Source organism: Dysidea avara, chromosome 1 (genome assembly GCF_963678975.1).
Source record: "Dysidea avara chromosome 1, odDysAvar1.4, whole genome shotgun sequence".
Classification (NCBI taxonomy): Eukaryota; Metazoa; Porifera; class Demospongiae; order Dictyoceratida; family Dysideidae; genus Dysidea; species Dysidea avara.
Genome location: NC_089272.1, coordinates 18,549,029 through 18,621,117, shown reverse-complemented (window position 1 = coordinate 18,621,117; position 72,089 = coordinate 18,549,029). Strand labels below are relative to the sequence as shown.

Sequence of the window (72,089 nt, the reverse complement as noted above, 5' to 3'; positions counted from 1 at the left end):
CCATTTGTGATGAGATATTACTTGAATCACTTTAACAATATGCAGGATTGCTTGAATAGTCAACAGGCTGGCCATTGCTGGTGGACACATCGACTAATACCAAGTATGGCCTCACTGTTAATTCCACACCACTATAGACATTCCACTTGTGATAAACCATTTGATTAACTCAACAACCAGGCGGTAAACACTTGTGCTGACATGGCCATGCATGGGCCTCACTGTAAGTTAGCCAGAACAAGTATATAACTTGACAGCACCAATGTAGGGGGGGACCCAGTTAAGTGGATGAGTGGGTCAACAACAGGCTGGCCATCAAAGGTGGGCATGCTGAGGTCTCATGCACCTCACTGTTAGTCATAAGCCATTACCCTCCTAACAGCTCCTTGAGCCTAGCCTTAATTGGTTTCATCCTTAACCATTGGTGCCATAACTCAAGTGCAGGGGTGCCTGCATGCCAGTCACGATGGAAGAATGTGTTGACTGTTGTGACACCTCCATGGGGGGGCTACCTGGCCTGTCACCCCTATCCCATAGGTGTGGATTCCAGCCATGCATGCAAACATGCAAAGGTGGGCCATCATAGCTAAAAATGAAACCAAATTGTCACGAGTTAATTGGTTGCCCCCAGCTCAGCTGAACTGTCAGGGCTTATGGTCTAGTTGCGGTGGTGATACCAGCCCTTCTTACATCGCTGTATGTGTAGTAGCTACATGTAAGGGGAACGGGTCGTGTGTGCGAGGTGTGTGGTCCCGTCCTGCGATACACGCTCACCACTAGTAAGCGGAGACAGGAACGAGATGAGATAGAAAAACTGAAAAAGCCGCTAACCGAAACACAACCGCTAGCTGTTCCCAGCTATCTAGCTAGCGGGAACGAAGGGCTGATAACCCCAACGAGACTAGACCAATGCCGTTCCGGGTTATATACGTACTCGACCCAGCCTCATTCCCTGCACACCGCGACCGCATGGCTATGTATTCACCTGCCGATGTTCCGGTCTTGGGAGAACTTGGGCGAGGATTAGAAACAATCTGATCGGCTCCTTTCTTATGTGATGTTGCTTCAGTCCATTCCCTCACCGACAGAGCTGCCTCAACTGCCTCTGACGCGTATTTGGCCAACTCCTCCCGGAGTAGTTGCTCCCTTGTCTTCTCCACTGGTTTCAGTGGCGGGTCATCTCCACCCTTGCCAACATTGTCGAGTGTCATAGAGGATCCAGACTCTTCGTGACTCATGGTTTGCATACAACAAGCAACTAGCAGGTCTTTACAGCAATGATTGGCTGCAGCTAAACATCCGGTTATTTATTGCGCACACGCCCCGCACTCCGGATGTGACTTGTCGTCTCAAGCTATGCTCGTGTGAGCCATAGCAGCTCACGCCTTCCTACTGTCTCTATGTTAACTCTGTTTAACAAAACGTTAAACTTCATCATTAGTATATTTGGGGTGGGGGGCTCTTTATTCTGCATTCTCATAGAGCAGTCGTGTGTGGTGTGTGTGTGTGTGTGTGTGTGTGTGTGTGTGTGTGTGTGTGTGTGTGTGTGTGTGTGTGTGTGTGTGTGTGTGTGTGTGTGTGTGTGTGTGTGTGTGTGTGTGTGTGTGTGTGTGTGTGTGTGTGTGTGTGTGTGTGTGTGTGTGTGTGTGAGGGAGTGAGTGAGTGTGAGTGTGTGCGAGTGAGTGTGAGTGTGTGTATGTACGTGTGCGTGTGTGTGTGTGTGTGTACATGTGTGCGTGTGTGTGTGTGTGTGTGTAACTTTGGTTTGAAGAGTATTTGTGCCTGTTGGCAATATAAAGTGAGTGGGTGTTAACTATGCTATAGCAGTGGTTGTACAGCTTAATGTAGGTTATTTTTAGTAAATGTCTCTGCATGCTTGTCAGTGAGTGTAATCTTGATAATACAATGGTTAACTATAGAAATGAAATCAAACTATGGATCACAATAGTAACTGCACTACACTACAGCATCCTGGTAGTATGCAAGGCATTTTTGAATGGAGGTAATTACATATAACAATTTATTACATTTAGTTATCTTACCAATTGTGGTGGAGAATTCTACTGATGAAGGAAATGATACCAAGAGCACAGTGTTCATTGTGCTTTTTGCCATTTTGGCTGTAGTGATTATTCTTATAGTCACTGTCATTATAGCCTATACCTTAAGGAAGAGGAGAAGGGAGAAATTCATCAAGTAAGCCACATCAGGACCTCATAAGTGCCACAAGCACAAAAGAACATAACACTCAGGGTATAGCTGTGTTTTAACTTTTGAGAAATGCCTTTGTAGCTCCATGAGCTTATAGAGAGAACAATAATTGCCGGGCTGTGCTTGGTTATGTTAACAGGTGTTAGCAGCTAATATGCAGCCATAGAGTGTTAATACTGGTGGGGTAGTTAAAAGAATAATCAAGTTCTGTTTCCAGCACAGAGAGCTTAATCATTTCATTGTTACAATATTGTAAGAGTTTTTCAGGCTCTTTAAGTTTACAAATAGCACACAAGTACCTTGGCTTCCTTTTAAAATCCAATACTTGAAGGTGATGATGCAACAAACCCACTGAGCAGCAGTAAATATAGGATGACTACCCTATGTGGACTATTAATTAGACAAATTTTGAAGTCACTAGTATCACATTCTTTCCCATTTGGCGCTTATAAACTCCTGGCCACATAAAGAAATTGATTGTATAACACTCATTATTTTTCTAAATCAGAAATGCTGAAAGTGTTGGTTTGCCTCAGTTCAACCACAACATCACTATCAACGAAAATCCTTGTGCTGACAAGCTTACTGACATGCCACTACAGCTAGCTAATCCAACATATCAGCTGGCAAATGATGATCTCGAAGTACAAGAAGCAATTTATTCCTTTTTTGATAGTGATAATGATGAAACGGATCAAGCTGCTGAACACAGCGAGCTTTGAACAATACACATAATACACATTAGATTTAGCATATTTTGTTTTTACTACGTTTATATGTATAACTCCCTTCATTTTGTGTGTAGTGACTCATTGCTATAATAGTTTGTAGAGACTCAAATTTGTAGGCTTATGCAGAGACAAAAGTTGTAGTAGCTAGATTAATTTGCTGAGTAACAATAGTTGCTAGAGCTAGTTTAAACAATGTACCTTTTTTTGAAACATCCCCTTGTGGCAATACTGCTGTAATTTTGACATAATCATTTCATTGTGGAGTGTGATGTTACATTGTCATGCTTGGGGTATAATTATGTTGCATATCATACAAAACCGGAGGAGTACAATTAAAGAGTGATTACTAAGTAATTGTAAGTAATTGTGAGCAATTGAGTTGCATTTTTGTAATTACAGTGTACTAGGAAAAGCAAAACAGCTCTATACTATGTATTGTATAGTTGTAACATGGGTGTCACGAGCTGAGTAGTTCTAACTATCAAATTGCTTCAGTTCTCAGAACTCAGTTTAGCACACTCAATTGCAGACTAAATTTTGCACATATGTAGATACAAGGTATTTATACAAGTTGTAGTGCTAAGGTCAGAAAAATGTCAACTATACAAGCTTACAAAGAAAGGTAACTAACTAGTGCAGAACTAGAACAATAAAGAGACATAATTAGTTGTCATTGCTGTTTACAGCCTGCTTCTTCACATCTCTCCCTCCTTAAGCTGATGGTTGGGACTGCGTGCAGTCACTGCCGTTTGCTCAGTTAATTGTAGTGGTCCTCTAGATAACCCATCAACATTGCCATTCTTGCAACCAGAATGATGAATTGAATAATAAGGTTGTACAGCTAGTGCTCATCATTGATTGTTGTTCTTCATATGTGAGGGGGCATAGGAAAAGGTACCTATAGAGACTTTTTAACTTTTGAGTAAAAGTCAGTAAATTTCCATTTATTGTTAGGTAATTATAGTAAATTACATACATTGGGAAATCACACTTGCATTTAAATTCTTCATAACTATGTGAAACAATTGAGCATTGACTTGAAATATGAATAGCTGGTGAGTTGTAGAATTCTTTGATTAGCATAACTCAAATTACATGTTAACCACTATAGGTTCCTTTTCCTATGCCCCCTCACATATGTACACTCTAACCAGCAGAGTGACTGGTAATCAGTCTCTGTGGTAAACTGTCCATATAGATAAACATGAATTACATGTACTTGTAAAGACCACACAATAGCAAGGCACTCCTTTTCAATCACAGAATAATTATTCTCTCTGGGTAGAAATTTTCTACTAGAAAATGCTACTATGTATTCTTCTCCATTCTGTTCTATCTGACTTACTAAGACAGCTCTAAGTCCATGTTCATAAGCATCTGTGTGGAGAACATAACACTTAGCGCTCAGTAACCTTCAAATAGGAGTGGTAAGCAGCAGTTCTTTCAATTTACAGAATGCCTTCTCACACTGATTAACCTTGTCTGGCTCTGGATTAACCTTGTCTGGCTCTGGATTAACCTTGTCTGGCTCTGGATTCTTTGCCTTGGTAAATTCTGTCAAGGGCTCTGCAATGGTAGCAAAATGTGGCACAGATCGTCGGTAGTAACCAGAGAGGCCTAGAAATGCTCTCACCTTCTTGGTTGTTCAGACTGGGTAATTATTTACTGCCTCAAGCTTCTGAGGGTCTGGTTTCATAGTTCCTCCTCCAATCACATGACTCAAGTGGTACACTTACTCTTCCCAAACTGGCATCTAATGACTCAGCACAAAGTTTAATGGTTGAGGTGTTCCTCCCATGATCCATGTCATTGAGGTATGCACTAGCAAAGGACCAGCATCTGCACTATTGGTGGTCCTCTTAATTGTTTAAGCACTTTTTATTGTACCTACTACCCTTTCCTTACACATTACACAAGTTGCTGTTAGACCGCCATTGCTGGTCACTGTAAAGCTTTGATAAAATTAATATATTGGTAACTTTTTTGAAACATAGCTATTCATTGTTAGTTAGTTAATTTGTAATAATCATAACACCAGTACTAGTTACATCAAAAGAAAGAATGGTACCAAATATAATAATTATATTGCATGACGTACATTGCCCCTGTGTTCCTGGGTGTATTACTGTATCTATTTGATACTGTATGGCAATACATATACACATTACTCATACTAATAATAAGCAACATACGTTAGCTGTTTTGCATAGTTTTTACTATGTTCTGCCTATTACGTACACAGCCCTACACATGGAAAACGATGCATGAAACTAACCTACAAACAATCTGTTTACTTCAACCATTTGAGGTGTGGCTCAAACGTTCTGAATAATTTTAACATAAAGCCATGGGTGCATTACCATGAATCGATACCTTGTACTGTCAGCAAAAAGAAATGGAAGACAGAGGCTTGGCCATTAAGTATGTTATTGACCTAAAAATTTCATACAATTCTCCATTCATTGTATTATTCAATAACAGGTTAAACTTTGAAAGTGATAGGATACTCCTACATTTAGTTGTGATCCTTTAAAGTCAGTCATTTGTATAATAAATATGATCACTGTGATTAAAAGATAGAGTACAAGTACAATACAAACAGTGCATATCAGCAATTATTCAAAACAACTAATGCATAATTATAATCATATATAGCTCCAGTGTATTTAAAATGTATATTACATAGCGGCTTCTTTATTAGCTAGATTAATAATTTATTGAGGTCATCATTTGTCCGTATCGTACATTTAATAACCTTTTAGTAAACTTCTGTACATCCTTCATAGTGCTGTACTTACATGTATGTCTCAAAATATCTTGACACCATTAAAACAGAAACTCAAAGAGTATAGTATATATACTGGACCAGTTATACCAAGAGTTAATAATAATTATACATTATTATGAACTCTTGGTTATACCCTGTGATAAGGCATTACCATTACCACTCAGTAGCTATGTAGTTCTGTATAGTAGAAGGCGACCAGAAACCAGATTTGCAATACCTCCATGGTGCTTTGGAAAAGGCATAATCAAGTCCAAAAATATCTTAAATGTGACCCAAAACATTCTGAATAATTTGCTATGAAATTGGTAAAAATGAAATGCATTCTTTTACTGACTAACTGAACTGTTTGACTGTTGCCTGTCTGCCCGCCCTCCCGCCTGCATGCCTGGTTGGCTGTCAGACTGACTATCTGACTGACTGATTGACTGACTAGCCTAACTCAATGACAACTAAAACTATGGGATTGGTTGCTTTATTTCTTCAGCCCTACATAAAGGTGTAAGAATACTGCAGTGTGTACATGCAATGTTACCAAATGATGTACCCTTTGTGTATCATTTTATTTCACAGGTGGACTATTAAAAATTCCATGCTAATGACCCAATACCACCCTACCACCATTATGCACAATAAGGGGGTCATCTATAATGGTATTTGCACTGCACATGATGATGTTTCTTCAATTCTCTTCCTGTTCCCTGTTAGCTCCTTTCTTCTTTACACTTTTTGTAGCTGCTTTGCTTTCATGAACTGCACATCAAAGAAAAGAATAGCACCAGAAGTATAAGGCTATAGTTGCAAATAATGATATAAAGCCATTCTCCATCCTAGCTCACTCTCAATCACTCACATCATTCTTCATTCTCAGAGATTGAGAATGGAAAATGATACATGAAGCTAGCCTGCTTGCTTCAATTGTTATAGGTGTGGTGTGAAAATTACTCATGATGTACTTTTTCATGATAGACAATACACAAAGCCATTGACATGCATGCTACCATAATTCTACACACTGAACTATTGCTATCACTTTTAATGGGTCAGTTTAAAAGTAGGGCTGGGCGGTTTCTCGGTATTATAGTAATACCGCGGTATTGCAATGAAACGATATCTGTATCGCGTAGATTTCGGTGAAACGATAATATCGCGATATCGATATTATTACGATTTTTAGTGTTTGTGACAGCATATTAAGCCCTTAAGGTTGTTATAATGCACCTCAAATAATCACGTGATACTACTGCAAACAAGGACCTAGTACTAGCTAGTCAATTTTTTTTATAAAGATCGAGATACTCTAATAGAACAGTCAGCTAGGATCGAGATACCCTAATAAAGCAGTCAGCTACTCTAATATAGCAGTCATCTTTAATAACCGCGATAAATAGTAATATCGTGATATATTTCTACACGATATATCGTGAAGCGAAAATCCAATACCGCCCAGCCCTATTTAAAAGCCTAGTAAATGTATAAGTTAAAACAACAAGATCTTAAAAATAGAATCACTGTTACAGTTCCAATAGCCACCTATTTTCTATGTAACTCTAAAGCTGATGCTAACTAGTAATAGCTTTAAAAGAGTAGTGCTATTAATAGCTCGACTCAGCCACTGGAAATATTTTAACAAAATTAATACTATTACTTGAACATCATAAGAGCCAGACAAGCAATACAACAGAACGTAATAGCTATTATCACAACAGTATTGTTTTAAATGTACTTGAAGGCACAGAATATAAGTCCTTATATGGGTATCATGTACAAGAAAATTATAATCATACAGTAACTTAACAACATTGTGTTTATCATTACATGATTTTATACTTTCAATTTCATCTTTATAGGTAATAGTAGTATTCCAGTATCCAATTTTTAAAATAAAATATGTGACTGGGCCTGTGAAAATAGGGCATGTGGGCACATGAAAATTGCCTACTTTTCAAACTTTGATGCATCATGACGTTTTATTCCATTATTGTGTGGCCATGAAAACTTCAATACATATTGAACATTTAGTTGGCTTTAAAATACAAGTTACAGAATGAAATGTTCTAACTCAATACTGAGATATGAGATGTAATGTGGCTGGTTGTAGTTTGTGCCCACATGCCCTATTTTCGCAGCCCTGGTCAAATTTTTCCCAAAATTCTTTCAGGAATTTCCCAAAATTTTCACCCATTATACTTTTTCAGTGTTCCTATTATGCTTGCATTATGCTCCTAAGTTAGCAAAATTTGTGACAATTATCATGGAACATTTTAATCAGTAAACGCTTTATTAGAATATTTCACTTTTAACTATAAATGACTGTTCTATTAGAGAGTATCGATCTAAGGAGCTATGTACAATGCATTTGAGTGCTCTATTGCAGTTTCCACTGACTGCTCTGATCAATCTATTTCCATGGAATTAAGGTCTATAGTTTGAAATGTCCACCTAATATGCCAGGATTATGCTGGCATAGCACTCCAGCCTATATTATCTAATCCAAAACAGCCAAGCTGTATAAAAAGTGTGCGGCCCTCAGAAAGGCAATGGTGAAAAAAGATGTGAAATCCAAGGTGGCGGCCAAGAAATGGCTGTGATGGTAGGTTAATGGTAAAAATTTTAATAATGACAATTTAGGTAAATTTTGTGAAGCGGCACAAAAATTCACCTGAATTGTCGTTATTAAAATTTTTACCATTAACCTACCATCACAGCCATTTCTTGGCCACCACCTTGGATTTCACATCTTTTTTCACCATAGCCTTTCTGAGGGCCGCACCCTTTTTTTACAGCTTGGCTGTTTTGGATTAGATTTCATTTCTTTTTGTATTTGTATACCCCAAAGCCGGCCTATGGCCAGCTTTGGGACTTTTTTAACCTATGTTTTTTTTCTTTACTACAGGAAGACGAAAAGATGAAGTAGATGTACTTTAAATATTTTATCTGTAAATGTACAAATTATATATATAATACATAATTATGTGATCGGATTTGCGAAAAGGGGTCTTCCACACACATCCAATTTGCCAACTTTGACAATTGATAACTTCAGATTGGAAAGAGCTATTGCCTTGAAATTTGGACAGTGGTGATTTCTTTGCAGCTGAACTCTCTACATGATAGTTTCTTTGTAGCTGAACTCTCTACAAGGTAATTTCTTCTAGCTGATCTCTCTACAGGGAGATTTTTTGTAGCTGAACTATCTACAAGGTAACTTCTTCTAGCTGATCTCTCTACAGGGTGATTTGTTTGTAGCTGAATTCTTTACAGGTGATTTGTTTGCAGCTGAGCTCTTTACAGAATGGTTTCTTTGTAGCTGAACTCTCTACAAAGTAACTTCTTCTAACTGATCTTTCTACAGGGTGATTTGTTTGTAGCTGAACTATCTACAAAGTAACTTCTTCTAGCTGATCTCTCTACAGGGAGATTTGTTTGTAGCTGAACTCTCTACAGGTGATTTGTATGTAGCTGAATTCTGTACAGGTGATTTGTTTGTAGCTGAATTCTGTACAGGTGGTTTCTTTGTAGCTGAACTCTCTAAAAGGTAACTTCTTCTAACTGATCTTTCTACAGGGCAATTTGTTTCTGGCAGAATTTTCTACAGGGTGATTTCTTTGCAGCTGAACTCTCTACATGATGGTTTCTTTGTAGCTGAACACTCTACAAGGTAATTTCTTCTAACTGATCTCTCTACAGGGTGATTTGTTTGTAGCTGAACTATCTACAAGGTAACTTCTTCTAGCTGATCTCTCTACAGGATGATTTGTTCGTAGCTGAATTCTGTACAGGTGATTTGTTTGCAGCTGAGCTCTTTACAGAATGGTTTCTTTGTAGCTGAACTCTCTACAAGGTAACTTTTCTAGCTGATGTCTCTACAAGGTAGCTAGTTTGTAGCTGAACTCTCTACATGGTGGTTTCTTTGTAACAGAACTTTCTACAAGGTGACTTCTTCTAGCTGATCTTTCAATAGGGTGATTTGTTTGTAGCTTCACTCTCTACAAGGTAACTTCTTCTAGCTGATCTCTCTACAGGGAGGTTTGTTTGTAACTGAACTTTCTAAATGATGGTTTCTTTGTAGCTGAACTCTCTACAAGTTAACTTCTTCTAGCTGATCTCTCTGCAGGGTGATTTGTTTGTAGCTGAATTCTGTACAGGTGATTTGTTTGCAGCTGAGCTCTTTACAGAATGGTTTCTTTGTAGCTGAACTCTCTACAAGGTAACTTCTTCTAACTAATCTTTCTACTGGGCAATTTGTTTCTGGCAGAATTTTCTACAGGGTGATTTCTTTGCAGCTGAACTCTCTACATGGTGTTTTCTTTGTAGCTGAACTCTCTATAAGGTAACTTCTTCTAGCTGATCTCTCTACAGGGTGACTTGTTCGTAGCTGAACGATCTACAAGGTAACTTCTTCTAGCTGATCTCTCTACAGGGAGATTTGTTTGTAGCTGAACTCTCTACAGGTGATTTGTTTGAAGCTGAACTCTCTAAATGATGGTTTCTTTGTAGCTGAACTCTCTACAAGTTAACTTCTTCTAGCTGATCTCTCTACATGGTGATTTGTTTGTAGCTGAACTATCTACAAGGTAACTTCTTCTAACTGATCTTTCTACAGGGCAATTTGTTCATGGCAGAATTTTATACAGGGTGATTTCTTTGCAGCTGAACTCTCTACATGGTGGTTTCTTTGTTGCTGAACTCTCTGCAAGGTAACTTCTTCTAGCTGATCTCTCTACAGGGTGATTAGTTTGTAGCCGAACGATCTACAAGGTAACTTCTTCTAGCTGATCTCTCTACAGGGAGATTTTTTTGTAGCTGAACTCTCTACAGGTGATTTGTTTGAAGCTGAACTCTCTAAATGATGGTTTCTTTGTAGCTGAACTCTCTACAAGTTAACTTCTTCTAGCTGATCTCTCTACATGGTGATTTGTTTGTAGCTGAATTCTGTATAGGTGATTTGTTTGCAGCTGAGCTCTTTAAATAATGGTTTCTTTGTAGCTGAACTCTCTCAAGGTAACTTCTTCTAGCTGATGTCTTTACAGGGTCACTAGTTTGTAGCTGAATTCTCTACATGGTGGTTTCTTTGTAACTGAACTCTCTACAAGGTAACGTTTTCTAGCTCATCTTTCTACAGGGTGATTTATTTGTAGCTGAATTCTGTACAGGTGGTTTGTTTGCAGCTGAGCTCTTTAAAGAATGGTTTCTTTGTAGCTGAACCCTCTACAAGGTAACTTCTTCTAGCTGATGTCTCTACAATGTCACTAGTTTGTAGTTGAGCTCTCTACATGGTGGTTTTTTTGTAACTGAACTCTCTACAAGGTGACCTCTTCTAGCTGATCTTTCTACAGGGTGATTTGTTTGAAGCTGAACTCTCTACAAGGTAACTTCTTCTAGCTGATCTCTCTACAGGTAGATTTGTTTGTAGCTGAACTCTCTACATGATGGTTTCTTTGTAGTTGAACTCTCTCAAGGTAACTTCTTCTAGCTGATGTCTTTACAGGGTCACTAGTTTGTAGCTGAATTCTCTACATGGTGGTTTCTTTGTAACTGAACTCTCTACAAGGTAACTTTTTCTAGCTCATCTTTCTACAGGGTGATTTATTTGTAGCTGAATTCTGTACAGGTGGTTTGTTTGCAGCTGAGCTCTTTAAAGAATGGTTTCTTTGTAGCTGAACTCTCTACAAGGTAACTTCTTCTAGCTGATGTCTCTACAAGGTCACTAGTTTGTAGCTGAGCTCTCTACATGGTGGTTTTTTTGTAAATGAACTCTCTACAAGGTGACCTCTTCTAGCTGATCTTTCTACAGGGTGATTTGTTTGAAGCTGAACTCTCTACAAGGTAACTTCTTCTAGCTGATCTCTCTACAGGGAGATTTGTTTGTAGCTGAACTCTCTATAAGGTGATTTGTTTGTAGTTGATCTCTCTGCAGGCTGATTTGTTTTAGCTGAACTCTCTACAGGCTGATTTGTTTGTAGCCGATCTCTCTACAGGGTAATTTGTTTGTAGCTGAACTCTCTACAAGTTGATTTGTGTGTAGCTGATCTCCCTGCAGGTTGATTTGTTTGTAGCCGATCTCTCTACAGGGCAATTTGTTTGTAGCTGATCTCTCTACAGGGTGATTTTTTTGTAGCTGACCTCTCTTCAGGGTGATTTGTTTCTAGCTGATCTCTCTACAGGGTGATTTTTTGTAGCTGACCTCTCTTCAGGGTGATTTGTTTCTAGCTGATTGCTCTACAGATTGATTTGTTTGTAGATGAACTCTCTACAGGGTAATTTGCTTGTAGCTGAACTCCTTACTTTGTGTCTAGTTTGTAGCTGATCTCTCTACAGGGTGATTTGTTTGTAGCTGAACTCCTTACATTGTGTGTAGTTTCTAGCTGATCTCTCTACAGGGTGATTTGTTTGTAGCTGATCTCTCTACAAGTTGATTTGTGTGTATATAGATGATCTCTCTGCAGGTTGATTTGTTTGTAGCCGATCTCTCTACAGGTAATCTGTTTGTAGCTGAACTCTCTATAAGGTGATTTGTTTGTAGCTGATCTCTCTGCAGGTTGATTTGTTTTAGCTGAACTCTCTACAGGGTGATTGCTTGTAGCTGAACTCCTTACATTGTGTCTAGTTTCTAGCTGATGTCTCTACAGGGTGATTTTTTGTAGCTGAATTCTCTTCAGGGTGATTTGTTTCTAGCTGATCTCTCTACAGGTAGATTTGTGTTGATTTGTTCATTGCTGATCACTCTAAAGGTAATTGATTTGTTGCAGTTGAACACCCTGCAAAGTGTTTTGTTTTTAGCTGATCACTCTAAAGGGTAATTTGTTTGTAGCTGAACTCTCTCCACAGTGACTTGTGTGTAGCTGAATTCTGTGTAACTGAATTCTCTAGAGAGTGACTTAATTGTAGCTGAATTCTCTACACAGTGCATGACTTGTTTATAGCTGAACTTTCTTCAGTGTGACTTGTAATGTTCTGAATCTCTATAGTGGTATATTTGTTTAACTCTCCACATGGTGACTGTCTTCTTGCTGAACTGTCTATAAGATTAACTGTTTGCAGCTGAACTCCGTACAGAATAACTTGTGATGTAATAAAATTCTATAATGGAGTAAATAAATTAGCTGAATGCTCTATTAGGGTGACTGTTCTATTAGAGTATCTCGATCTCGCATTTGCTACACGGAGTTGGCTTTCGAATCATAACTCAGTGGTTTGTAATCCGATTCTTCTGTACTACTGCAAGGACTTTCTATGAAGATTATTCCAGCTATACACCGATATTCAGCTCATTGCTCTAAGCGGTTTGTCTAGTAGGCTTGAAAACTAATACTTTTTTATTCATAAAAATCGATCGCGTAATTGTGACACAGGTTGGGTTTTGTGTCATATCTCCGTGGTCTTTATCTCGATTCCTTTCAAACCACCAAATGGCACTCCTACGATGGTTACTCCATCTACATAGCAATTTTCAACTCATTCCATGAAGTGGTTTACCCTGTAGGCGTGACAACAAATCGATCTTGTTTTACGCGAATAATCGGTCATAACTCCTGAACCATTCATCGGATTTGTACCAAAGTTGATGCTAGGATTCGCCTTTGGACTCCCTTTCTGTGTGCCAAATTTCAAGGCGATTGGAGTACGCGTTTGCTTGTTATAGCAATTTTTTGCAAGTGTGCGAAAAGACGAAGAAGAAGAAAAAAAAAACGAAGAAAAAAAAACGAAACTTTGGCAGCTCGTATCTCGGAAATGGCTGGAGCGATTTCCTTCAAATTTGGAATGTAGACTCCCTTGGCTGGCGGGCAACTGTGTAGCAAATTTGGTTCCAATCAGATAAGTGATCACCGAGATACAAAGGTGTGAAAATGACGTTTTCGTTCTTCCTGTCAATATACTCACGGTGTGGTGCGCCGGCTTCTTGGGCCGCACGACACACTACCGTGTGTCTTGATGCTTTTTCTTATGCTGGGATACTTGATGCAGACCTACTGGTCACATATGTTGACTACCAAGAAACACACTTTTCCTAAATCCACCCCTGAAGTTCAATTTTATAATAAATGTTGCAGAAAAAGCTACAAATTAAAAGTGTAAGGACAAAGCCATTGATTTCACTACCTAATAATAGTATAATCATTACATTTAAAGTGCATAACAAGGAAGATCATCACGTGATGTGATAATGCAACAAATGTAACCTCAACATCATTCCTTCCAGTTTGACTACTAATTATAGATCTGGAAGACTGGAAATGAACTGTGACTTTAAAAGCTAGTCATCAAATTAATGATTGTAATGTTCTATGGAATTGAAATTTAAAATGTTTGACGATTTCAAGGTTGTTCTTAAAAAGTAGCAACTATTCAGACTCAAAAAAATATTTTGATTTACACTGGAAGAAGGGAAGAAATTACAGATAGGTACAATTTAACCATAATTTATATATAATGGTAGATTTATAAGTGAGTGGTAGTTTCCTTCCTTAATGCAACCTGTAGGTATGCAAAGACTTTACAGATACATTATTAATGTAATAGTGAAAACCATCACTGCTTGAAGGTTCTTAGTTTACCCATTTGTTAAACTACTTTACTGTAGTTGTACCCAGTTATACTGATAGTAAAATGTCAGTAACTTTAAGTATATGGAACATACTTGTATTACTAAGTTATAAACTATCAGAAAACATCAGTGAATGTGAGTTTACTGAAAAATTACTAAAATAAACAATAACTGTTCTATATACTGGGGATATACCACTCTAGTAAACTAAGAAACTTCAAGTAGTGAAAATACCTACTGTATACAGGTATCCAGCTGTATGCCTGTGCAAGTTGCTGAAGTATGCTCAAAACATTATTTTGTGCTATTATAACAACTGTTAATTGGATAATCTTCTCTAACTTTTCATTGTCTGGCTGCTACCATTACTGTTCTTATAATAAACTTTTAAAAATAATTCCTGTGGCTGTGTTGTGCTACTAATAGCTAGTATGACCCTATACCAAGCTGCTTTTTATGTGCAACACTTCCAACACTAGTGTTCTCTATAAGCGTGCCTGCTAAAGATTGTCAACATCATTGTTTGTTGTTTGGTTGGTGATAATTGATAAACCGCAACCATTGTATTAGTAATGGACACATGTGGATGTTTGCCAATAGCACAACTGTAAATCAGTGGCTAATCCAAGAGGGAGTGACATGTGCCGCCTCCCACCCTCACACAGAAAAAATGCTAACACAATTTTGAGATACTCTAATAGAGCAGTCATTCAAACATTGTAATAGAACAGTTGTTGCATGTACCACCATTAAGATCCTCCATGTACGGTTGCTCAATATGACAACGTGAATCTCAGCACCATCCACATGCATACACTTGGACTGCAAGGAATTTTTTTACAAATGAAATGTACATGCATACAAATGTATTCAGTACTGTAGCTTTGTGACAATTTATATCATCGCTGTCACTGAATCACACATATCCCTAGCTAGCTACAACTCTTGATCAATGCACTAAGACCACTAGAAAGCATAATATTATTATGATTATACACTGTGAAAAAGATGGGATATAAGATGGTATTTCCAGTGGCTTATTGAATACAAATAAGCCTTAATATAAATCCTGTATTATACTCATGTTATACTTTAGTGTAATGCATACTATACTAGTACATATATGGTTTCAGTTTATTTACCACATTACCTGAAATAGCTTATATCTAATATAATGCCCACACTATACCATCACATATATGGTTTCAGTATGTTTAACACATTAACTAAAGCCTTATGTGAGATTGTTAGTATAATACAGGTTATACCAAGCTTTTTTGTATTCAATAAGCCACTGGAAATACCATCTTATATCCCTCTTTTTTCACAGTGATACATAAAACTACTCCGACAGTGGAATTATTTTAAACTGAACTGTGTCTCTTCTGTTTGCCATTGTGATCATGGTGGTAATCACAATCATCGTTGTGATCACAAGTTTATAATAGTGGGCCTCACTGTTGCTGTGATTGTGGTCTATATACTAATAATGAAAAGAAGACAGACATAGAGTAAGCTATTTTAAAATGGTTCTTTTTACTTCATCATGAGCAATGGAAATATTGTGCTACTGTTATTATCATCACTTCCAATAGTTCTTTTTAAACAGATGCAGGCTCACTGAATTCATTATACAGCACTACAGAATTCATTGATTGTATATAAACCCTTCAAAAGGATCCATATTAAATTTTGTGTACATAATTGTGTCTGGATTTGCAAAAAGGAGTCTTCCACACACAACCAATTCCATGAACGTGAGAAACCATAACTTGGTTTGTAAGTAACATATATACCTGAAATGCTATTTGTTCATCCATGTTGGTGCTCACTTCTGACCAAATTTCAAGTCAATAGCCCATTCTAATCTAAAGTTATAAATTGTCAAATTTGGTAAATTGGATGTGTGTGGAAGACCCTTTTTGCAAACCCGGCCACAATTTATGCTAAATTTCACAGCACTGAAACTTTAAATTTTATGTCAGTTTAGTAGCTAACCACCAAGACAGTAACTTCATTTTTTGACACAGTTCTCAGCATTAGCTAATAGATTTTCTGTCTCCTAAATGGGTGCCTTTAATCAGCTTATGCGCTTTACCACAAAAGCAATTGATAGTGCAACCGTTTGGTTTATATTTTATTTGTAAACACTCCACTGTTGTGCCTGCAACCCTCAGGCATTGTGTTTACAAATCAGATATATACAAGTGCTATTCATGTAGTATTTCTCCTGCGAACAGTCTTAGAAGATAGCAGAATGTCATAGTGAATGACCATGATACTAATGAAACTTATAAAAAAATTAGTATGCAAAATACCAGTGTGCTAAAGAAAATCTATCAGAATATCAGCACTCAATGTGACCATACCTAAAATATAATGCATCTACAATTCTATGCAAATAACTAAGGGAGCAGAGTTAATCTGCAAGTCAGCACATTACAGCAGTCAATGTGTTTGAGTCTCAGCACACTACTATGGTTAAACAAAGGAAACGTGAATATGGGGCTAGCTACAGTGATCTGTTAAAACTATTGTGCATATGCGTGTTGTTCAATATTTGCTGTGACCGGCATAATAAACTGTTAATTAATCAACGGATGAGTAAATTGCTTCTTGCTCTTTCCCATTATCATCCTCCAGTCTGCATTGTGGATTATCCTCAGGCTCTGGTCTTTCTGGAAGTCCATCAGCACCAGCATAAGGGTTTTCGTTAATAACAGCATTCTGTCTAAAAGCTTTCAAATCTATTCCAATATGACGTTCAGCATTTCTGAAATATCACAGGTATAAACCTAGTAAAACTGAATAGTTATTATTATACAGCTTACATGATGCCTTTGTCCTTTCTTCTCTTAAGAACATACATCACTATCACAGTAATTATCACAATAATCACCACAGCCAAAATGATAAACAGCACAAGAAACACTGTACTCTTGTTATCACTGTTATCACCAGTAGACTCTTCTACCACAATTGGTAAGACCACTACAGAAATTATATTTATTAAGAACTTGTACACACACTCTATATTATACAGTACGATAGTATCATATGGTACGATGGTACAGTATAGTAGGGACCACAAAGGAGTAGGCGTGGCTAACAAAATAATATCACCCAAAACCCAGCCTCAATTTTCCCAGACGACAATGAAGCAGGTAAAACTAAGCCTAAACAAGCTTTCAGATTGACCCGAAACACTTTCAGTAAGTTGCAACAGAATTTTTTTTAAATTGTTTAACGGAATTTTCTACTGACTGAGTAAGTAAGTAAGTAACTGACTGATGCCTTCAGACAAGTGTAACTTGATAATGGCTAAGGCTATGGGCTTAATATTTTCACTGTTCAACTTCGCTTCGGCCCAAAAGGTGACTTTTGGCATACCACAGTACGTACAATGCATTCTTCATGGACTTACCAGTGTCCTCCTTTGTGTCCCATTCAGACAGCGAAAAGTGTAGATTTGGTGGTAGCATGTGATGGCTTCCCTTCAAAATGGAAATTGTCCGTATTTTTCATAATGGCTACTCTGAGGTGCTTTTCGAACAGTTCTTGATTTGTACTGCTGTGTAATGGGTTGAACATAGCCGACAACAAAGCGTAATGGATACTTCACTTTTTAGATGATAATTGAGGAGCAAGATGCCATTATGCGTTGGTTCACCAAGTCATAATACTTATTTACAAAAAAAAGCTAGCAAACAAGTACAAAGAAAAATTTGGAATTTTCAACTAGATTAGAGACCATAGCACATCGATAAAAAACACTTCTTATTGTTTTATTGTGATATAATATTGTGCACTACTCCAGCTTGTTTCAGTATTTTTTATCGATGTGCTATGGTTTCTACTCTAGTTGAAAATTCCAAATTTTTCTGTGTATAGCTATTAAAAGTTTAAAGTATGCTACACAGTGAATACTATAAGTGAAATATAGCATGAATAAGATTGATGCGTTGGTTCACCAAGTCATAATACTTATTTACAAAAAAAAGCTAGCAAACAAGTACAAAGAAAAATTTGGAATTTTCAACTAGATTAGGGACCATAGCACATCGATACAAAACACTTCTTATTGTTTTATTGTGATATAATATTGTGCACTACTCCAACTTGTTTCAGTATTTTTTATCGATGTGCTATGGTTTCTACTCTAGTTGAAAATTCCAAATTTTCTGTGTATAGCTATTAAAAGTTTAAAGTATGCTACACAGTGAATACTATAAGTGAAATATAGCATGAATAAGATTGATAAGTACATGGTACAGATATTGTATATTATGATAATTACTTAAGTATTTGAGTAAGGCAGTGTGGTTAGAACAAACTGTTCAACAATTAGTTTCAATTTCCAAAGTATTTTCATAATTATTGTAACTGATCATGAGTCTTTCAAGTATCAAACAGTACAGTAGTAGAGTTCCCCTAAAGTGACTCAAACTGCTAAAAATGCCACATCTAAAAGCTATCATAGAAATAATCATACGGGACGAAAATAACCTTTGCAGAATAGCCTTACTCCATTCAACACCAAATACAGCATTAAAGCAACAAGAAAATACAAATGGCTGGATATAGAAGTTTTTAAAAAAATTGTCAAACTCCTGTCTCACTGATTACTGTTGCAAGGCTAGTGGCCAAATGAAGCAACACATGCATATATGGTTACCATTTATGCCACAACGAACTCACGGGTGGGATGTGCCTTTTGTCATTCCGATGAATGTCTGCCTTCTGTGCTATGGTCACTAGGAAACCATACCAAGTGTTATTTTTATATTTAGATACCACAAAACTATTTGAATCATTTAAAAATGGACTGTAGTATCCCTATAGTAGTATCAGGTAGCAGCTGTATACCAAACTATTTAGAGGGAGAAATTTTCTTGTTGATTTGAGGTTTTGTTCCTCAAAATATTTAGATCCATATAATCTAATTATTAGCTACCTGCAAAAATTTTGTTTTTAGCTACATTGTTCATCCTCGAAAATATTGCCCCTTGAAATATTTAGGCTATATGTAGTATACGGTAAGTTTATAAAATGTACCACCAATGTCCACCACTAATGAAAATGCACCACCATATTTAAACTTTTGTTTGTGATGTAGATAATGCAGGCCTTAAATTAACGTGCGGTCAACAGACAAAATCCGCACAAATAGCACAATGTCTGCACATAATTAGTTTTGGGCGGACACCCATGTCCTTACAAAACCAATAGTGGTACCATAAAAGCTGATGTGTGCATGTTTGTTTGTAGTGCTAACAATAACTGTCACTTGGTTGCTAGGAGATACTACATTTTCCCAACCCAAGGATTTACCAATGCCACCTCCCCTTTGTGTACTGCTATCACCAGCAGCTGTTATGACCACAGTCTGGTGATATGTTGCAGCTATGTGGTTGTGTTTAACCTCAAAACTTTCAATGGAAACTCCCTATTCCAATTCCAGCAGTCTATACAAAGTGCTCCTCTAGCTCATGTCTGTACAATTTGACGCTATGTCTGTACATTTGTGAATATGTAAGGACATTTATCCTCAGCACCTTAAAAATTAAATTAAGGCCTGATAATGTTAAAGTATATTGCACTGAGGCCACACCCCTCAATGATCTAGCTCCAAAGAAAATAGGGTATTATATCATGTCACCCCCAAGCTTAATCTACTGCGTGGCTGAGTAGCGAGATCAAGATACTCTAATACAGCAGTCACAGCAACATGTGTATTGTATAGCTATGCTCTAACAAAAAAGTTAACAAACTAAAAAATTATTAATGAAGTAGAGTGCCAGAGATAAAAAAAAGTTGTGAAACAAAAGATAATAATTGTAGCTATGAGGGAAATCCCTACTTGGCATTGTAGCAATTTGGGTATGGGTTTTTCCACAATGCCAAGTAGGGATCTCTCATTGCTACAATTTCAAGAAGGAATTTTCCCCCAATAGCTACCATCATCTCTTGTTTCATTACTTTTGATCATTGGAACCCACTTCATTTTAAAACAATAATTTTTATTGCACTAGTAAAAATGAACAGAGTTAGTATAGCTCAATATCTACTGTATAGATACATGTACAAACATGCCAGTAATGTATTTTAACTACTTCGACTGTATACGGTATTCTCTTCATTGTGATAATTCACATTTGTGACCCAAGGAATTGTTTCAAATTATTAAGGGAATATTCTAGTGGATTGAAACTCAATACATATTGACTTGTACTAACATGGCAGTTTGTATATAGTGGTTGTGCACTTATATGATGTGTTGACACTACAAGGAAGAACAACTTTGTTGATTGTTGAGAGGTTAAACTAATAATCAATTGATCAATCACTACTCCAAGGGAGTATTAATTGTTTAGGTCCATGTTATTGCTAGTGTTTCACCTCCCTCGTAATGTACACCCCTTTTAATTAGTGTGATAATTGTAAACCTCAGTAATTTTCTGTGGACTAAGCTGCTGATTACTGAATTCCAGTAATATGTTGGCATTGCCCAGTTGTCCTGAGGGTTGTTGACAACAAACTGTTGATAACCGTCTTTTAATTACTGTCATAACTGTACTTTGTTAAGTTCTAAAGTTTCACAAAGTAAAGTTGGTGGCAATAAAATTAAGTTGGTGGTATAGTTCATACCCCATGATCAACTGCACTTTATGGAAAGTAAAGTACACTTTTTCATTTGATGTCACCCATGCAAAGTTTCATAGGATGCAATTATAGGATGCTTTTTTCAATGTCTTGCTCAATTCTGTGCTGTTTAGCTTATTCATACTGTATGTTTCCTTCCTCTGTGCCCATCCTCCATGTGTGTGTGTTATTGTTATATAATTGTCAACACAATCACCATAAAAATAACTAACTTGGTTCAGTGACCTTTTCTCCAGCACCAGTTACTACAGCAACAGTGAAATTATACTCCACTTTAGGATCAAGACCTCCTACAACTATATTGGATTCATTAGTGGTCACCCTTATTACTCCATCATTAGACTGTCTTGTAACATGATTATCACTGGAAGATGGTGTAAGTGTCACTATGTAAACAGGAAATCCTCTGGCTTCAAAAAGACTTAAAGGTTCCCAAGAGATACTCACTGATGTACCACTTCTTTCAAACACAACATTATTAGGTGATCTAATTGGAGCTTCTTCTTCAGTGAAAAAGGTGTGTCCATAATTTTCAACTCCCTTTCCAGCATTTGTAAAAGCAACCACTGTTACTTCATAAGGCATACCTGGGTCTAAATGGCAAAATAATATAAAAGTTATAATTACAATAAATACTTCCATAACAACTGACCAGTATGTTAGTATATTATTACACAAATTGAGAGAGGCTGTGATTTTGAATAAAATATTCAATTTTGATACCTGCCTAAATCTCAGTTCTTTACTACACTCCATTTACCATAAAGTACAGAAAGTGACAAGAATGATACAGTGCAGTATAGCTATACAACAGGGAACTTACACTGAAGTGGATAAAGAAAGAACAAAGGTATATATGTTATGTCGCCACAGTGCAAGTAGAAATCTTGATAATGAAGTTTGAGATATTTTATAGAGCAGTCAAATGTATTGCAAAAGGAACCTACAGTGTTTCATCATATAGATCCATAGCATAATACTCTTTTTATGGGTAGAAAGAATATAAATGTAGGACTTAGAAGATCCTTCAAATTTAGTAGTTAGATATTGAGTTTTCTATTTTTGATTGAATATATTCAATTGGGCATAGATCTTTAGTAACACCAAGAGTTTATATACCTCTTATTATAAATTCTTGGTAACACCAATATCTGTGTCTCATGACTTAAATAGAGCATTAATGAAGTTAGTTTGTATCATCTATAGCATCATAAATACGGTAATTGTTATACCATTGTAATGTTAAAATCTTGAGTCTGCACTATCTGACACCCACATATCTCAAATCCTAATACTGAAAAATTTCTGGCTATATATACCTCTGCTTACCCAGGTCTGTGATGATAAAGCTGGTCTCATCACTAGCTACTGTATTACTTGTAATGTCATCACTATTACCATATACTGAATAAATCACTTCATATTCTCTAATGACTCCATTAGTTTGAGTAGGAGGAATCCATATAACATTAGCACTAGTTGAGGATAAAGGAGCAACTGCAACAATCTCCACTACTCCAGGACCTGTTGTGTATCATAAAATACTATGAGATAACCAGTGCAACAGATGTTATAATGACATACCTGCTTCATCTGTTGTGACTGATAGTACAGTACTATGGTTACTGGTTCCTCCGCCATTAGTAGCAGTGATGGTGACATTGATCACCTTGTAGGGATGTAATCCAGTGATGATATAAGATTGTGTCTAGTATAAATGAAGAATATTATAAACCATACCAAAACAGCCAAGCTGTAAAAAAGTGTGCTGCCCTAAATAAAAGCCAAGGTGAAAAAAGTTGTGAAATCAAAGGTAGCAGTCAAGAAATTACTGATGTAATTGAATACACTACTGCGTGGCTTGTTAAGTACAGTGGCTGTTCCACACAGTGACTTGTTATGCAGCCGAACTCTAAACATGGGAACTCTCTAGCTGAACTCCCTACAAGGTAACTGGTTTCTAGGGTGAATTGTTATGTACCTGAACTCTCCACAGGGTAACTGGTAACCTAACCACAGGGTGACTTGTAAGGTAGCTGAGCTCTCTACAAGATAAAGATTACTTGTTTGTTGCTGATATCCTACAGGATATAACTGAACTCTCCATAGAGTTATGTGTTTGTAGCTGAACTCTCTATGGGTGACTTGCACTTGTAGGTGAACTCTCTACAGGATGATTTGTGATGTATGTAGCTGAACTCACCACAAGGTGAATTGTATCATAGCTGAACTCTCTACATTGTGACTTATAACCTAACTGGACTATCTTCAGGGTGACTTGTAAGGTAGCTGAATCCTCTACAGGTTTGTAGTTGAACTCTACAGGATGAATTGTACATTAGCTGAACTCTTTGCAGGGTGTGTTGTAATGTAGCTGAACTCTCTACAGATTGACATTTTGTTTGTAGCTGAACTCTCTACAGGGTAACGTGTTACCTCCTGTACATGGTGACTTTTATAACATATATCTGATTCCTCTAATAGAGTGAGCATCTGATTACTCTAATAAGGTGACTGTGCTATTAGAGTATCTTGATCGTGCACTTGCTACAGGTAATTCATTTTTGAATTATTACTGAATGGTGTTAAATTCGATTCTTTAAACACTAAGAGGTCTTTCTATGATACCTTTGGCTTATTGCTTTAAGCAGTTTGCTGGTAGGCATGGCAAGTAATCATTTTTATTAACAGAATTTGATCATGTGATTGTTACACACTGTTGGCTTTTGTGCTGTATCTTCCTTGTCTACAGCTTGATTTTTCCAAATCACAAAACAAAAGGTTCGAGGTTCAATAATTAACCTTTCTATGCATGTACTAGTTTTCAGCCTCTTCCCATAACCTGTATCAAGGGTACATAATGAAAATAGGGAGGGAGAGTGTCTATCTGCCAATGTAGCCTGTAGTGAATAGACAATGATCTTTGAACAAATTAACACTTTTACTGATGATAGAGATCTGTTGATAGGTGTTGAGTGCTGTTGATAGGTGTTGAGTAAGATAAAGCTTTTGTTCTACCAATGTGTGGATGCGCTATACTATGCAGTGATTTTGGCTAAAAGTATCCTAGTTAAACACTCTCCCTCCTTGTACTCTTGCCTATATGCATGACAACATATTGGTGTTATTTTTCATGAATAATCTTTTATAACTCTGTCAGTGATTATCATATTCAAACCAAATTAAGGACCATGTAAATCTCCCCTTATGTGTGCCAAAGATAATCAGATAACACATTTGTGCTTTCTTGCAACTATTGTAAGTGTGCAATAGAAGAAGGAGAAAAAGAATAAAAAGATTTTTGAAAACTCATATCTCTAGAATTACTTGAGCAATTACACTAAATTTGGCATGCAGACTAACTGAAGGTAGAAGGCATTTCCATAGCAAAAATCGTCTTGTTTCATTAGACATCATGGAGTTACGTATGTAGGTATGCATGAAAATTGTAATTTTGTTCTTCCTATTAATAATATACTGGTGTGATACACTGGCTTCATGACACATTACTGTGTGGCTTGATACTATTAGCAGATATACTAACCATCTCTCCATTGAAGAGAACTGTTACAGTCTTCTCTGGGTCATTTTCAGCATTATACACAATAGTGTAACTAGCTAGTACTCCATTAACTTCTGTTGGTATATTCCACTGTACATTAATTGATGTGGAATTAACAGCAGTTACTGCAGTAAGTAGTGGAGGAGAAGGAGCTGTTTGGAGAGATGAATACTTAATTCAATGTTTACTCCATTACAGTTTTGTGTACATCTACCTTCTTCAGCTGTTGTTGCTATGATGGGATCAGTGGTTGGTCCATCAGATACAGTAACAGCATGTAATGTACAAGTGTAACTGGTGTATGGAGTTAATCCAGTAACTGTCAATTGTGTAACATCACCAGTAGTATTGACCTAGAATATATTATATTTTCATCTTACACTTTCAATGATCAATAATGGAGATCACAAATGGTAACAAAATATCCAGAATATGGAAATCAAAATCTAGCAATGGTAATTTACAGTGTTGGGAGTAACGCGTTATGTAATATTATTACTTTTGTGGTAACTAAGTAATGTAACGAAATACGCTATAAAAACAGGTAATATAGCTCAAGTTACTTTACTTACAAATGTAACACGTTACCTAAGTAATATAGTTACTGTAATGAATTTAATATTACATAACATTATTACTACAAGTAACGAAGTTACTAATCTCGTTAGTAATCACTGAGTAACGCCTAGCCACAACAAAGTAATGAAGCCACAACAAAGTAATGAAGCCTACTGAATGAGGCTTATTCATCAGCTTCTTACTTATAATCAAGATTTGCACATTGTCCAACAACGCAATCGTATCACATGATAAGGTGGTAGTTTCACACGTGACAGCTTAAGGCTGTGGACACAAGGTAATATAATATGTAATATTATTATAGTTACTTTATTTTATGGGTAATATGTAACTGTAACTAAATAATTCAGTTGCAAGTAATATGTAACTAGTTACTTTTAATAAAAAATAACTTGCCCAACACTAGTAATTTATCCACATGCTCTCAGTGTGACAACTAGTCACGATATCGATTGATAAAATTGCTTTTAAATTAAACCATCAAACAAATCTTGCAGTATAGCTAGCTTTATACTTATTGTTATTTACTAAACCTACTACTTGTGTGCACATGGGGATACTGACCATTAAGGTACTATTATCAATAGTACATGTGATGATGTACCACCTGATGATTCCATTAACTTGATCAACAAGTCCATTCCAATGAAATGTGATACTAGTAGATGTTGTGGTGATAACAGTGAAGTCATCTGGGGCCACACTGGGAGCTGTGTAAACACAAAACATGGTACTATCATTTTATCACATACTCAGGGGTGTCTGGATTCAGTGGAATAGAATGGTGGACTGGAATGGAATAGTGGAATGGAATGGAACGGTACTTAGGTAATTTCAATTAGTGCTCACCTCTTTAAAAGACAACCTTCTAACAAAGACCACCTCTTTACAAAGACCGTTTTACTTTAATATCTGAATTGTTGTTTTAGAGCCCTATAAGACAGTCTTATTGATTAATTGTGTGCCACAAGTTATGTCTAGAAAAGCCAGTGATATCTGATTTATGATACAATACAGTAATAGCTATATACCCCATACAAAAAATAGCTTGGCTATACAAAAAAATATGTGTCCACGAAACTAAAAGCAACTGGCAACTAAAGGAGCTAATATCTAGAAATGAATGTCAATATATACTGGCAACTAAGTATAATTTACAATAATCTTGGTCCTATATCATTGACTTGTGTAGTCTGACTGTGTTCTTAATTAATTCCCTGTAAATCTAATAGGTTAGTAAATTGGTACCTTTTGGCATTGTAGAGGAGAAAAAAGACAGCTAAATTACTAGCCAATTAGAGTACAGGGAATTAATTAGGAATGCAGAAAGACTGTACGAATCAATGATAAAGGACCTAATTTTTCAGCAAGTTATTTGTCAGTATTTCTTGGCCTCACCCAAATAATAGCTCCTTTAGTTGTCAGTTACTTTTAGTTTGATGGAGACATCACTTTTATACAGCCAAACTGTTTTTGCACGTGGTATATTGCTGTATTACAAATCAGATATCATTCTGACCTTTCTAGGCATGTGGTGCACAACTGATCAATAAGACCATTCTATGGGGATAGGTGAACGTCCATTTGAATGTACCAGGCCAAACTGTGGTTGGAGGTTTTCTCATTCTGATGAACTAGCAAGGCATGAGAGAAAATATCTAGGAATCAAACCTTACAGCTGTACAATGTGTGGCTACACTCTAAAACAAGATAGCAGCACTTTAAACATTAAAAGTAAAATGGTCTTTATAAAGAGATGGTCTTTGTTAAAGGTGGTCTTTATAAAGAGGTGACCACCAATTGAAATTACCAAAGTACTGTTCCATTCCACTATTCCATTCCAGTCCATTCCACCATTCCATTCCAGTCCATTCCACCATTCCATTCCAGTCCATTCCACCATTCCATTCCACTGAATCCAGATGCCCCATAGTCAGCCATATTACCTGTTTCATTAGTAGTAAAACTCATGACAGAGGTCTTAGTGTTCCCTACTGAATTATTAGCCCACACAATATAGTAATAAGTAGTAAATGGTGTTAGTCCAGTGATGTTAACAGAGAACACTTGGTTAGTAACAAGCCCATCAGTACTTCCCATCACCACTTCACTACTGTCTTGTAATGACATATCACTACCATACTGTACTGAGTAGGTCTCTGTATCAAACGAAATAAATCCCACAACCCATGAAATGTTGGCTGAGTATGGTGTGGTGGTCACTGTATTTACAACAGGTTCAACCGGTGGAATTGTAGCTGTGGAATGAAATTAAAGTACAAAATAACACAAATCTTTGCATGGTGAAAGTTACACACAGCAAGTATTGTATATTGGTATAGTAATTGTGTACCTGTAAAAATGACTGTAGAATCAGCAGTCTCAATAAACTTGTCTACTCCAGCTATGGTGAGAGTCACTTGACATGTATACATTCCATTGTGTATTGTAGCATTAGTATCAGTGGCATTGATATATAGTGTGGATGATGTGTTTTCGTTTGTGATCTAGATAATATGAAAGTATATTTACCAATAGATCTCTGCCGCAAAGTGTCTATGGTTAACATACCATGATAGTGTGATAATAAAAGAGATCTATTGAAATATTATCCTTAGACCATTCAAAGTGATAAGAACCTAAAGTGACATTCTCTGTCACAGACACTGTGCATAGCAGAACAATGGCATCTTCTCCACTATTACCAGTTATCAGAGGAGGATATAGGTGAGTCATCAGATTTGGTGCTGTTAGTAAAGAAGTTATTAACCAGTTGGTAAAAACTACATTGAATAATATAATGATTATCTTTGTTTGCTACAAACAGTATAGATTAACTACTGTATGGGAGCAATCTTGGATTGGTCAGGCAACCAAAAACCTTCAAACAAATTGCAGCGGGTGCCACATCCTTAGCTTGTCTTTTAATTATCAGCTCCTTTTATTGATGGTTTTTATACAGTGTGGTTATTGCACTAGAATAATTGACTGTTAGATTAGAGTATCTGATTGCTCTATTGACCTTACTGTGGTAATTTTGGTCTGGCAAGTGCTGGATCTGCCAGACCTACCTACCCTGTTCATTTATCAAGTTTTTTCTGTTACTACAAATAAATAATATTACTTCCAGGGGCGGATCTAGACTTATGGAAAAAGGGGGATAAAAATGAACTGAGGCACAACACTGTCTGGTAAGATGAGACCAAAAAGAAATGGTCTCAGCTAGCTGACAATAGCTGCCCACCTCACCAACTACGCATTGATCTATATAAAGCTACAAAGCTGTCCATCTGTCCGTCCGTCTGTCCATCATGTTGTTTACTCACCAAACTTGGTGCAAATCAACACAATCTGTGCTGATAATGAAGTACTCATCATCCGGCTACTCTAAGATTGTTATCACAAGTTCATGTGTGCTTCCATTTGTTCTCTACAGTGCGTAGAAGGCCAAGGTGTAGAGAAAACTTGAGCAACATTCCTTTGAAAACCACAGCACATACTGTTCAAGTGGTAGAACCCCTGACTAGCATGTAAGAGGTCGTGGGTTCGAATCCACGTGTTGGCATATTTTTTTCTTTCTACTTAGTATCTTTTTGTGAACACCTTTTTAAAACAAGGCTTTTAGCTCATCATATCTTGGCATGCAAAGCATGTATCAATGAGGAACTTTTGCAAAATTAAATGCCCATCATCTGGCAACTCGAGTGTTGTTGTAGCAAATCAATGCATGGTTTTGTTCGCTGTTTATAGGGCGATGAAGGCACTGGTGTAGGGAAGGATCACTGAAAAGTTGAGTTACATTCCCATCAAAACCACACATAAACAACTGTGGCAATTTGTGCACTTCCCTTAACCCCAAGTTATTATAAACAACCTGGGTTCAATCCCCGCCTAGGCATAACTTTTTTTTTGCTTTTGTGGACCTTTTTTGATGCACCTTTTTGTTCTATCTGTTCCATGCAAATCTTCATCTACAAACTCTTATGCTCAGTTTTTCAGCACTGGAACTTAACTGCCTCACATCATAGGGACTCTTATAGCACTTTTGGGATAGGGCAGGCAAATTGCCAACATATTTGTCCATCTGTGTGTTGGTCCAGTGTGTTGGTCTAGTGTGTTGGTCCAGTGTGTTGTATTAGAGTAGGCAAAAGCTTCTTTCACCAGTATCCAGAATATCTACATCTTTGTGCACTGACATGTAAAACTGTTTGTTCAGATAGTAAATAGGCAGCTTGCATGATTGGAAACATACTACTGTGCAGCATCTGAAAAATGATAATGCTGGAACCATGCAGATACTGTAGTTTACACTGAGGAACTGTGTCTGACCTGGCACAACTGTTTCACTACAATCCTGCTTACATCCCTTCACTCTAAAGGATCATACATTACCTTAATGGTCAGTTACACTGTGGGTTTAAATTTTGTATGGCAATAGGTATATTATGTGTCACTGCAACACCAGAACTGAAAGTGCATAGCATAGGACAAGTTCTGAACCTTTGCTTGCCATGCAGTAACTACAATTGCAAATTGTGTTGGCATTAAATTATGCACAAGTTCATTTCTCTCTGCAACAGTCAGTAAGGTAAACATCATGTAGAAACTGAAACTGTACCATGTGTACACCACCTGTAATTGCCTCAGCTCGCATGCAATTTAAATAATTAGCCTTGCATGCTCATTATTTCACTATATGTACTACATAAGGATCATGTACTTTAAAGCACTATCGACATGCATACTACACAGCAAATATAGGACACTAATATTTATGCTTGGTTCCCAATATATTAATTATTGTGACATTAGTTGTCCTGTATGTAAAGCAGCGAAGGTTTTGTTTGTTCTTTACAGCACATTGAAGTCACTGGTAGGGAAGATGCACTGAATAATTGAACTAAATTCCTGTCCAAACCACAAACAATAAACTTTAGTGTTTTACATCATTAATTTCAGCAGGATGGCATAAGGAAACCTGATGCTCTTTAAAAATGTGACATCACCATGTATTCTGCACAGCTACATGAGCAGTGCTGGTGTTTAATGCTTGGTCCTTCTTCCTGGCATTAAAATGTTTAATGTGGAGATGGTCCTGCACGTAGGGCAGGTGCCAATGCTAGTAGTTGATAAAGTACATAAAAATCCTTACATAGCTTGCTACACAGTGCTCTAATACTGTGACTGCTTTATTAGAGTGACTGCTCTATTAAAGTATCTTGATCTTGATATGCTAAAATTTTTTGGAGGGGAATCAAGAGCCCCTTTGACCCTCCCCCCCATATCTGTTCCTGATTACTTCAAAATTAGTAAAACAATTTCTTTGTAAATCTATTTTAGGAATAATTACACTGTAAAGTAGTCACTGTGCCAAAAACTGTGTCTTGAAAAGCAATTTCAACTACGTTTTATAACACTAGTGATAACAATAATTTAAAAGGGATATGTGCAGCATCATACAGTACAGTAGTATGGTAGTACTGTATATTAGGGATCATAGAGGTCTGCACTTTCTCATAAAAACTGTTGATCAGAAACCAGCCTAATAGTAGTATACATTGATTAGGTAGAATCAAGTCCAAAAGTGCCTTCAGAGAGGCGAAAAATACTTCTGATAAGTTGCCACGGAATTTTAAGAAAATTATTTAACAGAATTTCTACTGACAGATTATTTGCCTGTCAGACAAGCGTAATTCAATAATGGCTACGGTTACAGGCTTGATTTTTCACTGTTAGATGTCACTTCAGCCAGACAGGTATACCGGAATACGTACAATGCATAATGGACTTACATTTGTCCTACTTTGTGTCCCTTTCTTCTCACTGACAGCGCAAGGTGTTGATTGGCGCTAGCACCATGTGATGGTTTCCCTACATCTGTAACATAAATCATTCATATCTTCCATAATGACTGGATTGATGGCAGAGGCGCTTCTCATAATTAATGTTCTTTGTTTGTAACGCTATATATGTAACAAGCTGAACATAGCTGAAAATGAAGCATAATGGCCACTTCACTTTTTCAGTATTTGACAGTTGGGGCAAGTGTTCAGATGAAAAGAATAAGTCTGGCACCACTATTTCTTTTGATGTGGTATGTGCTGGTTCATCAGTCATAGTTATGGTAAGCAACCTTGACTCCCTTGTTTCATTGGTTTTAATGATCCCTAATCGAACTTAACATTCCTTATACTTGACTGTTTACTTTTTTGTACACCTGAAGATATACTAGTGGACATTTAATCTCTAATTCAGTCATGGGTATAGACTGAAATAGGGATTAAATCTCCACTAGTATATCTTCATGTGTAGCTGACCTCCTTACATTTTATGATCCCTAATTGAACTTAAAATTCCTAATTCTTAAATTAGTACTTATACGTAATTAAAGATGATTACATAATCAAATTATCACATAATACTATGATGAAATAAATAGTACATTATTCAGTTCATGATAGTAAGATATTATTCACGTACCATTAACAAGGATTATCATCACATCATCTGAGTTTTGAGCCTCATTAAAACCATCCACTAGTACAGAACAATTGTATTGTCCACCATCATTGTAGAGTAATGGTGAGAATGTCACTGTTCTAGTGTAGTGTGATCCATTAGTAGTCTGATCAGATACAATGACTCTTGGGGACTGAGATAAACTACCACCACTCCAACTGATTGTTACAAGAGATGGTAATACTCCATTAGCTAATGTAGCTGTACAAGTTAGAATATGAGTTAGTCCACTAACAGATCCTTCTGTTGACTCTGATACATCCAGTGATGCTTGAGGAACTATATAAAATGCATAAGTAATTCATATAAGTCACAGTCTGTACATCTTACCAGACACATCTAGTATTACAATATCACTAGCCATAACTGGTGACAGTCTATTGATCACCATCATACACTGAATTGCTTGACCTTCATTATTTGTGTTCAATTGTGTTATAGTATAAGTGTCAATGTATATCACTGAGTTGTTTGTTGTTGAGTTGACGATAAGTCCCACTGATTTTCTAAGTTGTACACCATCACTACTCCATACAATATCCACTCTACTGGTGATACCTCTCACAGTAGTCACACTACACTCCAGTGTTAGTGACTGACCAACTATCTGAGTGTTGGGAGTTGTTATACCAATGCTTGGGGTTGAAACTACATTTAAGATGGTTACAAAATGACCAACTACATTAAATGCTACAGTGTAAGATGCACAGATGACAGCTGTGAATATGCTTGAGTTGTATTGCCATTCATGAAAATTGATTGCAAAAACATAAAATTATTTTGACCAGTGTGATTTGATTAAATGCTTTAATTTTGGGTACATATATAAAATTTAATGTTTAATACCCTAAAGATTTTCACTGACTAATAGTATGTACAAATTATACCGTACTTACCTGTAAGATTTACTGTTTCAATTTTATCTAATAGAGTAGTTTCCAGTATCATCACATTACACTCATATGTACCCTCATCTCCCTCCATCAGGTACATAAACTGGAGACTACTAGTGTAATTGTTACCACTACCACTGGTTGGGCTGATGGTCACTCTACTATCATTTGTAATAGTGTCTCCTCCAGGTCCCATCCAACTTATCATCACTGAACTCAACTCCACTCCACTAACTGTACTCACTGTACACTGGATATCTTGAGGACTACCTACCATAGCTCCTTGCTTAAGTGTTAAACTGAGAGTAGGGGTAGGAACTATAGAGATAGTATAAATACTTGTAGGTATACCTTGCAAGATATATCAAGAGTCATGGTAGTGTGTCATGCGACCAAGAAAGCCAGCACACCACACCATGAGTATATTGACAGGAAGAAAGAAAACAGCTTTTTCCACATGTGCATTCCTCCATGGCTCCTTCTCCAAAGCACACCATTTTGCATCATAACAGTCCGCCAGGTAGGTTAGGTCACACAGCAAATTTGATTAAATTCGCAACAGCCATTTTTGAGATATGGGTGTTCAAAGTTTCATTTTAATTTCTTCATTTTCTTCTTATGCCATAAGGGGGCTACAGGGGCTTCAGTTTCGTTTCGCACACTTTGCAAAAATTGCTATAAAGCACAAACATGTAACTCGATTACCTCGATCTTTGGCACAAATGAAGAGTATATAAAGGTGGATTCATGTACCAAGTTTGCTGTGAATCTGAGGAATATCCAAGGAATTATGATTGCTTATTCGTGTAAAAAATTTATTTCTGTCACAGTTACAGGGTAAACTGAGTATAGGAATAGCTTGAAAATTGGTTTGTAGATAGGCTGATCATCGTAGCAGTGCCTTTTGATAGTTTCAGTAGTAATAGAGTTACAGCGACAAAGGTATAAAGCAAAAACCAAACAAGTGCTAAACTGTAAAATTGCAGGATCAAGATACTCTAATAGAGCAGTCAGCATGAGGTAAAAAGGGTGTACAAAAATGTCGATAAAAACTTACCAGAGTTCAAACCAGGGACCTCCATACCTAATAACCTAAATCCTTAACCACTGAACCACTGCTATCTTGGCTGATTATCTCACTTAATTTCTGCTTTATAAATGAAATTACTAGTTTAAATCTGCCATTTGTAATTTCATAGATCTGCCAATAGAAGTACTAGTTTGTTCTATGTATGTTCTATTAGAAGTCCTCAAAAAATGTCACTCTTTAAGAGTATTACAATAATATTATCTAAAATTGAAGTAAATCATGCATGCAATGCAATACATTTATAAGTCTGTGTTCAATAATCATCATTTTGTCTGCATATAGAGAAGAAATGTGAGCCTCAAAGTCAGCCATAAGCTGGTTTTGGGCCTAATTATAAAGTACAAAAAGAAGTGAAATCCACACAAAATAGCCAAACTGTGAAAAAATGGTGCAGCCCTAAAAAGCCTGGGTGAAAAAAGTTGTGAAATCAAAGGTGATTGCCAAGAAATGGCTGCAATGATGTTAATGCTAAAAAATTTAATAATGGCTGTGTGGATTGTTAAATTTATTAGCATTAACACCATAGCAGCTATTTCTTGGCTGCCACCTTTGATTTCACAACTTTTATCACCCAGGCTTTTTAAAGCCACACCATTTTTTCACAGCTTGGCTGTTTTTGTGTAGTGTCATTTACATGAATTGGAAACTGTGCCACACATCCATAAACATGCATGTAGATGTGTACAAGAATCATGACCCTAGGCTGGATTTGCATGTCAACTAAAGTTATTTCTGCTACTGTCAAATGGTGGCATTAATGACTTTATTCTGTTGTGCCTAGATACCCATTTACCTTTCATGCTTGCAAACAACTTTTGTTATACCACAGCCTAATTGCTGCCAGCATTGGAAAATAATGTATAATTGATGCATACCTCTGTAAAGTAGCATTGTCTACAAAACAATAGTTTTATTTCTCCAACAGTTACATACATATAACATATACAGTAAATTCTGGAGACATGTTGTTGTATTTTATTGGTCACAACACATGTAATAGTAGTCCTTGTTAGTAGCACCATATGTGTAGGCATATAATATAAACAGCTACACAAACTTCAAAATTAAATGCCTAACTACTATTGATTTTACTTACTCTGTGTGTGTGTGTGTGTGTATGTGTGTATGGTCCAAGACATGTAATGTCAGCATACAATTTCCAGAACATTGTGAACTAGTTATGCACATACCAGTGATATCCAAGGTCACCAGTCTGCTAGCAATGACTTTTGGATGAATATTGATTATAACATCACACTGATATATTGCACTATCATCACTAGTGTTCAGTTGAGTGATGGTGCATAGGTCTGTGTACACTAGAGTGTCTTCTGTTGTGAAGTTAGCAATGACTCCTTCTTTGTTGTAAACTATCATACCATTCCTTCTCCACACAATATCCACTCTACTGGTGATACCTCTCACAGTAGTCACACTACACTCCAATGATAGTGACTGACCAACTATCTGAGAACTTTGAACAGTTAAAACTATGTTGGGGGTGGGTACTAAGAAGAAATTACACCATATTAAGTAATGTACTATACACTTCCTATGTATGCACACTGTATACATTGGTCCACGTATAGACGTCCTGCATGAAATTAAGCAACACTGTCTCTATAAGGATATATGTCATTATTTATAGCACAACACATCTTACATTTCCTGGTCTGAACACATTAGACAGATAACTAACAAAGCTAACAGTATCAAAGGATTTTTACAACGTAACCTTCATAGCTGCCCAATCTCGGTCAAAGTGAGTTGTTACAAGTCACTTATTAAACCAATCCTAGAGTATGCCTGTGTGGTCTGGGACCCTTATACACAAAAGGATATCTTAGCTATTGAATCAGTTCAAAGACGGTGTGCGAGGTTTGTGTATAATAATTATTCTTCATATGCAAGTGTCACAAACATGTTACAAAATTTGAATTGGCCACCTCTGGCTCACTGCAGAAACCAGCTGAAAGCGATCACAATGTTTAAGATCATGCACCAATTAATAGATATACCGGCTGATACCATACTCATACCAGCTCCATCTAACTACTCTCTACGAGGTCATTCAATGAGGCTGTTACAGCCAAACACAAGAGTAAACTCATACCTTAACTCATTCTTCCCTTCAAGTATAAAGATTTGGAATAACTTACCCAACGACCTCATCACCTGTTCAAGTTTAGACCAATTTAAAGCAAGGCTAGCTGAACATCAATTAACCACATAATTAATTTTGCTGATTTATTATCTGTGCTTGTATATACTCTTTGTAAGAGGTTTTGCACAGTAAACAATAATAATAATAATAATTTCTCTTTTCAAAATTTATTCTACAATGAAATAATCAAACTATAAATTTATTGTGTTTTGAAATTATACAATTTTAGTACTGTGTGAATATTCGAAATATTATCTAGTTGGATTGCTACACCTGATAAACTGGTCAGTAGCCCACTTTAGTACATATTTGTATGTTCACATTGAGCTGTTACCTCAAAACATTAGCTAAATGCTATCCTACTAGGACCTGTGAGAAGGCTAAAGCCTGTGAATACAGGGAGTCTGAAACATGTACTGTACAGTAACTAAAACTTTGAAGAATGCAGAAAAAATCCCAGACCAAGTGGTGACTTGATCCTCTGCAACATGCAGTCTAGGCATGCACTAAAGAAGCCACAACAGCCAGGATGTGAAATTTTCTCCGCATTCAACCAGAACCAAGAGATAAAATTATGCAAGATCTTGAAATTTGACTCACTTCCAGTACTACTTGATCCACTAAAAATACTTCAAAATCTTTTCGTTCAAATGTCTGACATTTTATTTTCATGATTTATCAAAATTTTAATTCTCGCTACATTTTGTATCCTTTTTCTATGGGAATCAACATAAGTGTACAGTCTGATATGTGCCTTTCCCAATTGTAATCAACCGTATCCACTCTTCACACCTTTGTTGTCATCACTATCATCTAGTTAGCTGAAGCATCATTTTCTTGAGAAAAACCCTTTTATATGTTTTCTCAAGTACAGCATATCAGCTCAATGTGAACAAACTATAGCCATGGCTTTGAAATTTTCACCAGCAGCACACATCTCAGTGATCTCACACATGCAAACAACTTATCTAGCATTTCTATTGTCTAGGGCTAGGCCCTTGCCTTTACAGAGTTTATAGGTATTCCCCTCACACTCCTGTAGGCTGACAAAATTACAGCTTCCATGCCAATAAGTTTAAGACAAGTTCAATAGGAAATCATATAGTTTGATATTGTACCAAATTCATGCTACTATTATCTTGAATTTTATTTAAACACCAATATGATCACTTCGCAATTTTAGTCTTATCTACCTATGCATATCACACTGTTTGAAAATTTTCAGTTAACATCAGCTGTTGGAGATAATTTAATAATACTTTTATTACAGCTGATAGAGGTATAAAAATCCATTTATATTATTAAATTAAAATGTGCTTACCAGTAACATCCAGTGTAACATCGCTGTTGACCGTTACAGGTGGAATGCTATTAATCACCATCTCACACTGATATGTTCTATTAATGTCAGTATCCTTCAATAGTGTAATAGTGTACACATCCATGTATTCTCTCATGTCATCTGTTGACGAGGTAATGTTAGGAGTTTCTGTTCTGTTGAGTTCTACATCATCACTACTCCACACAATATCCACTCTACTGGTGATACCTCTCACAGCAGTCACACTACACTCCAGCATTAGTGACTGACCAACTATTTGAGTGTTGGGAGCAGTTACAGTCATGAGATCAGGTATTGGTACTATTGGATGAAGATAAATACAATAAACCTTACAATATTCGCAATCTGGTTTGATAGTACAGAATGTATGTGACCTATTTTATCAGTTAGCAATTGCAGTGTGTTCTAAGACCACCACGCTATACATAATATGGCTTCAATAATTTAGTTGTCCAAACCTTGGGTATGATTATGATATCACTTTAAAAGCCACCCTTATTAAAGAAGTACAGTAAAGGCACCAAGTGAGATTATTCAACTTGTTCAATAATTTTTTGGCTAAAATAAAAGCACTTGGTTAGTGGTTTTGTGATTAACACACACACACACACACACACACACACACACACACACACACACACACACACACACACACACACACACACACACACACACACACACACACACACACACACACACACACACACACACACACACACACACACACACACATATGCGGGTACTGCTAAAAGCCGGCATGGAATGGAACAGAACGGGGCATGCACCAAGTTAAAATTAGTTTTTTTCAGATTGTACATCATTCCCTACTGTCACATAACTAGAATTGTTTTTCTTCTACTTATAGGGGCATGCTAAACATCGCTCACTCGAAGTTTCTATTTAATTCCCACTGCAATAATGCATTTTACAATCACCTACACTGAAAAACGATCATTTAACCTGCTAACTATTATTTTGTAAGCATTGTAAACACATAATTCACAGCCACTAACATACACTGTAGTTAACTCTCAAATAATCATTACCAATCTTGGCAAACTTCAGAAAACTATCCTCACTGTTACTAAAGGCTTGGATACAACTATAACATGAAAATACTACAGTAGTTTACCTTTTAGAATGATAAGGAAGTAATTCTACACCAGGATTAAACAGAATTTGATTGATTGGTAAGAGCACAATATGCCAAGTGACAGGCATAGAAGGAAACTAACTTTAGCACAATTCTAGTTACTGTGTGGCAGTTGGAAACAATACAAAATCCTATTTTTCTGCTAGGTGCACCCCCCAATTGGTTCCGTTCCAGATTTTAGCACTACCCCACACACGCACACATGCACACAACACATGTTCAGATTGTAGAGAGACACTCATTACAACATTAAAGTCATCAAGCAGTTTGCAGATAAAAATTTAACATGAGCCTGAAGACAATATAATTTGGTTATAAATATGAATAATGCATAGTTATTTATTTATGTATTCAAAACACTGCACTGAAGGTGCATTGTGTAGTCATACCATTACATATACCATAGACAATGATTATTAGGCACACATGGTTATTATCACACGGGGGCGCGGAGCAGGCCAAATAGTGAGGGGGCCACGCCAGCTGTAAGTTGAAGACCAAAAAAGAGGTCACTACCTGCTGACAATAGCTGCTTTCCACGAATTATATCTCCTTATTCTACGTAGCTAAGTAGCTTGCTACACTGCTTTTCTGAATACTGTGACTGCTCTGTTGGAGTATCCAGATCCTGACTGTTCTATTAGAGTATCTCGAACTTTTCTTGCAAACGGTGTCCCATAAAAGTGGAGGCCATGGCCCCCTGTCTCCACTGCCTATGTTAGCGCATATTTCCTGTTAAGCGCACTTGGCATATTTGCAGTAGACAACTGTTTGTTGAGCAAAATATAGTTGAAATCACTGCTGCAAGCTCATGCTATATAATTTGGAAGCAAAAAACCATTAGAACAGACCAGAAGCATTGCAGTACACTTGGAGCCTCACCAGTGATGTATTGATCAAATACTACTACCTGATTGACCGCCTGTAATGAAAATAGCTACTCAACTCCCTAGGGTTGCTATTTGCTCGATGGAACAAACTATTTGACTGAATCCTGGTATCCAAATCACTTGAAAAATGAGCCAACACAAATAATGCTAAGCAGAAGAAACTCCTTGTTGCTAGCATGCAGTTGACAAGCATAGCGAATTTGACAAAAATCCTTCAATAATTATAAGTGCATGCAACTTAATTAGCAGAGTCCACAGTTTAGATATAATAATCTTTCCTTATAACATTCTATGGATGCTAGAGTTTAGTACTGCTACATTTAAGAAAGTTATTTTGTATGGTAAAGTTAAACATGAATATACAGCACCATACAGTAAGTTTGTTGTTACTGTCATATATTGCATGCGTACATATTTAGTAAGATCACTTCATCATTGCAGCCATGTTTAACCTAATAAGAATTAAAGACATGAAAACATAGCTCTTCAACTTTGTTACAGTAGAATGCTTGACACAGTAATAAGTAGTGCAGAGAGGTTCAATTATAGTTGATGCACCAGTCTTTTTCTACTAGAAAATCTTTGATGAAATAATTATGGATGGTTTATTAGAATATTTGATGGTTCCATTGCAGTATATCAATCTAAACTGTTCTAAATTTAGTAAGCCATAACAAATTGATTTATGTTTCAAATACAAAGGGTCAATATTTTGGGACAAAACCAAAAATAAATTAAAACCAGGTGATCTTTTTAAAATAGTGTATTGTTAGTAATGTTAGGCGGCATAAAGTTAATTGAGGGATTTGATTTGGGGGGTGTTTTGAAGCAAAATGTGTTTTTACAAGGAACTCGGGATATTTGAAATAACTAAATCAAAATAGAATATGTATTTAATGAATTAAGTGGTATTATATGGCTATAGACTCCTTCGTTAAATAATCATAGGTTTAAAGTAAAGAGGATTTACTTTTTTTTCAATGAGCCATAACTCCTACACCTGCAAAGGTTGAAATACTATAAAAGAACAGCCATTTAAATAAAGTTTACAATTTATAAGTTAATGGAGTAACAAACATAGTGGCTGTGGTGTCTAGTATTGCATAAAGTGGGAACAGGTTAGAGACAGTGCATGTGTAATTGTTGCATGACAGCTTATCACTTAATTCATTACTTCGACACACGTTGGTCAAGTATGTGCAGCATCCATATATGGATGAACTCCTCTTTCTACAATGCACCCCTTGTCTTGTTCATAATTGCTGAGTTTATTACATACATTTCACTTTGTGGATTAGGTATAGCAGTAAAAAATGATTATACATGTATTGTAGTGGATTACGATGAAACATTATACACGCATGTGTGTACAGGTATGTGTTTGTGATGTATGCATAGTTACAGTTCTTGGTAACATATAATTGATTGGATGCTTAACAAAATTAATGTATGTTAATGCCATGTTTCTCTTCATATAGGGCAATGCCATCAAGATTGTTATATTAGTGTGTATATGTTTTTTACCCAGGTGCTTGTTTTGGAACTTTTTTTACTCTCCAGGTCTGATCATTGTAATGATGCAGTTATTTCCAACTTGTTGATAAGTGTCACTTGGACTAATACTGTGTGAGGTGTTTGTTGGCTCACCGGTGTGATTAATGAGTGTCAGTGGTGGGAGCCTACTGATGTCACTCATCGAGTATTGTCAGTGTGACTAAGGTGGAAGTCTCTGTACATCATGGAGCTACTGTTGTATTTAAGCAGCATGCATGTATTTTCTACTGGTAGAAGCTTACCAGTGCAGCTGATCTGAGTGGTCAGTCAGCTTCTACATTCTGTTATAGCATGGGATGTAATAGTACTAAGGGTTCCATAGGTGTCTGCCATAAAAAGTCCTGAAATCCTTTCAGTTGTTTTGTAAGTTAGATTTCAATGTATTGATGCTTAATTTTAATATCAAAGCATTGGTTTACTGCAGTCGTTAGTGGAGTGAGATATAAACAAATTAGCTTGCAAGTTACATACTTTAACATTTAAGTGATAAGTGAAACTGCCCATTAAGTTCTCCTCACTACAGTCAGACAGAGCCCTTATATACAGATATACCATCCTTAACCACGATCATTTGATAGTGTTGGATAATACGACAATAAAGTGCTGACTGAAGAAACAAGATAGTGGTGTGCTACTATGTATAAGGTGAATGAACACATTAATACTCTATAAAACAGTCAGGTATAGCTGAAATAATTGACAGCTTCATTTATTTTTCTACCTGCTGGGGTCACTGCTAGAGGTAATAATAAACAAGATTTAATGTTGCTTGTCAGTTTAACCCGGTCAGCAGGTCTTACCCTGTTGTGAGCGGGTTTCCACCGTCAACAGATGGTGGTTGTTTTGGTAGGTGTGCAGGGTTCCATGGATTCTCCTATTAATTCTCAAATAGGCCCCTTTTCAACAATTTTTACATGATGTATACAGCATGTTTTACTACAAAGGCTTGGAGGTAGGAATGCTTGGGGATTCTAACATTCTCTGAAGCCACAAGAATTTCCGCATGCCAAAGAAAGGCAACTGCCTTTCCCTCCAAGCCATAGGAACCGTAAACCTCTGGGATATTCCCTGCACACCCACCACAAAGAATGTCCTCAAATCAAAACGATTTCCAGATTGGTGTAAATGTTTGCCGCATCGCACTGAACTATGTTGAACTGCTTGTATCAAACTGAACCATGTTGAACCGCTCTGGAGTGGACCTGCTAGGGATAGTTCGATCTAGTTCTACATACCCAATATAAACAGTTGTGACCTTGCAATTCAGCTTAGTTCTAATAAACAGAATAAGATGTGCAAAAAAATACAGCTAGAATGCATATGGTGACTGTAATGATGAAATGAGGTGAGCAGTTCTCCTGTGCATGTTACTCACTCCTTAACCCAAGTAGTAAAATTATAAGCACTGGTAACAGGGGGTCAACAGGTGGTCAGGTTATGCTCCCCTGGTAAAGCTAGACCATCTGAGATTGACTGTGAGAGCAATTTAAGTTGTTAAATTCTATCAAAGTATTGTATTAAAAAATTGCTTGACTGCATGTTGTATCAGGGTAAGTGTTCTATATTAGGGTGACTGCTCCACTAGAGTATATCGATCTTGCTTGACCGGTTTCTGAAAGTAAACCTTAGTAGCTATCCACTTGGAGCTGCACTGGATGGACTCCTACTATGTACACTATAAGTTGGACTAAATAGCATACAAACCCTGTTAATGGATGTTTTCAATACATCTAATGGTGCAACATAACTCCCAGTTCAGTGACTTCAGATATAAATACCTAGTGAGGCGGCTGCCTCACCTGCCTACACTGTAGCTACACCTCAGCGGGGACACAATTAATATGTAACTGATGTCAGATCTACACCTGTAGTAAGTAGAAGGTGGATTCATTGTCTGTACTAGCTAGCTCTATAAATGCTTCAAAGAATCTGCTCAAAGTGTGGTGTAAAGAGGTTTGTACTATGCATTATGCTGACTGCAGGATGAATGAAGCTATAGGTTGCCATTGGAGAATAAGTGGACTTCAAGCGTTGTGCCATTGTGATTAAAAATGAAGACTGGTGTTGGGTTATATAGTCTATGTGAGAAATAGTAAACATCGGTGCTGCTCAGCATTATAGCATCTCTCGAGTAGGAGACACTAAACCATTCATGTAGAGTACTGCACAGTTGCCTGGAGTGCGTGTGTATGTCCATCCCATTTATCCCCCAGACTCTGCAGTCACAGATGAGGTAGTGGAGCTGGCTGGTGGCCGTAAACAAAAGAACAAATGCAGGTTACCATGGGAGATGTGATCAGCTGTGCTATTATTGTACACCTGCTAAGTGTCTACAGGCTACACCAATCTCGAAATTAGTAAAACAAGAACCACAGGCTGCATTACAAGTACGTGGCAACTTTATAGTGTCTATTCACAGCAGTGACAACTCTGTCTGTCTCTGGAATGGTCAAACTCAAATCGTTCCACAAAGCTCAAACAGTTGGATTTTTTTTATTTTTATAAAATTACTATGATGTTATATTTGACCCCATGTAGTGGTAGCTGCCATTTTTGTTTGTTCTACTTGCCAAAACACACCATAGTCTGGCACCTCTGTTTGGATCAGATGATTGAGAGTCCGGGCACTGTTGTTCCCACAAAAGTAGACTCGACCCATTCCAATCAGCTAAGGCTTGTCACCAACACAGATCAGTTCAAACTTTATCATTCAGAGTATATTTAGTGTTGGTTGCTGTTGCATACATGCGGAACATAAATGATTTGGCATAACCAACAACCTCCACGGCTTGCTTTTCCCACACAATCTGTCCTACATCCTAGCCATAATATATAAGTAGAATTCGATGCCCCTGGAATGCCTTAATATTAGCAGATTAGAAAAATTGTATACAAGTTGTGCTGCCCATTAGAGCTGCTCTAGACAGTCCAAGGTAAGAAGTTCGATAGAATATTGAAGTTTGAGGGCATGACAAACATATACCTAAAGATATTTGAAATGTGGTAATATATTTATTTTAAATTCAATTATGTCAGCGAAGTACCTTAGCCAAGTTAAACTATCCCTTTTAATGCGTCGATGTGGTGTGTGGGCAAGGAGCAACAATCTAGTGGAAAGCAATAGTCGTGAACAATTTATACATAGTGTGTTTCCAAGACAATCTTTTTTCTTTTGGTTGAGTTTGTTTACAAGTTGCAAGATAGATGGTAAAAACACTGGGGTCATTTGAGTTATCAAACTCACTAGGTGTTATTTGGAATGGCTAAGTTTGCTGGCCTTATCTTAGGTGCAACATGCTCGGTTTTGCATTTGTCAATTCTCCCTCTTATATCCTCTTAATTAGCTTGGCTGGCACTGGCCATAGTCTCTGTTGTATCTTTGGTATGAACAATATCTATGGGGTCGGGATCCTTGAAATGGCCGACTGGTTAGATAATTGGTAATCAGGTACCTCACATAAGCTTTTCCTAACAAAATATCATCACATAAATGGGCAACATGTGCCATGCCATTTAAACATTTATTTCCTTAATTCACTTAAGTATTGTGAATCACAAAACATACTGTCCGTAGTCACCTTAGTAACACACAAATACATTTAAGTTATTATGAATATATAGATGTACAAGAATGACTATCTCCACTGCATATGAAATTACCAACATGTGCAATTATATCTACACACATGCATGCATATATATACCCATATATATATATATATATACACACACACACAAATATATAATAGGTATTCTATCCCTTTTAAGGGAGGGGGTGTGGGGGCAATACCTTTTCTGCACGGATGAAAACCCTTGTCATCAGTCAACACTGATTGCCACTTAAACTCAATTGTCACTGTTGCAAATTACACCCTCTGCCAATTATTGCAGTTTGTATGCTAATAAGGAGGCACTACGGAGGCACACACATTCACCCAGTAGTCTGCACTGGGGCACTGCAGACCCTGAGACCAAGGAGTATTCATTACATTAAGGTCCCAAACGGCATCTATGGAGGAGTGGAGGTGGTTGCATATTGTCTGTACTATTACCTCAGACACACTTATTTGTTGTAAATGTAATACATGTACCTGAATGACTACAAATGAAAATACTAGTATGTATCAGTGTTCTATTCCTTTGGGGGGGGGGGGGGGGGGGGGGCAGTACCTTAATCTGCCCAGGTGAACTCTCTTTGTTACCAATTAACATTGATTGCTTGTTGCAAATTACCCTTTGCCAAATTATTGCAGTTTTAAGGAGGCACTACGGAGGCGTACACATTCACCCAGCGGTCCGCGCTGGGGCACTGCGGACCCTGAGACCAAGGAGTATTCATTATATTAAACGGCATCTATGGAGGAGTGGAGGTGGTTGCATATTGTCTGTACTATTACCTCAGACACACTTATTTGTTGTAAATGTAATACATGTACCAGAATGACTACAAATGAAAATACTAACATCTAACATACACTGTATATTACACACACACACCCATATTAGTATGTATCAGTGTTGTATTCTTTTAGGGGGGTGGGGGCAGTACCTTAATCTGCTTAGGTGAATGCTCTTTGTTACCGATCAACATTGATTGCTTGTTGCATATTACCCTTTGCCAAATTATTGCAGTTTGTATGCTAAGGAGGCATGTGTTACGGCACTACAGAGGCGCACACACGCACACATTCACCTGGTGGTCCAGCCGGGGCACTGCGGACCCTGAGACCAAGGAGTGTCCCTAATAGTAAGGTCCCAACAGCATCTACGGAAGGCGAGTCGCCTATGAACAACAAAGACAAAAATATTGTAGCTAATTAGAACTCGCTTGGCATCATTGATACATAGGTTTAGTTGTTAAAAATGGAGCAATCTTGTAACCTCCTGGACGATTGTGGGGACGTTATTCCGCGTTAGGGTAGCTGTTTGATAGCCTCTGTTGGTTCCTGTGTTAGCAGTAACTTCCGTTAAGTTCCCTGACTTTTCTGTTATCTCCTGCTGTAATGCCTTACTGCACCTCTTCTGGGCATCTTTTAGGCGGAATATCGACGAATGTACTGGTGGTAACATCGGGTCTAGTTCCTTCACTTTTCTGTGACGCCTCTCCCGTGTGTCACTTTGGCGGCACATCAACGAAACAATGAATGTCTCATTGAGTTGGCAGCGTTGAACTTCCCGTAAAGCTCCAAGACTGTTTCATTTTCTGCTGTAAAGCCCCTCTTGCAGCGTCCTTTTTTGGCGGTATGTTAACGAAACGACAAGATTTGCTATGCCATGTAGTACCATGTGTTCTAACACCTCTACATGCGCCTTTTCTTGTAACCCATGCGCAATGTTATTCTCCAATTATTGCCAACCCTTCTCACGTGTGTGCCTGCCCAATCTTCCCCCTAGTCATGGTAGAGCTTCAGGTTAGTCACTATCATAATACACTCATGCATGCTTGACTGCAACATTAACCTAGTTTAACTAGTTAAACTCCATTAAATTTTGCAAACAAGATTTTTCAATCCATGAAACATAAGATTAATTGATTCTAATGCAGGCAAAGAGCTGCATTAAAGGTCTATGGGCACCATGTGCCCACAGCCAGAGGAAACAGCTACAGTACTTATAAAAGTGATGGGTGCACCGGGCTAAGGAAAATGGAGTTTATGTGGATCATCAGAGTGGAAGTTTGCAGCAAAGTGTTCTGAGAAACAAGAAATGGTAAGGCCTTACTCTTACAGTCAAATAAGTTTGAACATTCTCAGAGGAGATTATTCCTACTCTTTGCTTTTTCCATATTTTGTATTGCTAACACATAGTAAATATTTAGAGGGGTACTTTTGTACAGTACCTCATGTACCTCACTTTCCAGAACAATTTTAAACATCCCAATATATCTACATCTAGATCATCACAAACAAGCTATTATGTGGAACTAATGTATGTATATGCATATTTAGCTTTTACATCCTTACTAGTAAGACTCTTCATTTCCACTGAGCTTGATTCAGTAGTGTCCAGTATCATCACATTACACTCATATGTACCCTCATCTCCCTCCATCAGGTACTTAAACTGGAGATTACTAGTGTAATTGTTACCACTACCACTGGTTGGGCTGATGATCACTCTACTATCATTTCTAATAGTGTCTCCTCCCGGTCCCATCCAACTTATCATTACTGAACTCAACTCCACTCCACTAACTGTACTCACTGTACACTGGATATCGTGAAGACTGCCTACCATAGCTGCTTGTATAGGGCCAGATGGTGTTATGGTGATAACGGGTGTAGGAACTATTAAAATAATGCTTAACTTAATAAATATGCAACTCATTACATACCAGTAACATCCAATGTGACATTGTCATTAACTTTAATTGGTGGCTTGGAATTGATTATAGCCTCACACTGATATGTCCTGCCATCATCGCTAACATCCAGTGGTGAAATGATGTAAGTGCTAGAATATACAGCAAAGTTTCGTGTGGTGGAATCTTTGGCAATTGTATGTTCTTGGTTGAGAACTCTATCATCACTACTCCACACAATATCCACTCTACTGGTGATACCTCTCACAGTAGTCACACTGCACTCCAGTGTTAGTGACTGACCAACTATCTGAACATGATGTGCATTTAGACTTAAACCATAAGTTGTGGGGACTATAGCAATGAAAGTAACCATCCATTACACCTTGGTTAAAATTCACACAAAAAGTCTTATATGACTGATAAACCTTTAGCCTACTAGCTAACATTTACAATGTCACAATGTTGATATAACATAACTGTTGAATACTAGGTGATACAAATGCACATTGTATGCCTCCAGTGTACTATAAATATACATATATTGTTCTGAAAATAAATAGATTACATGCATATGTGCAAATTTCTATAGGTGAATTTAATGTGGTAGAATGGCATATATCTACAGTATATGATTATGATGTGTGGGGAAATTTAGGGGCTGTTGAAAGTTGCTTGTTGTGTGAGTGAGAGCTTAAACTGATTCAACTAACCCATGGCACTATCCAGTTCTTTGTGAATAGTAGATTCAACAATATCATTTACCAAACTACCAGAGGACTTGCTGATATAACCCATAATCAGCTTATTGCAGTTTTTCACTTAACCAGTGAATCAAGACACACGGTAGTGTGTCGTGCGGCCCAAGAAGCCGGCGCGTAACACCCGTGAGTATATTGACAGGAAGAAAGAAAACGCAATTTTCGCACCTCCGTAGCTCTGTGCTTCCTTGATGAAACAAGACGATTTTTGCTGTGGACATTCCCTCCAACTGCAGCACTCCACATTCCAAATTTGACCGAAATCGCTTCACGAGTTCCCGAGATATGCGACTTCAAAAATTGGCTCAGTTTCTTCGTTTTTTTTCTTCTTCTTACGTATTTTTCTTTTTCTTGTCGCACACTTACAAAAACTGCTATAAAACGCGAACGCGTTATCCGATTGCCTTGAAATTTGGCACACAGAAGGGGGATATAAAGGCGCATCTCGGTACCAACTTTGGCTGGAATACGATAAACAGGCAAAGAGTTATGAGCGATTATTAACGAAAAATAACACCAATATGTTGTCACGCCTACAGGGTAAACCGCGTATGGGAAGAAGCTGAAAATCGGTGGGTGAATAGGTTAACTATTGAACCTCAAACCTTTTGTGGTTTGAAAGAAATCGAGCTAAAAACCAGGAAGATACAACGAAAAAACCAACAGTGTGTAACAATCACGCAATCGAGATCAGCTAATAAAAAAACGACTGCTTGCCACGCCTACCAGATAAACCGCTTAGGGTAATGCTTTGAAAATCGTTGTACAGATGGAGTAATCATCTTAGAAAGGCTCATCAATGGTGTAGAAGAATCAGACTTAAAGCCACGGAGTTATAACACGAAATCCAACTTGGTGCGGCAAGTGCGAGATCGAGATACTCTAATAGAGCAGTCATCCTAATAGAGCAGTCACCCTGAAGAGAATTCAAGAGATCAGCTAGAAATAAGAAACCTGTATAGAGATCAGCTACACACAAGTCACCCTGTACAGAGATCAGCTAGAAGAAGTTACCTTGTAGGGAGTTCATGCAACTATGGAAAGAGATAGTTCAGCTAGAAAAAATCACCTTGTAGAGTTCAGCTACAAAGAAACCACCATGTAGAGAGTTCAGCTACAAACAAATCGCCCTCTGGAGAGATCAATAGAAGAAGTTACCTTGCAAAGAGTTCAGCTACAAAGAAACCATCATGTAGAGAGTTCAGCTACAAACAAATCTCCCTGTAGAGAGATTAGCTAGAAGAAGTTACCTTGTAGAGAGTTCAGCTACAAAGAAACCATCATGTAGAGAGTTCAGCTACAAACAAATCTCCCTGTAGAGAGATCAGCTAGAAGAAGTTACCTTGTAGAGAGTTCAGCTTCAAACAAATCACACTGTAGAAAGATCAGCTAGAAGAGGTCACCTTGTAGAGAGTTCAGTTACAAAAAAACCACCATGTAGAGAGCTCAGCTACAAACTAGTGACCTTGTAGAGACATCAGCTAGAAGAAGGTACCTTGTAGAGAGTTCAGCTACAAAGAAACCATTCTTTAAAGAGCTCAGCTGCAAACAAATCATCTGTAAAGAATTCAGCTACAAATAAATCACCCTGTAGAAAGATGAGCTAGAAAAGGTTACCTTGTAGAGAGTTCAGTTACAAAGAAACCACCATGTAGAGAATTCAGCTACAAACTAGTGACCCTGTAAAGACACCAGCTAGAAGAAGTTACCTTGAGAGAGTTCAGCTACAAAGAAACCATTATTTAAAGAGCTCAGCTGCAAACAAATCACCTATACAGAATTCAGCTACAAACAAATCACCATGTAGAGAGATCAGCTAGAAGAAGTTAACTTGTGGAGAGTTCAGCTACAAAGAAACCATCATTTAGAGAGTTCAGCTTCAAACAAATCACCTGTAGAGAGTTCAGCTACAAACAAATCTCCCTGTAGAGAGATCAGCTAGAAGAAGTTACCTTGTAGAGAGTTCAGCTACAAAGAAACCACCATGTAGAGAGTTCAGCTGCAAAGAAATCACCCTGTATAAAATTCTGCCACGAACAAATTGCCCTGTAGAAAGATCAGTTAGAAGAATTTACCTTGTAGAGAGTTCAGCTACAAAGAAACCATTCTGTAAAGAGCTCAGCTGCAAACAAATCACCTGTACAGAATTCAGCTACAAACAAATCACCATGTAGAGAGATCAGCTAGAAGAAATTACTTTGTAGAGAGTTCAGCTACAAAGAAACCACCATGTAGAGAGTTCAGCTGCAAACAAATCACCCTGTAGAAAATACAGCCACAAACAAATTGCCCTGTAGAAAGATCAGTTAGAAGAAGTTACCTTATAGAGAGTTCAGCTACAAAGAAACCACCCTGTAGAGAGATCAGCTAGAAGAAGTTACCTTGTAGATCGTTCAGCTACAAACAAATCACCCTGTAGAGAGATCAGCTAGAAAAAGTTACCTTGTAGAGAGTTCAGCTACAAAGAAACCATTCTTTAAAGAGCTCAGCTGCAAACAAATCATCTGTAAAGAATTCAGCTACAAATAAATCACCCTGTAGAAAGATGAGCTAGAAAAGGTTACCTTGTAGAGAGTTCAGTTACAAAGAAACCACCATGTAGAGAATTCAGCTACAAACTAGTGACCCTGTAAAGACACCAGCTAGAAGAAGTTACCTTGAGAGAGTTCAGCTACAAAGAAACCATTATTTAAAGAGCTCAGCTGCAAACAAATCACCTGTACAGAATTCAGCTACAAACAAATCACCCTGTAGAAAGATCAGTTAGAAGAAGTTACCTTGTAGAGAGTTCAGCTACAAAGAAACCATTCTGTAAAGAGCTCAGCTGCAAACAAATCACCTGTACAGAATTCAGCTACAAACAAATCACCCTGTAGAGAGATCAGCTAGAAGAAATTACTTTGTAGAGAGTTCAGCTACAAAGAAACCACCATGTAGAGAGTTCAGCTGCAAACAAATCACCCTGTAGAAAATACAGCCACAAACAAATTGCCCTGTAGAAAGATCAGTTAGAAGAAGTTACCTTATAGAGAGTTCAGCTACAAAGAAACCACCCTGTAGAGAGATCAGCTAGAAGAAGTTACCTTGTAGATCGTTCAGCTACAAACAAATCACCCTGTAGAGAGATCAGCTAGAAAAAGTTACCTTGTAGAGAGTTCAGCTACAAAGAAACCACCATGTAGAGAGTTCAGCTACAAAGAAATCACCCTGTAGAAAATTCTGCCAAAAACAAATTGCCCTGTAGAAAGATCAGTTAGAAGAAGTTACCTTTTAGAGAGTTCAGCTACAAAGAAACCATTCTGTAAAGAGCTCAGCTGCAAACAAATCACCTGTACAGAATTCATCTACAAACAAATCACCCTGTAGAGAGATCAGCTAGAAGAAGTTAACTTGTAGAGAGTTCAGCTACAAAGAAACCATCATTTAGAAAATTCAGCTTCAAACAAATCACCTGTAGAGAGTTCAGTTACAAACAAATCTCCCTGTAGAGAGATCAGCTAGAAGAAGTTACCTTGTAGAGAGTGAAGCTACAAACAAATCACCCTATTGAAAGATCAGCTAGAAGAAGTCAACTTGTAGAAAGTTCAGTTACAAAGAAACCACCATGTAGAGAGTTCAGCTACAAACTAGCCACCTTGTAAAGACATCAGCTAGAAAAGTTACCTTGTAGAGAGTTCAGCTACAAAGAAACCATTCTGTAAAGAGCTCAGCTGCAAACAAATCACCTGTACAGAATTCAGCTACAAACAAATCATCCTGTAGAGAGATCAGCTAGAAGAAATTACCTTGTAGAGAGTTCAGCTACAAAGAAACCATTCTGTAAAGAGTTCAGCTGCAAACAAATCACCTGTACAGAATTCAGCTACAAACAAATCACCCTGTAGAGAGATCAGCTAGAAGATATTACCTTGTAGATAGTTCAGCTACAAACAAATCACCCTGTAGAAAGATCAGTTAGAAGAAGTTACCTTTTAGAGAGTTCAGCTACAAAGAAACCATTTTTTAAAGAGCTCAGCTGCAAACAAATCACCTGTACAGAATTCAGCTACAAACAAATCACCCTGTAGAGAGATCAGCTGGAAGAAATTACCTTGTAGATAGTTCAGCTACAAACAAATCACGCTGTAGAAAGATCAGTTAGAAGAAGTTACTTTGTAGAGAGTTCAGCTACAAAGAAACCATTTTGTAAAGAGCTCAGCTGCAAACACATCGCCTGTACAGAATTCAGCTACGAACAAATCACCCTGTAGAGAGATCAGCTAGAAGAAGTTACCTTGTAGATAGTTCAGCTACAAACAAATCTCTCTGTAGAGAGATCAGCTAGAAGAAATTGCCTTGTAGAGAGTTCAGCTACAAAGAAACCATCATGTGGAGAGTTCAGCTGCAAAGAAATCACCACTGCCCAAATTTCAAGGCAATAGCTCTTTCCAATCTGAAGTTATCAATTGTCAAAGTTGGCAAATTGGATGTGTGTGGAAGGCCCCTTTTTGCAAATCCGGTCACATATGTATTATATATATAATTTGTACATTTACTGATAAAATATTTAAAGTATATATACTTCATCTTTACTTCTTCCTGTAGTAAAGAAAAAAAACATAGGTTAAAAAAGTCCCAAAGCTGGCCATAGGCCGGCTTTGGGGTATACAAATACAAAAAGAAATGAAATCTAATCCAAAACAGCCAAGCTGTAAAAAAAGTGTGCGGCCGTCAGAAAGGCTATGGTGAAAAAAGATGTGAAATCCAAGGTGGCGGCCAAGAAATGGCTGTGATGGTAGGTTAATGGTAAAAATTTTAATAACGACAATTCAGGTGAATTTTTGTGCCGCTTCACAAAATTTACCTGAATTGTCATTATTAAAATTTTTACCATTAACCTACCATCACAGCCATTTCTTGGCCGCCACCTTGGATTTCACATCTTTTTTCACCATAGCCTTTCTGAGGGCCGCACACTTTTTTTACAGCTTGGCTGTTTTGGATTAGATACTTATGACCCCATCAATTTTGAAAAACACATACTGCATGCATTGCAAAACTATGACATAAAATGTTTAAATTGCATTGTTTACTCAGATGCTTCACTATGCTTATCGCAATTGTATACACACTCAGTCTGATCAGAATCTTTTCTAGTCTGAACCATACACCAAGGATTAAGTACCAAAAGTAGTCTAGCACTGTCATAACTTATGTACACTGTTTCTAGTCAAGTACAGCAGTTGAGGTATTGAATTGAAATTTCATGCAGCCCACAAGTCGAAGGTAACACTGGAAAACATGTTATAAATACATATACATTTGCACTTTCATAGCTGACAAGTGCAAGTAGGCCGGTGTTCAAACCTCAAGTTTGCTTGTCTAAGGCACTCGGTAATTAAGCATTTACATAGTAAATAGTGGAACACAGGATTCTATGGAATTTAGTAACCCAAAGGCCCTGTGTTGTGGCACCAAAGTGATACAAAGATGCTACTACAGGGCTTTAGGGTTTCTAAATTCCATGGAATCCTGTGTTCCGATGTCTAACCTATGTTAGACTACAGCTTGTTTTTGTAACTACACATCTGCTCTTAACATGAGAAACACAGCATTAATTAGTAGAACCAAGTCCATTACACTTTCCTCTAATTAGTGCAGTACATGCTGTACAGTTAAATGCCCATACACTGCCAATATCACAGACACTTAATTGCCATGTCTGTATTACCACATGCAGAGACAGGGAGAGATGAAAACAAGGGATTAACAGGATTTAGATACCTGTAAGTAGCCAATGAAATTCCAACATTTTATCCTGCTGTGGTCTAAACGTACATAATGGATGAGTGGGCACAGCTCGACAGTGTGAGTGTGTATATTTCAGGCAAATCACAAGTGCCCATGTTATAAATAATTCCACTTGGGTGAATCACTTGCAAGTGTGGGAAACTGCAGGAATGCTTTGCAAGTGTATTTATATGGGATCATGTAAATTTTGATTGTGGATAACATTGTAAGAGCAATGACAAGATGCTGCTGAGAGGCCAAACTTAATTGTATTGACACAAGCACGTGGTCGTGATTGTGATCATATGTTGCCTGAGGATTCACATGCTCACACTTGTGTTTGTTGTACATATTTTCATCAATCATGATGGTTTCTTCTCTTTGCAAATCGCTTCAATTGTGGGTACATAATTAAACACAGGAAGCCCAAATGCGAGCTGAACAGCTCATAATGAAGCTTAAGTGCACTATAAAGTAATTACTATACTAGACATGAATAACTAAAGCAGAGAATACGCTTACAGTGTTATAATGGCCTAGTCAATTGAAGCACCACGCCCAGTCACTATGTGTGTGCGACATTGTGCCAGGTGTCAAAACAGCAATATAAAGATGATTCAAGTGCACTAAAGTACTTACTTTACTAGCCATGAATAAACTAAAGTAGTGAATATATGCTAACACTAATGGCCAAATCAATTAAGCACTATGCCCAGTGTCTGGACATTGCAACGTGACTAGAATGCAATCAAAACAATAACCTGTGACCTTCTTCACTCAGTAAAACAATGAACTACAGGTGTATCTCCTTCCCCAAGTCCATGATCTATGCTTTGGCCTACTTTACAAAACTAAAACCCACTGCACTATCGATCCTGTGAAATGTAACTATATTAAAGCAGAGGAGATCACACAGTTTCATCAAAGAAATCGTATGATTTCTGAAAATGCTTGGAACGCATTAATGAGAATAGGAGGTAATATATGGGAGGGATATAACTTGTATAATCTACCTCCATTTCTCGTTAATGCATTCCTGAGCACTGATAGCAATGCTGTTATACCACTTATACACCTTCCCTTTGAAGTGAGGTGTGAAAGTGGTATAAGTATTTAAAGTTTCAAATGTAAATAAACCATCTCACAAATAAATAATTATATATTAGTACCAAGGTTTTGGCAATGATATTTCATTAATCTTTCAAGGGATTAAAAATATTTGCAGACTCACAGCATGTCATATAAGTATGTAAAGCAAAGTTCGATTTTACTTGTGATATTTGTAACCTAATATGTATGAAAAAATAGAGCAATTATCTACTAGCAACTATGTGGTTTAAAATTTTCAATTAACTTACTTGAGAGATTCTTTATTTCAATAAAATTTGATGTATTCATTTCCAGTATCATCACATCACAAGTATATCTACCCTCATCTCCCTCCATCAGGTAGGTAAACTCAAGAGTACTGATGTAATTATTGTTAATTGAAATAATTGGACTGATGGTCACTCTACTATTATTTGTAATAGTGTCTCCTCCAGGTCCCATCCAACTTATCATTACTGAACTCAACTCCACTCCACTAACTGTACTGATGGTGCAGTGTATTTCTTGAGGACTACCTACCATACCATCTGTTATTGGACCAAATGGTAGTATAGAAATATCAGGAGTAGGAACTGCAAAATATTGTTGGAAGTAAGTGCAAAACACTTGTATTAAACAGACCTATGACATTCAATGTGATATTGCTTGAAACCATAACTGGTGGACTAGTGTTGATCACTACCTCACACTGGTACACTCTACCATCATCAGTTGTGCTCAGTTGTGGGATGGTATAGGTTACTGAATACTCTGTAGTGCTTCCTCTTGACATACTTATATTTACCCCAATGAGTGTACTTATAATTGATCTATCTTTACTCCAGACAATATCCACTCTACTGGTGATACCTCTCACAGTAGTTACACTACACTCCAATGTTAGGGGCTGACCAACTATCTGAGTGTTGGGAGCAGACGAACTAACATTGTAGGGATTAGCAACTATTAAATTCAAAACATCATAGTGTAGTATATATCATTTCATTTACAATAACATGTACATTTCTAATTCCTGTATGATTCATCAAGGCAGCAACTTTTTGAAACGTATGTACCAGCCCTATAGTTATGTATGTTGAATTGCATTTTTATTTTACACTACCAAAATTAATTACACATCTGGGGAATGGATACAAAGAACAATCACATGAAAATCTATTGATCGATTCATTGATAATTATAAATAACCAATTAATGTGTGCATCACTAGTCATAAGAATGTTAAGCAATGACATGAAGAAAAGGGATTTGGTTGGATCAAGCAATTGCCATGCCACAATTTCAATTTGTCTTTGGGAATTTCCATGAAGTTTCTTGTGCAATTATCCAGCTTTGTGATTTAATTCTGTGCAATGCATGCTCTATCAACCAGCCAAGCAGTGAAAAAGGGTACATCAGCTAGGATGAAAAAGTTGTGAATTCAAAGCTCAGTGATTCACTTTAAATGATTACAATCGTCACTAAAATAACAGCTATGTTTTGCTGATTTTGCAACTCTATTTTTACTCTAGAGGCTGCACCTTTTTTTCACAATATTATTTTATTTATTTTTTATTTACAAGCCCCTAAGCTAGGTCTTGGGGCTTGTTTTTCCTTTCTAAAGAGTATTTACAGTGTAGCCAATATCAAGAAAAGAGCAATATTAACGTGTGCATTGACAATTTTAATTTAATGTACTTATGATATCACTAGTGTTTAAGTTTTTTGTTGTGGTTTTCTTTATGAACATTCAATGACAATGATGCTCAGTGTATCCTGATTACACACTATAGCACATATTTGGTTTCTGCATTATACCTGTGGTACTGTAACCATAGCCATTTTACTGAATCACTTGCAACCACAAAAGGCTTAACCTGTGACGCGGAGACTATGAACACTGCTAATTTTCAACTTTGTCCCTTAAAAATTGGATTGTCTATTAGGCACTACAAACCATTAATCAAGACACATGGTAGTCTGTCTTGCCACCAAGAAAGCTGGCATGTCATACTGTGTGTATATTGACAGGAAGAAAGAAAACGTGATTCCCGCACCTGCAAAGTTCCATGTTCCCTTCCACAAAGCATGCTATTTCTGTCTGCCGGGTATGGTATGTAGGTGACATAACAAATTTCATTAATCTAGCCACTCATAAAATACAGGCAGACAAAGGTTTGATTTTTTATTGATTCTTTCTTAAAGGGCCTTTTTGCACACTATACAAAAATGTAAAGTGATATTTTGAAACTTGGTACAGATAAAGAGCATGTAAAGGTGAATTCACATACATACTAAATTTGCAATGAATCTGATAAATACAAATGGTGCTATGAACGTTTATTCTCGTTAAAAAAATCTAATCCAAAACAGCCAAGCTGTAAAAAAAGAGTGCGGCCCCCAAAAAGGCTATGGTGAAAAAAGATGTGAAATCCAAGGTGGCGACCAAGAAATGGCTGTGATGGTAGGTTAATGGTAAAAATTTTAATAACAACAATTCAGGTGAATTTGGTGCCGCTTGGTCTTGGCACAAAATTCACCTGAATTGTCGTTATTAAAATTTTTACCATTAACCTACCATCACAGCCATTTCTTGGCCGCCACCTTGGATTTCACATCTTTTTTCACCATAGCCTTTTGGGGGCCGCACTCTTTTTTACAGCTTGGCTGTTTTGGATTAGATTTCACTTCTTTTTGTATTTGTATACCCCAAAGCCGGCCTATTGCCGGCTTTAGGGCTTTTTAACTTATCATTTTTCCTTTACTACAGGAAGAAGAAAAGATGAAGCAGGGTGATTTCTTTGTAGCTGACCTCTCTACAAGGTGATCCTTCTAGCTGATCTCTCTACCGGATGACCTGTTTGTAGCTGAACTCTCTACAGGGTGATTTGTTTGTAGCTGAACTCTACTACAGGGTAACTTCTTCTAGCTGATCTTTCTACAGGGTGGTTTGTTTGTAGCTGAATTCTCTACAGGGCGATTTGTTTGCAGCTGAACTCTCTACATGGTAGTTTCTTTGTAGCTGAACTCTCTACAAGGTAACTTCTTCTAGCTGATCTTTCTACAGGGTGATTTGTTTGTAGCTGAATTCTCTACAGGGCAATTTGTTTGCAGCTGAACTCTCTACATGGTAGTTTCTTTGTAGCTGAACTCTCTACAATGCGAGGGGTCACCAACTGATTCAAAATCTCGTACACCTTCAGTGAAATCTTACCTGAAATACGAAATCTTATGTTATTATCGTGATTCTGATTCTATACTCGTTCTGGTACCATAGCTTGCACTCAACTGCTCCTGCACAAAAGTAAGAATGAAATTCGATATTCCGCTCCGCTTTGGATTGTATTAATCAAGTTGTGGAAGCCGCACAAAACCAGGAGCTGTGGGAAAGAAGCCATACAAAACCAGAAGAAAATCCATGCAAACTGTTCAAAAGTAAGATGGAAATCCGATGTTCCATTCTGCTCCGCTTCGGATTTGTATTAAGTGAGTTGTGGAAACCAAACAAAACCAGGAGTTGTGGGAAAGAAGCCACACAAAACCTCCATGCAGACTGTTCAAAAGTAAGAATGAAATCCTATGTTCTGTTCTGCTTCGGATCTGTATTAAGTGAGTTGTGGAAGCCAAACAAAACCAGGAGCTGTGAGAAAGAAGCCGCACAAAACCAGGATAGAATCCATGCAAACTGCTCAAAAGTAAGAATTAAATCTACTGTTCGCTTCACTTTGGATTTGTTAAGCAAGTTGTGGAAGCCAAACAAAACCAGGAGCTATGGGAAAGAAGCCATACAAAACCAGGAGAATCCATGCAAACTGCTCCTGCACAAACGTTAGAATGAAATCCGATGTTCCGCTCCGCTTCAGATTAGTATTAAGCGAGTTGTGGAAGCCAAACAAAACCAGGAGCTGTGGGAAAGAAGCCAAGGGAATCCATGCAAACCGATCCTGCATAAAAGTAAGAATGAAATCCGATATTCCGCTCTGCTTCGGATTTACGTAGCAAACAACAAACTTAGCAACACAAACTTAGCAAAACTTCATAAACTTATAGCAACACGCCAACTACAAAAGCGACTTAAGCATACAGATGCTCCTGGTTTTGTGGGGTTTCACACCAGATATAGAGCTTTGACAGTTGCTCCTGGTTTTGAGGGGCTTTGCAAGGAATTTCCCCTGAATGATTGGCCTTGTGGTTTCCTGGGTTATAGGGCTTCAGATGCAAGTTGCTCCTGGTTTTGTAGGGTTTCATTTAATAGTTATGCCTAGGCTTTACACCTGGTTTTATATGGCTTTGCAATTCCTCTCAATTTCGTGAGGCTTTGCTCCTGCATGCCTGCTGAACTTCTGTTTCTTTCTCCCACAATTTTTTGGTGATTTCAGAACTTATCACTCTACACCAACCTGTAATTTAAAATCAGATTTTGCAGCTCTCGTTCAGTTTTGTGAAATCTTTTGAAATCCGTGAAATCTTGAGAAATTTGTTCAAGATTTTGAAATCCATACCTCTTTTTCATGAGTTAGTGACCCCTCACTACAATGTAACTTCTTCTAGCTGAACTCTCTACAGGGTGACTTTTTTTCTAGCTGAACTCTCTACAGGGTGATTTGTTTGTAGCTGAACTCTCTACAAGGTAACTTCTTCTAGCTGATCTTTCTACAGGGTGATTTGTTTGTAGCTGAATTCTCTACAGGGCAATTTGTTTGAAGCTGAACTCTCTACATGGTAATTTCGTTGTAGCTGAACTTTCTACAATTGAACTTCTTCTAGCTGGACTCTCTACAGGATGACTTGTTTCTAGCTGATCTCTGTACAGGGTGACTTGTTCCTAGCTGAACTCTCTACAGGTAATTTGTTTGCAGCTGAACTCTCTTACATGGTGGTTTCTTTGTAGCTGAACTCTCTACAAAGTGACTTCTTCTCGCTGATCTATCTACAGGATGACTTGTTTCTAACTGAACTCTCTACAGTGTGATCTGTTCATAGTGGAACTTTCTACTGGGTAATTTGTTTGCAGCTAAACTTTTTGCATGATTGTTTCTTTGTAACTGAACTCTCTACAAGGTAACTTCTTCTAGCTGATCTCTCTACAGGGCAATTTGTTTGCAGCTGAATTCTCTACAGGGTGATTTATTTGAGCTGAACTCTCTACATGATGGCTTCTTTGTAGCTGAACTCTCTATTAGGTACCTTCTTCTAGCTGATCTGACTACAGGATGACTTGTTTGTAGCTGAACTCCCTACAGAATAACTTGCAATGAAATATATTTCTATAATGGAGTAAATTATAAACGTAGCTGAATGCTCTATTAGGGTGACTGTTCTATTAGAGTATCTCGATCTCGCATGTGCTACACGTAGTTGGCTTTGGAATAATAACTCAGTGGTTTGTACTCCGATTCTTCTGTACTACTGCAAGGACTTTCTATGATAATTATTCCAGCTACACACCGATTTTCAGCTCACTGCTCTGAGCGGTTTGCCTGGTAGGCATGAAAACTAGTAGTTTTTTTATTCATAAAAATCGATTGCGTAATTTTGACACAGGTTGGGTTTTGTGTCATATCTCGATGGCCTTTAACTGGATCCTTTTCAAACCACAAAAAGGCACTTCTACGATAGTTACTCCATCTACATAACAATTTTCAGCTCATTCCTTCAAGCGATTTACCCTGTGGGCGTGACAGACCTTCGACCTAATTTTACGCAAATAATCGGTCATAACTCCGTGAATGTTCATCGGATTCCTACCACACTTGGTACTGAGATTCATGTTAATGAGCCCTTTAAGTGTGCCAAATTTCAGCCCGATTGGAGCACGCATTCGTATTTTATGGCGGATTTTGCAAAGTGTGCGAAAAGAAGTAGAAGAAGAAAAAACGAAGAAAAAAAACCCAAACTTTGACCGCTCGTATCTCGGAAATGGCTGGAGCGATTTTCTTCAAATTTGGAATGCGGACTCCCCTACCTAGCCGACACTTCTGTAGCAACTTTGGTTTCAATCGGATAAGGAATCACGGAGCTACAAAGGTGTGAAAATCACGTTTACTTTCTTCCTGTAAATATACTCACGGTGTGGCGCGCCGGCTTCTTGGGCCGCACAACACACTACCGTGTGTCTTGATTATCAAACTTTTGTCATGGAATAACTTGAAATTTGGTGTATACATAAGCTAGCCATTGTAGCAGTGCCTTTTGATGGTTTGAAAAACCAAGGAGTAGTAGATGCAGAGATACACACCAAAAACTAAATCACAGGGTTCAGATAGTATAATAAAGCAGTCATCATAGGATAAAATGCGCTTGAAAAATGCTGAAAAATACTTAACAGAGTTCAAACCAGGGAACTCCATATTGAACAAACAAATCCTTGAACACTGAGCCACTGCTATCACAGTTGTGTACCTCACTAAATTTCTGTTTTATAAATGAAATTTCTACTTAACAGCAATCTGCCAATGGAAATTCTAATTGTTGAAGAACATTGTTGAAGAACATTCTTTGTGTGTTCTATTAACATTTTTTTAAAACTGTGTACTCTATACAGAGTAGTAGAGTAATGCTAAAATGTAGTCAAATAAAACATGCAATACATACAATTCTTCTGTCTTCAATAATTATCACTGTGTTTGCAGATAATTATTGGTAAAAACAAACCCCAAGTTAGCCATACGTTAGTTTCGGGGCCATATAGAGTACAGAAAGAAATGAAGGCCACACACACCTTGTCCACAACTTGTCTGTTTTTGTATGGATCCATTTATGAAACTAGATAGTGCACTTGTTACCAAATGCCATGGCTAGTATGCCAATTGTATTAAAACAACACATGTTTTATGTGATTTTACAGTTTATACTATAGGCATAGCAACACATCACTATGCGCTAATTTGATCATAAGCCAGACAGAATGTCACAGGTAACAACCACCATGTCATAAATGTATTTGGGTTAACTTACCTATTAGGTTAATTATTTTAACAGAACTTGATCCATTAGCTTCCAGTATCATCACATTACACTCATAGGTACCCTCATCTCCCTCCATCAGGTACATAAACTGGAGACTACTAGTGTAATTGTTACCACTACCACTGGTTGGGCTGATGGTCACTCTACTATCATTTCTAATAGTGTCTCCTCCAGGTCCCATCCAACTGATCATTACTGAACTCAACTCCACTCCACTAACTGTACTCACTGTACACTGGATATCTTGAGGACTACCTACCATAGCTCCTTGAATAGGACCAGATGGTGTTATGCTGACTGTAGGAGTGGGAACTGCAAAATCAATATTGTTGATGTAAACTAGTTAACTAATATAATGCTTCCAGTAATTATGTGATCTGCTGCAGTAGCAGATACAAAGAGTTACATTGGTCTCAAGTGAAAACTGTAATATTGTGTATAATATATAACTTTAAATTTGCATGCTGAAAACTGGCCTTACTCACTAGGTATACAGCTATTCTATACACACCCACTAAGGCAAAATGGTTAAAACTTTGAGTCTTGAAATATTAAGCTATAAGATCAACACTCCTGACATACAGAATAGTGAAATATTGTAATAGAGGCACCAATGCATGTATTGATGCATATATTGTGACAGTTTACTCATTATCAGTCACTACTGTTCAAAGCCTTTTCAATGCATTTGTAATGCTATCCCACTAGGACCTGTGAAAAGGCTGAAGTCCATGTAGTCAGAATCTTGCGACTATAAGAAAATCTGTAGAATGCATTAAAACTCGGAAACAGTCAAAATCACCATAAAAATGTGTTTAACACTTTGCAAACAATAAAAATTTATTACTATTACTAATAGAACACTCCATACTGTAATAAAACAATCATTTTAAGCATGGTTAGAATGAAAGTTCCACTGTACTTTGAGGGAAACAAGACCAGACATTTTCAATGTGAAGATCTACAAGAACACTTCATCTTGATCTGTGACCAGATTTGCGAAAGGGGGTCTTCCATACACATCCAATTCTATGAAGTTTGAAGACCACAATTTTGTGTTTAAGAAACATAATAAACCTGATATTTTGTCCATCCGCTGAATTATGTTGGTGCTCATAACTGACCAAATGTCAAGTCAATACCTTTTTTAATATGAAGTTATGAGCCATCAAAGTTAGTAAATTGGTTGTGTGTGGAACACCGCATTTTGCAAATCCAGTCACATTATACATATCATGCACTTTGTTATTTTATACATACAGCTACCTTCAATTATGTATGTGGCATTTCTTCTCAAGAAGTGCAGGTAGCTAATTGCTGATTGTTTGTGAGTAAACAATCTATTTTAGGAACTAAAGCATGTGAAAGTGTAGCTATCTCACCATACAGCCTATATATAATCTTGTATACCTAGAGTTGTGGATCAAGTCATCCACACAATTTTAGAGTTATGGATTTTTCAGTTCTCTAAACACTAGGTGGTCCTCAGGGTTGAGGTTTCACTGTATTTGCTGAACTAGTATTTACCCACTATATTGCTATATTGTATAGTGCAAATATCTGAAAAGTGAAAGTTTTGATGAATCAGACAATTATGACAAGTAAAATTGTGACTGGATCTACGAAAACCGTTCTTATCGCCCAAGACAGGAAGTTTGATTTTTCCTGACAAACACAAAGCTTAATGAATACGCTATCAAGTTTCACTGCCACAGTCGACCACAGTAAAGTGGTCTGCTTTTGCTGGCTGCTTTTTAAAAGCACAGTGGCGAGCTGTACAAGTGGTCTGGGGTCTTGATGGAACCCTGGTCAACCAGGAGATGGCTGTGTGTGGTTGTACAGCTCCGTGGTGCTGGATAATGACCTGTGCTGTAAATTTCCTTTCATTTTAGCCAGTTTTGAGGTCTGAATGGCCAATAACTTGGCCTAATTCATTCCAACACGTTTCTTTTCAATTTTCGAACACCATCTTGCCCGCCTTCCAGGGCCCCGCCTCCCACCCTTCTGGAGCTCGCCTGATACAGACAACCTCGGTCTAAAAACTATCTAAAATGGTGGGAAACTTAGCTGTTGGCTACTTCTTCAGTGGATGATCAGGAAGGTAAGAAATTGTTGTGAAATTTGTGAAAATTTGGTATGCGTAGCTGCCACCATTGGCCAGCTACAACACTCTGAATATTTAAAACCGACGTTTCTCGATACTTTTAAATGGGCGATAAAACCGGTTTTCCCAGAGGCAGTCACAATTTTGATGAAATGCTTCAATATTGTATAAAAAATACACTAAGTGCAAAATTTTGGGAAGAAAATGTTACTGAATTGCACTAAAAATCATCTAATTTGTCAAAATTTTTCCTCATTAAAGTTTTGCACTATACGGTGTTCTGTTTTTCAGCTGTATCATAACAATCCTATATCTATTCTGGGATGTAATTCCTGGATCTCCTTTTATTGTAACTGTACTAGGCTAACTCCTCTATCTTTTACTGTACAATTATACATAACTAAATAGCACTAACACTTTCTTTTCAAACGATTTTTAGTTTTTTGGGGCCAAAGGACTCTGAATTGTCATAAGCAAAGAAATATTACCAAAAATTTCTGGAGTTGTCTATGACAATAGGGCAATCACGTAGCTGCATTGTGCATTAAATGCTACACTAATGGTTTTTTCTCATACAGTATACAGCAATGTATAGCTACACAGTAAAAACAAACTAGTGAAGGTCACTACTAATGTCTGCCACAATACTCACTATTTTTATGTAGTGACGTTCACTACTAATTTTGTAGTGACTGTCACTACATGAAAGTTCACTACTATATAGTGAGGGTCAGTACAAGAAACTAGTGAATGTCACAACTTAAAAATAAGGAGTATTGTGGTAGAATGTAGTAGTGCAGGGCCGTAGCCAGACTTTTATCTGGGTAGGTTCTTTTGGAAGAAAAGTGGACCCTTTTTGGTGTGCACAACTAGGGGGTCTGGGGTGCATACCCCCCCCCCCCCCCCCCCAGGAATTTTTTTGAAAATATATACTAAATTTAGTGGCATTTCAGTCATTAAAATAACAATTTTTAAGGTAAGCTGAAGACCAGCTGTATGGATGATATCTGGAAAAATATCTTCATTGCTGCTGTAATTATACTATCTGCACATGCATTATCTAAATATAATATATAGCAAAGTCACAGTGAATAAGAATGGGAAAGATTGAGCACTCAGCCATGATCAACAGGGGTAGTGGAACAGAACAACGGGTGTCTTAAACAATGAAATTTACACATTGCATGGAGTTGAAGCATGAATGCTATTCGAGGGCTCTGCATGGAGGGGCTTGTCCACCAAAATCTTATATTTTAATGAAAGCTTGGTTTAGACAATCTACATGTAAATTAAGTAGCTTTTAAAAGAAAATATAATTGTGACTGTTCTATTAGAGTGATTGTTCTATTAGAGTGGTTGACTGCTCTATTAGAGTATCTCGATCTTGCATTTCATTTAATACAAGCACTGAATGAGTTACTCAGAGCACTTAATTTAGCTTCTTATATTAGTGGTATCTAAACTGTAGCTAATGGACATTTGCTCCTGAAAATTTGGACTTGTATACTAAAACTGTGGACCTTTTTGGTTAACTTATGGATCTTTTTGCTAAAATTGTGGACCTTTTAACCAAAATTGTGGACCTTTTTTCCAAGAGGGCGATCCTTCAGAACCCCCCGAACCCCCCTGGCTATGGGCCTGTAGTGAAATTCACTACTATATATATTTTTTACATTGTATAGTATATATAAGATGATAGCCAATAGTCAAAAATTTTTGGCATGTCTTAGAGACACATTTACAGGCAATTTTGATTGAAACTGCTTCCAAACTGATGCAATCTCATGATAGCATATTTAAACATTTTTCTGAGGCATCATAGCATGCTACTATACACACCTAGCATACTACACACACTGAGTATGCTTTGTACACTGTGTACATACGTACAATATAGCTATAGTATGTACTCATCTAAATCCCCCTACTAGATCGATCACTGTATGGCATACCTATGATGTCCAGTGTAACATTTCCGAAGTCCACAATTGGTGGACTAGCATCAATCACTACCTCACACTGGTATGTCTTGCCATCATCATCTGTACTTAATTTTGAAAAGGTATAGCTATTTGAGTATAGCTTAAAGTTTTGCACAGTATAATTTTGGACATTCATTTCTTCTTCCTTTAGAATGGTACCATCACTACTCCATATAAAGTTCACTCTACTGGTGATACCTCTCACAGTAGTCACACTACACTCCAGTGTTAGTGACTGACCAACTATCTGAACATGATGTGCTATAAGACTTAAACCATATGTTGTGGGGACTAAAAGAAGGAAAAATGTACAGTGAACCACTCAATTCAGTGTAATATTATTATTATTATTATTTTGTTACTCTAAATGCAATAAGTACATGCAAGCAACATCGGCTTACTGGTAAGATTTCTTATTTCAATAATTTCAGATGCAGTAGTTTCCAGTATCATCACATCACAAGTGTATATACCCTCATCTCCCTCCATCAGGTAGGTAAACTCAAGAGTGCTGATGAAGTCATTATTGATTGCAGTGATTGAGCTGATGGTTACTCTAGTATCATTTGCAATAGTGTCTCCTCCAGGTCCCATCCAACCGATCATTACTGAATTCAACTCCACTCCACTAACTGTACTCACTGTACAACGTATTTCTTGTGGACTACCTACAACACCATCTACTATTGATCCAAATGGTATCACTGAAACATCGGGAATAGGAACTAAAACAACCACATTTATTTTAGTAGTAAAAATAACAACACGAACCTGTAGTATCTAGAGTGATATTACTGCTGTTTGAAATTGGTGGACTAGTGTTGATCACTACCTCACACTGGTATGTTCTACCATCATTTGTTGTGCTCAATAGTGGGATGGTGTAGGTTGCTGAATATTCTGCAGTACTTCCTCTTGACATGCTAATATTAACTCCATTAATTGTGTTTATAACTGATCCATCACTACTCCACACAATATCCACTCTACTTGTGATACCTCTCACAGTAGTCACACTACACTCCAGTGTTAGTGACTGACCAACTATCTGAGCAGTGGAATTTGCCACACTGATATTGTAATGCTTTGAAGGCACTGTATTTGAGAAATTTATTTATACACATGCAGTGATATTAGAGGACTAAATGTGGTGATGAGTTTCCTATATATGTACAGTATTATAAATGTATTTTATTGCATCACAATAAGTTGAAGATGATGTTTGGTGTTGGTGTAGAATATGAACCAATATGCTTGTACAACAAAGTTAACATGCAGTCTTGAAAAATTAAAATTTGTTACATACACTTCATGGCTTTGTGGAACTTGTTATATGCTCAACATATTAGGCAATGATAGAACTTGGCGCAGTGGGAAATAGTAAATATTTTACATACATTTTTAGCAACGACTTACTGGTTAATTTGGTTAATTCAGTAGAATCTGATCTGTTAGCTTCCAGTATCATAATATTACACTCATATGCACCTTCATCTCCCTCCATCAGGTACATAAACTGGAGACTACTAGTGTAATTGTTACCACTACTACTGGTTGGGCTGATGGTCATCCTACTATCATTTGTAATAGTGTCTCCTCCAGGTCCCATCCAACTTATCATTACTGAACTCAACTCCACTCCACTAACTGTATTCACTGTACACTGGATATCTTGAGGACTACCTACCATAGCTCCTTGTATAGGACCAGGTGGTGTTATACTGACTGTAGGAGTAGGAACAGTAACATCCAGTGTGACACTACCAGTAGCCATAACTGGTGGACTAGTGTTGATCATTACCTCACATTGGTACACTCTATCATCATCAGTTGTGCTCAGTAGTGGAATAGTATAAGTGGATGTGTATATTGTGGAATTGTTACTTGTACTACCATTTAATGTTTGTAATTTTGAGCCACCGCTTCTCCACACAATATCCACTCTACTGGTGATACCTCTCACAGTAGTCACACTACACTCCAGTACTATTGACTGACCAACTATCTGAGTGTTTGGAGCAGATAAAATTATGTTGGGAGTTGAAACTACAATGTATTAAAACTAAGATATCATACAGTATGACAGTACTGTATACTAGGGATCATGAAGGTTCGGGTTTTCTTGCCAAAACATCACCCTAACCCAGCCTCACAATACCTTCAAGGTGCCTTGGTAGTATAGGTTAGGTATAGCTAAGCCTAAAAGTGCCTTCAGTGTGACCAAAAACACTTCCAAAAAATAGGTACAATTTTTAAATTTATTTTATTTAGTGGAATTTTCTGTTGTCTGACTGCCTGACTAACTGCCTGAATGATTCCTTCAAACAAGCATAACTCGATAGCAGCTAAGCCTATGTGGTTGATTTTTTCACTGTTCGATGTCACTTCAGCCCGACAGGTTCCTTTTGGCATATTGCAGTATGTACAATGCATGCCTCATTAACTAACCTGTGTCTTCCTTTGTGACCAATTTATTTTTGCTGACAGCACAAGTTGCTGATTCATGGTAGTGCCACATGGTGGCTTCCCTACATTTGTAATGGGAATTGTCTGAGTTTTCCATTCACATGATTATTAGCAAAAATTGAAGCGTTACCAGAAGAAGCACTGAAATAAAATCATTTCAGTATCCTTGCCATTCTACAAGTTGGGAAATATTTCTTAAAGGTGAGAACTAGTCTTACAGTACATTCACAAGCATTTCAACATGTTTTTTTTAATGCAGACACACCCACATTATATGGAGGACATGAGTTAACCACTCTATAACGAAGCTTACTCCTTAAGGTCTTTAGTGTTCGCTGTGATTAGTCTTTAAACAACGTGAAAGCATTAAACCACTTGTGAATTCCCAGAAATTTTCCCTAATCGACTTTTCCATGATATCCGTAGGACTTGTCCATTTATTATAACAACCACAGCTACAACGTTACTTACTGCCTAACCATAATCGAATCTTTCAGGCATGCATATAAAATGAATCCAGTGGTTACACGCATATTGCATTAAGGCTATCAGCCTGAAACAAAAGCGTTACATATCAGCTGTAACATGGGCACTCGTGATTTGAGTAATATGTATGCCCACAGTCCCCAGGCTTTGGGCATACATATCAGGAAAATCACTTGTGCCCATGTTACAACTATAAAATATAACCCAAGCCTTGTGTCAATAAGTAGGCACAATCCAGAATTAGAGGAACAACCAAGATCATATTTACCACCTGCTTCCTCAACTAGGGAATCAGCCTAGTTATTCCAGTCATTCTGTTACCTTGTGCACTTGAATTTGGATATCAACAATGATCACAGATATAGACATCCATGTGTAATGTAGGTCACTTAAATATATATCATAAATCATTTTGTTTAACAGGAGTAAACAAATTTCTGCATCAAGAAAATGTAAATGGGAACTAGATTAGTTTATGAGGCACCAAATTGTATGAAACTAAGTATTCACTGTAGACTTACAAAGAGTTAACTAATAGCAATGTTGTTAAATAACAATGTTCTTAATCTAACCTAAAACAGTCAAGCTATGAAACAGGGTGTGGCCTTTCAAAAATAGGCTAGTATTAAAAAGATGTGATATCAAAGGTAGATGATATTATAATTTCACTTAATTTGTAACAATACCATATCTTTTTCATACTAGCTTATTTTTTGGAAAGCTGCACCTTTTCACAGTTAGATTAGATATCGTATTTGTATAGCTTTTTGACATTAGTCTTCTTTTCCTACAGGTAAACAGAAGAACTACAGTAGATTTTAAGACACCTGTATTATTTTGAAATTTTGTGCAAATTTTATTAGCTAGTTGGTGATCATCACATACATAAACATCTTAGGCCTTTATAAGGCCTTCTGGTATACACGCTCTGCCTTTACCAGGTACTTTAATCATAATAAAACAATGTCCATTCGGTTCCACTTGGGGTACTTGGAGATAATAAGTCACTCTCCAGGGTTCCTATGGATACAAATACATGAAAATAGTCAGAAGAAAATATCCTGACCGCCTGGCAGACTCCTGTAAGCGTTCGAGCGTTCGGATGGCTGCAGGTTCGAGGCTGCCCAGGTCCAGTCATGGATTTTTTCTTCTTTCTCCTACTTTTCAAACATACTTAGTGCAGTTAATATAAACATCTTAGGCCTTTATAAGGCCTTCTGGTATACAGGCTCTGCCTTTACCAGATACTTTAATCATAATTATAATTTTAAAAAATACATAAAGGGATCTTGAAACACGCTCTGTACATGCATGTATGGTTGGTTTTCATATTACAACTCATTGATATTTACACAGATTTCCATTACAATATGGAAGGTTTATAGTTACCTGACACTTGCAAGAAGATTCAACCAGTTTGCATAAGTAGTTTAGCTGGTAGACATGACAGCAAATTGCAGTGAAGCTGACTGCTCTATTAGAGTACCTTGCTTGTGTGTCTCTTGTGTATACATACAGACAAAATTCATACCATTTCCAAAGGAAGGTCAAAACAGATGCTTATGAAATTTATGTAAGGCCATAGTAGGATAAGCAGTGACAGCATGGGCTCCCCACACTCAGAGGAACATCAATAAGCTTGAAGCTATTCAACGTTGAGCAGTAAGATTTTTTATGGCAGATTTTTCAACTTACAGCAGTGTTACTACTATGCTATCCAACCTAAAATGGGAGATGTTACATCACAGAAGAAACATACTGAAATTAGAAATGTTGTTTAAGATCCTACACAACTTACAGTACCACCCAGAGGTAACGTTACAATCCCTCGCAAGTGCTCAAATCCAGGCCAAGACTTGACGCAATGCATGACTGCAATACATCACATCCGAAGGTACATCATTACTGGAGCAGCCACCTGAGGGAGCTCACATGTCATGTTGAGTTAGTTAGCACAAATATGTCAAAGAAATCTCGGGTCAAAAATTGGCTACACGAGTGTCAACTGCTCAAGAGTGTAACGTTACTTCTGGGCAGTACTGTAGTTGAGCTACAATTACCAAATTACATTATTTACAATTCCAGCACTACCAGAGGTCATGAGTATAAACTGTCCATCAGAAATGACACTTACAAATATAGCTTTTTTCCAACTACACCTGTACCATTTCTACATAGAACAAATTTCTAGCTCTAGTTGTAGCAGCAGAGACAATTGACTCTATTCTGATTATTTATTAGTTAACTATAAATGATTTGGCATTGCACTACACTCATACACATGAGCTTTAGCAATCATAATATAACAATAAAGCATATATGTAAGTTTGGTATGTAGCCAGGCTATTTATTTTTAAGAAAAGTTAGTAGCTACTCTAGTAAAGTCCACAATTTTCTGAGCATGTCTAATACAATGCACATAGAATGTTCTAGAACAATCTAGATTTCCATGGATAGATCATTGAAATTATATTCTGGTGGAGTAAACTAGAACTTCCATTTATAAGGTACAGGGTGCAGAAATCAAGTTAAATGATCAACTGACAACATTCGCAGAGTGGTAAAGGCATTGTGTGTATAGGTGTGGAGGTCCCTGGTTTGAACCCGAACATTTTTGATGCTTTTTGGGCATGGTTTTTTAAAAACTTTATGGTGACTGTTCTATTAGAGTATTTTGATCATGTGTTTGGTTGTTGATTTATATTATCTCCTTAGCTAATACTCTCAGTATTTTCAAATCACAGAAAGGCCATACTACCAAGGCTAGCCTATCTGAATATTGATTCTTAAGTTGTTTCTGTCAGTAGTTTACCCTGCAGACATGACAAAAAATTGCACTTGCAATTTTGGAAAATTGTTTGTAACTTTGCTCTATTTCTACTAATCTGTACACAAATGGGAAGAAGACACACATGCATTAAAATGCTCTTTAACATCCTCCAAATTTGAAAAAATCTAATAAGGCTTGCATGAGTTATGGCAATTTTTGTAAGTGCTGCGAAAAGAAAATTAACTGCAGAAGAATAAGAAATAAGACAAACATAGAAGGCGAGTATCTCAATAACCACTTAATTGATTTAGCTCAAATTTGGAACAAAAGATATCCCACCCTGAGGGAGTGTCCTGAGGGAGTGTAGCCATTACTGTGGTACAAAGATGTGAAATAGTATTTTCTTGGTTCCTGTAAAATACACAGTTGTTTGTAGCACACCCGAATGCATTGGCTTTCCTTGACAGCATGACACACTATCTTGTGCCCTGATTTATGCAACATAAATTTAGTGGAATAGCATCAATTAAAGCAATAAAGGACTAGTAATAAAGTCTATCCAACATTTTAACATAGACACAATGAAGTAATAGTTCATTGATTACAACTAGTCTAAAAGTAAAAGTAGTGGCAATCAGAATTATGATACTATGCATTAGTGATGTTAGTACAACTATCTGCTTTTGCATTATTTTTCAATTATCTTAC

General features: G+C 37.3%; 3 protein-coding genes across 3 annotated transcripts in view; all 3 read right to left on the bottom strand.

Moving 5' to 3' along the window:
* Positions 1–16,588: 16,588 nt before the first annotated feature.
* On the bottom strand, positions 16,589–32,189 carry LOC136248930 (receptor-type tyrosine-protein phosphatase delta-like). Its single transcript, XM_066040802.1, has 13 exons — positions 31,929–32,189; positions 31,560–31,877; positions 27,651–27,826; positions 27,433–27,586; positions 27,026–27,337; positions 25,644–25,789; positions 24,715–24,853; positions 24,483–24,652; positions 22,523–22,646; positions 22,268–22,462; positions 21,151–21,531; positions 17,107–17,266; positions 16,589–17,048 (listed from the first exon to the last, which is right to left on the bottom strand). The coding sequence occupies exons 1-13, from the start codon at positions 31,990–31,992 to the stop codon at positions 16,865–16,867; spliced, it is 2,523 nt and encodes an 840-aa protein (XP_065896874.1). The 5' UTR covers positions 31,993–32,189; the 3' UTR covers positions 16,589–16,864.
* A 22,593-nt stretch (positions 32,190–54,782) lies between these two features.
* LOC136264993 (uncharacterized) lies at positions 54,783–68,177 on the bottom strand. The gene is made up of 10 exons (XM_066059781.1): positions 68,108–68,177; positions 67,382–67,705; positions 66,431–66,754; positions 66,061–66,384; positions 65,630–65,950; positions 61,803–61,885; positions 61,562–61,643; positions 55,247–55,567; positions 54,874–55,197; positions 54,783–54,802 (listed from the first exon to the last, which is right to left on the bottom strand). The coding sequence occupies exons 1-10, from the start codon at positions 68,175–68,177 to the stop codon at positions 54,783–54,785; spliced, it is 2,193 nt and encodes a 730-aa protein (XP_065915853.1).
* Positions 68,178–70,324: 2,147 nt separating this feature from the next.
* Positions 70,325–72,089, bottom strand: part of LOC136264909 (hemicentin-1-like) — a 25,338-nt gene continuing 23,573 nt past the window's right edge. The window contains exon 17 of the mRNA XM_066059700.1: positions 70,325–70,333. Within this exon, the coding sequence (XP_065915772.1) occupies positions 70,325–70,333 (9 nt within the window). The remainder of the gene's footprint in view (positions 70,334–72,089) is intronic.

What these genes read in the sequence shown, in the direction of transcription:
- LOC136248930 (XM_066040802.1), bottom strand. Translation starts at nt 31,992, where the DNA reads ATGATGGTGATCAATAGACTGTCACCAGTTATGGCTAGTGATATTGTA. An exon ending in TTGATAATAGTACCTTAATG is followed by an intron (nt 24,854 to 25,643) that starts GTCAGTATCCCC and finishes AATATATTCTAG; the next exon opens with GTCAATACTACTGGTGATGT. An exon ending in AGAAAAGGTCACTGAACCAA is followed by an intron (nt 17,267 to 21,150) that starts GTTAGTTATTTT and finishes TAATTTCTGTAG; the next exon opens with TGGTCTTACCAATTGTGGTA.
- LOC136264993 (XM_066059781.1), bottom strand. Translation starts at nt 68,177, where the DNA reads ATGTGGCACTACCATGAATCAGCAACTTGTGCTGTCAGCAAAAATAAA. An exon ending in TGTTACACTGGACATCATAG is followed by an intron (nt 61,886 to 65,629) that starts GTATGCCATACA and finishes TTGATTTTGCAG; the next exon opens with TTCCCACTCCTACAGTCAGC. An exon ending in TAAAATAATTAACCTAATAG is followed by an intron (nt 55,568 to 61,561) that starts GTAAGTTAACCC and finishes TGAATTTAATAG; the next exon opens with TTGCTAATCCCTACAATGTT.